This window comes from Thermobia domestica, chromosome 3 (genome assembly GCF_964235325.1).
Source record: "Thermobia domestica chromosome 3, izTheDome1.hap1.1, whole genome shotgun sequence".
NCBI lineage: Eukaryota > Metazoa > Arthropoda > Insecta > Zygentoma > Lepismatidae > Thermobia > Thermobia domestica.
Window position 1 is genome coordinate 13989008 of NC_137456.1, and position 60948 is coordinate 14049955.

Below are 60948 nucleotides of genomic sequence, written 5' to 3' on the forward strand. Positions count from 1 at the left end.
ATTTCGCAACATTTGGTTAATGTAATTCGATTTTCACGGATAAATATTTACAGAGTAATCATAATTTCATAATTTAGGTATCTATAATTCCATAATATCCACCGTTTTGATAGTTCGAAAGTATATCGTTTAAAATGTGATATACGAAAAACGTGACGACATGAATAGGCAAAAAAAAAAAAAAAAAAAAGGTGTACTGAAAGCAATAAATTATAAGAACCATCTGCACAATTACATAATTGCAGAAAAATAAATATGTAAATTGAAGTGTAAATTATAAACGTAGTAATTATAATGAATAGCATATCATCTCGGAGATAGCATCTCAGAGAGAAAGCTTCTGTAACAAAACCTCTGTTAGGTACGAAATATTCAGATTTTTTCTTCTGATAACCGATCACAAAAGGTACAAGTAGTAATAGTAATAGTAAGAAATCAGATGCTTTATGGTATATTTTACTGCAATTATTCTAATTTCTGAGTTGTACTGTAGAAATATGATTTATAGTTGTGGGATCCTCATTCGGAGGTGAACGATAAGATGGACTTTTCTTTCGGATAAAGACAAAATGGAGCTTAAGACTCCTAACTATTTGCTACATTTAAAGATTAGGAAAATTGCGTAGTAATGAAACCATTACTAATACATTGATAAATACTGGATATTCTAAAGGATCTCTCATAAAGAACGCAACCCTGAACGATATAGGAAAGTAGTCCCTTTTGTAATAAGTTTTCACTATGACAACACGCTGTTCTGTTGTGAAACGCTCTATTCCAAAGATGTTATAAAATAGAGGATCTGCCAATACGTTTCTTCACTCTATGAACTGAGTGAAGCGAAGAAACAATCGAACATCGTCTGAACCGGTACGTATGATTGGCTACTCTAGTTTGCGCCATGATTGTTGGCTCGAAACATTGCGTTCTTAGTGGCGCGGAGCGGGCAGAGTAAGCGTGGTGAAACTGTGACGTATGGCTTCACGATTTTGTTGTATGGGCAGATCCTCTATTTTATAACATCCTTGCTCTATTCGTACCCTGTACAAAAAACAGATGACGATCATACGCTATTCGGTGCTCCGTGAGTACTAAGCACAAAGATAACAGATGAAAATCGTCTAACGTTCAGTGCTGCCAATTTACGAGAACAGAAATGGTGGACATTTCAGAAGTTGTGTACTTTATGGGATATACTTTTTACAACATTATTAGTGTTTAATGATTTAAAGAGTGTTCAAAGATGAAATATACGTATAACAATCGGTATATTTTGATTCAGGTGAAAAAATGATATGGGTACGTGTAAATTCTAATGCGGAGTTTTCGAGAAAAATCGATAAAAGCCATTTCTTTTGTAATGCTAAAAATGTCCGCTGTACGATAATCACGCCATCCATTAAGGTGAAACTTAGACTGATATATCGACTAATCAAGGTTTTTTATTATGACACTTGCAAGATAATAGCACACTGTATGATAAATGACATATAACCAGAAATTATGATTAACTGAAACGAAATCTTTTCCGTTTAACGCCAAACTATTATGTCCTTCAGACTAAAGGAGACGGATGGTTAAGGTAAATGAATGATGGTGGAAAGAATTGGTGGAATGGGAATGTGGGAGTGCGCAGAGAAAATCCATATAGTGATGTCAATCGGTTCGGTTCGAGCCCTGAGCCATCGGCTCAGCTCGACTCGGCTTGGTTCAGCAAAGCTCAGTGAGCCATCGGTTCGGTTCGGCTCTGCTCAAGTGAGTCATCGGCTCGAGACGGCTCGGTTGCAATGAGCTACCGGCTTGGTTCGGCTCGGCTCAGGTGAGCTATCGGCTCAAGCCGGCTCGGTTCGGCTCAGCTCAGGTGAGCCATTGGCTCGAACCGGCTTGGTTTGGGTGAGCCATCAGCTCGGCTCGGTTGGGAGAGCTGTTGACTCGGCTCGGTGATGATTCAGCACTGAGCCGAGCCGCTCGAGTCGTTGACAACACTAAATCCACAGACACAATGTTGTCCACCACAAACTTACTTGTCCGGGGATCGAACCAAGGACCCCCACACAGCAGAGTTGAGAGCTCTACCACTGAGCCTTCTCTACCCTCCCCACTTTCGTTTAATTGTAAAATTGCCCACGGTAAGACATTGATCAATTGATAGATCAGATTCAGATTAACAAAATGATATTATCATGCGTAGTTTTCGAGAAAATCGAGAGAATCGAATTTTTGTGGTGCTAATTCTACGTCGTTCATAGTCAAAGGTAATAAATTTTATTCTTCTGGAATAGCTTTTTTTTTTAATTTATGTACTAGAAAAGAAAAACACATGAACCAATTAGTACTAGTGTTTTATTCCTCTTAACGATGAAGCACATACAACTCGTAATATAAGATGTGTACGAACAACAGAAGGAGCTAAGTGCCAATTTTTGGTAAATACTCTTTTTTGTTCAGTTACGAGTCTATGTGCACGGGTAAAGAATTTAATTGTCAATTCTGATCCCTTATAGTTCATATGAACACTCAAAAGTCGAGTTGGGTGTTTTTTTTTTTTTTTTTTTTTTTTTTTTGAAGGAGCTAAGTGCCGGCTGTCATATCGCCATCATGAAAAGTGTGTTATTGACAAAATTACAATGTGACGGATCAATCCACCAAATCTTTTGTAGAGATGTATTTTAGACGTAAAATAGCTTTTAAAATGAAGTAAGATAAACCAAAAATAAGTATTCAACCTTACTTAGTTGCTACTAAAAACAAACAGATGAAAGAAAGAACCCATATTCACAAAGGTATCTTTTGATTGGTTCCATTTCTTGTACACAGAGAAAATACAGTATGTGGCGTAAGTAAAAAAAAAGTAGGCTACATGCGTAAATCCTATCAAACGTATGTTTTATCATACTTTCTACATAAATGTTCAATTTACACGTACTTCCCATATGAAACAAAGAAATATATATAGGCGGACAGGATCTCATATACAGATGGACGTAAATAACATATAGCTGGCGTATGTAATACACTCAGACATTCTGCAGCGGAATGATGTGATATCTAAGGGGAAAATGGCTGTACGTATGTAGCATATGGATAACGTATGCTCCTTACATATTTCCGCAGTAAACACGGCTTCCGTATATTTATACAATATACCGCTGCCCGTATAACAGATTTTTCTCAGTGTAAATAGTAGAAAACCCCCAATAGTTAACAAAGCAAAGATAGAGCAAAATGTTCATCATCGAAAGACAGAGACATCACTAAGACTATTCAAAGAAACAGTGTCAGTTCAACTTTATCAACCAGTAATATTTGCACTCTTACGGTCTTTTGCTATTTCTAAACTGACACACTCAGATAGTGCCCACCAGCTGCCTGTTTATAATCTCAGAATACATGTAGCTGACAAGAGTGATGGTATAATGTAGGGATGGGCAAAACCGGTTTTTATAAAAACCGAAAACCGGTTTCTATAAAAACCGAAACCCGAAAAACCGACATTTCGATTTTCTCCAAAACCGGTTCGGTTTTTCACTTAAACCGGTTTCAGTTTTCTCCAAAACGGGTTCGGTTTTCACCGAAACTGCTTTCGGTGAAAACTTTTCGAAACCACATAAAACTATTTCTGTGGAAATGGATTCGGTTTCCGGAGAACAACGAAACACCATTCTGGTCAGAAATAGAACAAATTTTGGTAAAAAACCGGAATCGGTATTGAAGAAAACCGAAACCGGATCAGGTAAAAAACGAACCGGTTTTGGAGAAAACCGAAAACCGGTTTTGAAGAAAACTGAAACCGGTTTCGGTTAAAAACCGAAAACCGAAAAACCTGTTTTTGTGCCCACCACTAGTAAAATATGCTTATGTCATGAAGGACAATCAGCTAGAGGAGGAAATCAAATCGCTTACTGTTTCCTTAGACCTCACAACAATATGAACTTTACAAACAAATGCCAGTTAATTATATGGAGTAATAACTGGTGTGCACAAATAAAAGACGGTATAATGGCTTTGTTGTAATTGTACCTCGTTGCCACAGGCATTTTTCCCACGGTAAAACATAAATTCCTTCTTATGGGCTACAGGTTTTCTGTGAAAGACAGAAACTTCGCTATCACTGAAAGTGACAAAATTATCGTGCTGAAACACTGGTAAAGTAAGAAATTATATCACTGTTTGTTATGAAAACCCATTACACGGCCTAAAAATGAGTGGCTAATTTGTTTATTTTAATTCTGCTGTAGATACAGTTATTAACATTAAAAATAGATATGCCAACAACATCTCAGATCAGTATTGGCAAATTAAAAACCTGGCCTACTCTTTACCAAGATTTTCAGTGATACGGTATAATGGGCAAGAAAGTATAATGGGTACGGTATAAAGGTTCTCAAGTCCTCAGTTACATTTGTAGTAACATCTGCTACTTTTACATCTGTCAACAGTAAGGAAATAGGTAAAGCAAAGATGTGATCTCCGGAAAATAAAACCATATTTTAAAATGGAAATTTATATTTTAAGATATATTCTTTCTTAACTTAGTCAATTTTTGAATGATCACTTTGTCATTTTTTAGCATGTAAAATAAAAGTTTTCTGGCAAGATTGGCAAGTTTGGTGGAAGCTCAACAAATGATGTCAACTCATTTTCCAATCGAGAATGTAATGACCAATGAAGAACGCTGAAACAGACGATTGATTAGCCAATCGAAAAGTCCGAAACAAATCCAAGATGTCCTCAGTTTCTATATCATTCTTTCATGACTTCCATTTGCTCTAGTACCTCTTAGGATATGAATTCTATTTTAGATCTTTGCTTACGATTCATTGGCTGAGAATCCACGATTTGCTCACTCAATATGCTTTTAATAACTAATATTGGGAAATTAATAACTATTGACGCATTCAGTCCATGACTCTGGAAAAATCTGAGAATGTGATTTGTTTTAGTTGTGGGTTGTTTTGCATACAAAATCAAGGATAATAAAAGAAATTGGCAACTGTATCAGACTAATCTTCACGATTTTCACAAAAGCGCACGCATATGAGAACGAAATATGTTCGTAAGTAATAAACCAGTATGTGTATTCTTGATTACAAACCCCGTTTTACATTTCAAGGTCGTTGCGTTAGTAATATTTATGTTTTTGAAAAGCAGCAGAACTTTTAAAATATTAACATAGACAACATAATACTATAATCAGAAAGCTATAAAGAGATTATACGTGACAATGTTAAAATGGTTTAATATTTGCTTCTTTGTTTTAAGAACAAAGTGAAGTTAAAGATTATGATATATACTTCATTACTAGCTCTTTCCCACAAAATAGAATACTGCATGAATTTGCTTTTTTCTTCTAATTTTTAAAGTTAAATAAGAAAGTTTCCACATCAATTACTTTTTTTTGAGGCATATTAAATCGATATTTTGTTCTCCTAGCGTTGCACGTAATACTAGAACTATTTGACCAAAATACATTACATGCACCCCCTTCCTTCCTTCCATAAAATGTATCTGGCATTTCTTGCTTCAACTTACCTAGCTACACTGAAAGATTTTTTTTCTTTCTTTCTTTTTCTGCTATTCACTTTTTAAAAAAAATAAAGAAAAAGAACCAGGGAAAAAGGAAACTTGGCTAGAACACGATACAGTTATAACGTCCGAATAACATTAACATTCAAATGAGGTCAACGCAATCTATTTCATTTTTCTGCCAATTTAAAAAAGTTCTTTCTTCTGCGTTTTTATTGAATTTATATTTTCAGATAGGCATATACACGAAATGAAGTAATTAAAAAATTAAATATTAACAATTTTGCTGCGAGGAAAAAGGATTTAAATGAGCAATTCAAACCATTAAGCAAAAAGTGTCTACATAAGATGTATATAAGGCAATATACTATAAAAAAGAAGGTGCTGTTGTTTAAGTGAGATTGAATTTTACAAAGAAAAGGCTTGAGTTTAAAAAAAAAACCGCAGAAAATTAGCAATTCAAACTTCTAGAAGTAAATTTCATGGTCATTTGTATAATGAACAGATTTCGTTACTTTTCTGGCTAATTTATTCTTTGTGGTTTTTGAAGTTTGTCATTATGAAGACTAAAAACTGGCACTCAGCACCCAAAGAGAACTGCAAAATGTAATTATCTTTTTTAAAAGCTTTGATTAAATTTTCATGTCCTATGACTTTTCATTTTTCCTGCTCAACTGAATTACTTGAATATTAATACTAATCTTCGTTCGTGTTTCTGCCATGGTAAATTTGCATACAGTGTATTAGCATTGGCTGAAAAGGTTAGAATCAAATAGAAGCCTATCTAATTATTTACAGTATTGTGTGCAGAAGGTTTAGACTTTAACTACGTGTTAGCTACCTTACACACAAACTTACAACTAGAGCAATCCACATTATGCTTTATTTTTTGTTTAATTATGCTTTATTTTTTCCCAAATTATGCTTTATTATGCTTTATTGTTGATTTCAATCATTGTTTTACATTAATCGTGTATAATGTATAATATTTACTATCCATCAAATAATCTAAATATCTTGATTTATTTATTAATATTTTATGCAATCAGTTTCTTTCATATTTAATGCACTTTCTACTTAATGCACTGTAAAGAGATATGCTTTACTCGAGTCAGTTTTTTCTAGCACTTGTGTGCACCTTAGAGATGCATATATACACAAAGGGAAAGTAAAAGCTGTCACCAAAAGGTACAGAAAGTGCTCAAGTTCAAGAGGTACACATAACAATATAGTGTAGAGTTCTTTTGTACTATTCATTTTTTTCTTTTCTTCACATCAAAGGATTACACAAAATTTACCATCAAATCCATCAAATCCAAAATCCATCAAAATTTACAGAAATAAAAATAAGCTTTTCATTGTTGCATTGTTAGGTTGTCAATGATTTTGCATTGTAAATATTGGTTTAAAAAATATTAATATAGTATATGTTAAACTTGCAGTTAAATAAAATTTTCCCAGAATTATGCTATATATTTCAAATTATGCTTTATGCTTTATTTTCTAAAATTAGACCCGTAGACAACCACAACCATATTCAAGGTACCAACTATATGTCTAAATTGGTATTATGCTTTTTGTGCTTTTGGGTTTCACTACTTATAACGTACGCCATAATTGGACGAATTTTTAATTCACAATAGAATATTAGATCAGTCACAACAAAGATAAACAATGGCTACTCTTCATTTCTGCTTAGTTTCTTCTCTAATTCAATGCACGTACCATCACGGGCGGCTCTACTATAAATGTACAACATGTGCATTTGCACAGTGCGGCAAAATCTGTCATAATTATATTCTTTAAAATAAATATTTCTTGTTGGAAACAGACTTCATGATGATGATAGTTAAATTTACTAAGTTGGACCTTCTTTTTGAATACTACATTCATAAATCATGTTTACGTTGCATTAGTTTAAGGTCACATGGACAGTCTAAAGCAAATGGTCAAACAAAACCCAATATAAATTGTTTGATGGTTTCAAATACAAGAACTGAATTCTCTACCAGTAGCGAACACATGTTCCATTTAGTTAGTTACCACAGTTTTGATATGGAAACTAGTCTTGTGTTTGTTACAAACAAGTTTCTTATCATTGAAGATAGAAACAACTTTCTTAGAACATTTTAACAGATGTAGAAGGAAAATAGAGAAATAAAAATAAAAGATCTGGTTGCACTGGAATTGCAAAATGATACATTGAGATTGAAGGTCGATATTGAATTCTATAAAACGGGTTATCATCTTTCCTCTGCAGATGTGTTTCACTTATATAATAGACTATTATTTAAGTCTAGGACAGTATCGTTGTGTCTGTCTAAGAAACAGACACAACGAGATTGTATTTGTAATGTTTAGGTCTTTCTGAGTGCGAGTGCTTTTCCCTTCCCTTCGGTGCTTATGATGGGGAAACGTACTTAAAATCATGACTTTTAAGATTTGTTCTTTCTGGAGAAAAGAGGGGCGGTTAATGTTGCCATTGCAAGGGGCGGTAAATTGCCTAGAGCCGGCCCTGGGTATCATGCAGTAGCTGACTAATTAATAAATGATCTCTTTGAACTCATCATTTATCAGAATTTCGCAATGGCGATGTGTGACGAAATTGAAAACATCACGAAATTGCGCACACCTATCTTATTTATGTTGTCGACACGTTCCCCATTGTAAAAGGATAAATGTTCAAATAAATTATTTCATCGTGTGTTTAGATAAGGAACTGAGCAAATCTCAAAAACATTGGCCAATTTACTGATGAAATTTCGTACAGAAATTTTAGTGTTATTATCTGATTTCTGCAATATTTTCAAGAGGTGAAAACATGAAGACGGGATTAATCAGAGCTTTCAAATGAAAACTTTAACATTCAACGTTTTTGCCCTTTACACTAAAGAAGACGGGGATTTATGAAGGAATTGGTAGAATGAGAAAGTGGAAGGAAACGGGAGAACTCTAAGAAAATCCACGAAGACGATGTTGTCCACCACACTCACATGATGGTCTTGGATCAAACCAGGGACTACTTCCATCAAAGATGAATACTCTACCACCGAACCCTAGTCCCCTTTTCAGCGTTCTTTTATGTTCATGCTTTACCTGAATCTTCAGTTTCAGATGGAACAGCGTTTCCCAACCAGTGTGCCGTGAATGGGCCGCTAGTGTGCCATGAGGAAATCGAAACAAATTATTAATTCTATAGCAATCAAATTGCAAAACATAGGAAAAATGTATATTTGTATTTCACATTACTATGTACTTCTACTATGAATCTACAATTTTAAGTTTCATACCGTGTTACTTTTCTGTACATTTTTAAAGTTGAAAAAAGTATTTGTTATCATTGTTATGACTGTAATTGCTTCTTTATTGTTGCAATGCAGACTCCTTCGTAACTTGAAATTTTAAAATATCATTCAATTCTTTCGATAAAGCAAACATGCATACAAATTACAAACATTTGCGTTTTAAAACTAAAGATTTGTTTGTTCGTTTGTTATTTAGTGATCTTCCTTCTTAGTAAAAGGTTGGATACAGTTTTCGAAAAAGAAAGCATAGTTTTAAAAGCCTGAGTCCAATATTCCATTGCCATTGTTTTCTATTTTTAAATTGGAATGAAAAATAAGCATAATGATTTACCACGAGAGAAAACTAGTGATCAAGCTTTCTTCTCTGTAAGAAGGAGATCAGTAATCACAGAAAAAAATACCACGGTATTTTATATTTACAAATAATTATAAAATTATCTATGAGTGTGCCGCGAGAATTGAAGTCACACCCGTAGTGTGCCGCAAGTTGAAACAAGTTGGGAAAGGCTGAGATAGAAGATGGATTTAAGGGGTAGCCTACGACATTAAAACTACGAAGATTAAAAATTTTCGTTACTTGAAGTAACTAACAATATCTTATACGCTTACAATTATGAAATAATAGAATGAAATCATTGGGAATACAAATAGTATATACAGTGTGTTAATGAACTATACCAATGAATTCTAAAAAGATATTTCTTACATCAAAATAAGAAAAGTTCATATACACCTATGGGAAAAAGTGCTTATTTCAGACTATGAACCGTCCAAAAGCTGTGGAAAACTACATTGTAACACACTTTAGTTTGAACTAGAGCTGGACGATTTGAGGAATAGTTTCGGTTTCGGTTTGAAATTTGAACCGCTTTCAAACAACCGAAACCAAACGAAACCGAGAAGTGGTTCTATTTTCTATTGATGATTAACATATTCTCCCAAAAATATTAAGAGAAAACATGGGGAGTAGTAATTTCGTTCAAAAGTGAAACAGCAGACCCAACATTACTTAACCCAAAAAGAAAGCATTACATATCATTCGAAACTATTCCAAAATATGTAAGAATTTATTCTGAAAAGTGTCAATCTAGTACCTGTTTCCAAACCGAACCGAACCAAATTACGGCTTAGTTTCTGAAGTAAAGTGACACATTTGTTTGAACCTTAAATCGAAACCTAACAGGTTTTTGGAACACTTCTAGTTTGAACACGAGAAACGTTTATTGGAGGTCGATAATAGCATAAAGGAAGACACACATACGACATCGAAAATAAATATTACAGGAATATCCAGTGTGTAAGCAAGGGATTTCCTCAGGATATAGAAATGCTAGTTCCTAACAGAATTCTTTTATAAGCTCTGATTTAAAGGGGGTTCAAAGTAGGCAAAAAGTAAACCTTGGCAATAGTGAATGCAGAATGTATTGCTGTGATGTCGGAAATGTTAGGGACAGCCAGCTTTATGGTTTGGAATAATGTGCTAAAACTGACTTATTTCACACTTATATGTGTAAAGAAAAACCTAAAATATCTCGTGAACCAATACACGTTATTACGAATGCAAGGAACTGTTGAGTTGGCAGTCTCTAACACTTCCGATTTCCCACCGATACAATCCATATTCAAGACTTACTTTTGGACTATTTTGAATCCATCTTTAAATCTTAGCATATCTCAGAATTCTGTTGACAGCATTTCTGGAGGGGGTTACGCCTATAAGAACTAAAGGGCACAAGACCTACACGACATAAGACCTAAAAATATAAGCACTAGACCTAAACTTTAGGTCTTGTGCCGTTTAGGTCATGTACCTTTTAGGCTTTGTGCCGCCAGATGATTTTTAGATCTTATGCCGTTTAGGTATTGTACAGTTAGAACTTGCGCCGCCAAATAAGTTTTAAGTCTTGTGCTGTTTAGGTCTTGTACTGTTTAGGTTTTGTGCCACCAAAATGATTTTTGGGTCTTATGCCGTTTAGGTCTTGTGAGGCCTCCCCTTTCTGGGAATTATGCTCTTTAGGAAATCTCTTATGCATACATTTCACATTGGCGAAATATGTATTTTGGATGGCATATATATGATTTCGTTTAGGCTGATACGGACTGCCGCTCGCTGTTCTCGAATTCGAAATAACATATTTTGAAATGCAGTTTTTTAAAAATGCTTTTGGACAGCTCTTGCTCTAAAACTATGCACTTTTCCCCACAGATGTATATGAACTTTTCTTTTTTTATTATTTCGATGTGAGGAATCACCTTTTAATAGTTTGTTCGTATAGTTCATTAATACCCTGTATATGAATATCGTGATGTCAATATTGATTCTCATCCATTTGTTATTCATTATTTTTCACATACCAAACGGATGAATCAGAATTTTTGCGATGCGGGTTTTTATTGATGTGGAGACATTCAGCTTCTAGTGACTCATACCTTCTCAGCGCAGAGTGATTTATACTCTCAATAGAAATACGCGAGCGAAGCAATCTTTAGGTTAACGTTCGATAATTAGGTGGTAAGTTCTTCACGTTGTAAGGTAGAAAAATGCTTATACAATGAAATTATAAGGACAGCGTAAACAAAATCATATTTTATAAGACATATTAATAAATTTTAAATAGGACATTGAAGTGAACAATAGTGTTTTGTATTGTTTTTTGGAAATGGGAATTGTTTACTTGTTAGAAGGAGATTATATATTTCGTTAATTTGGTGAACTTCTAAATGACAAAAAATGAATTTTTAGGTAAACAGTTTAAGTGTGTTGATAGTCAATTAGCTCTGAGGCAAAAGCCTAAATGTAATCACGTACTTGCTTGTGTCATTACAAGACATCGGATTTTTATGCAAATACATATTTTGCTTGTTTATATGCATCTCTGTTAAATTTGGTAAGAGTTTCTAACGACAGTAGTAAAGCTCGAATTTGAAGTTTTATAATGCATATAAATGTATATTTTAAAGGTTAGAGCATATATTAGTGCTTAAGAGCATGTTCAGGATATTCTATAAGTTTTTATTTTAGAGGTATGCTTACAGCATGTCATAAATCCAGTTTTAGATTGTACTTTCGTTGTATTTACATGTCTATGCAAGACAGCAAAAGAATAGCTTTTTGCATGAGAGGATGGAATAATCCCTAGTTAATAGAGGACCAACAATTAGCAGATCAAAGACGCTTACAATTGACAAGACATTAAGAAAAATCGGATAATGATAAAGACATCTTGTCGACACCAATTCAGAAACAAGAGACGCGAGGAATGGTTCTCGTTGAATGCTTAGCTCTAGTTGATGAAGTTCGGCATGAGCTCCAGTCAGTTTCTGGTCAATTCAGGCGCTCTGTGTAAAATAAACTGACATATGTTATTGCCAAAAAAAATCCAACTACAAAACAACTAAAACCATGGTAAAATACCTCCAATGGTTAAATTTCAAATTTGCCAGAAAATGTAGATACTAAACTTGCTCCTCTCTATAAATATTGTCCAGTAATATTTATTGGTGTTAACAGGTCATTTTCTGACTACAAATGTCACAAACTGTCACGAAAAAGGAAAAGAAAAGAAGCATCTTGTGTTATACTGTAAGGCTAATTACTGGAAGGAGTACATCCTTAAAAACTTTTTTTGTACAATGGAAATGTGTAGAAAACTGAGACTTTTGTTAATTCGTATAGAGTAAATGCACTTTAAAATACAGCTGTGAAGAAAAACTAGAGGTCGTGTTCCCACATCACTGTGTTTATTTTAGTCTCATAATTTGTGTGTGTTTTTAAAAAGTCAGAAGTATATAAATTGTAACTGTCATAAAAATAAATTCTGAAAAGAACTCCCTGAAGGATAAAGTACACTTTCGATGTTATACTTCACCTAGACAACTTCGCCACAACTTTGCTGCATGTTTGAAAAATTCTGTATTTTATTGCATTGTTAGTGCATATGAAGTGCATATTTTAATACATTTAACAGCATAATTGCATGTATATTTCATGAATTTTAAGTGCAAAAATCCTATGTTTAATCGTTACAAAAGAGTAAACCAGGTAATTCTATTTCATTTTCATTTTTTGAACCAGGTGAGGGTTCAAAAAATGAAAATGAAAATGAAATCTATGAGTTTTACGTCCCACGGTTAATGAAAGTGAAAATGAAATCTATGAGTTTTACGTCCCACGGTTAATGAAAGTGAAAATGAAATCTATGAGTTTTACGTCCCACGGTTAATGAAAGTGAAAATGAAATCTATGAGTTTTACGTCCCACGGTTAATGAAAGTGAAAATGAAATCTATGAGTTTTACGTCCCACGATTATGCCGGTTAGGCTACAGGAGACGGTGATGATGAGTAATGAATGAAATGGTGGGATGAAGAAAGTGGGAGGAAACGGGAGAACACCGAGGAAACCCACGCAGACGATGTTTGTCCACCACAAAGTTCACTTAGCGGGAGCAGAGTTTGAACCCGGGACCCCAAGCACCAGAGGTGAACGCTCTACCACTGAGCCACCGCGCAGCCACGTAGCCAGGATTTCGTGAAGCGGGGAGGGTCCGAGACATGAAATACTGTGGTCATCACACAAGGGGCTCGATCATTCTAAACTATTTTACTGGAACGTATATTGGTTTGTTTAAACAGAATTTCGTAACGGGGGGAGGGGGGGGCGTGACATGAAATTCTGGAGGACCAGGAGCTCTATCAATCTAAACTACGTTACTATCAACATATATTGGTTTGTTAGGACAATAAGATAAGGATATGTTGGTAAGTATTTTAATAACAAACTATGAAGAAATTTCGATAGTAAAATAATGAAAAAACGTATTGAAAAAGATTTTACAATATTTACGTCCTTCCTCTCTTTATTCAGATATAACAATTTTCCTTTCATTATGATCTCAACTATTATGAAAAGTGCATATTCACTATTATAAAAAGTACGTACTCAATAATGTCATGAAAAATATTTTACAATATCTGCATTCTTCTCTCTGTTGAATCAAATGTTAACAGAACTTTTTTCCACATAAATTTTTGTATTTATTATTCCATCAACTACTGTCTGTTCCAAATGATAGCTTAAAGGAGCAGTAGAAAATTGTTTCTGAAATAATATATTTGATACTGGAAGGATGCGATGACGAAAATTATGCTAAAAAATGTGCACGATGTTACACAACCCCACAATGCTTTTGGAAGCTTGAAATCTCCATGACCAGTAGCAGAAATTTTGAGAATTCCGTAACTTTTCTAGAAATTTCAAATTCCCTGACTCTTCCAGGATATTTCGCTTACCTCACCACCATGTATAGCAAGTAATACAAATCTCCTCATAAGAAGGAGTAAACAAAAGCTTCTTGTAGTTTACATTTTTAACGCTGATATTTCTTTTTCTCATTTCATTTTGTTTCATCCTTCCTTAATTTTTTTCATTTCTGGCCTCGAAGGGAGGGGGTCCGGACCCCCCCTTGGCTACGTGCCTGCACCGCGGCCCCCACTGAGGGTTCAAATTAGTGTAAATTGTTCAATATAAAAAGGTGCTGAAAAGACAAGAAAAAAAAAAGGTATTCAGATCCTCATCCCTGACTAAGCGCTCCGAACATCTAACTGAAGCAACATGAGAAGGGAGGACATAATTGGTGGTACTGAGGGACAACCTTATTCCTGGATGTAAATTGTATATTTTTCTGTATACAAAAGACCGTCACTTTTGAGTCCAAAGCTGAACGTTTGGTTTCACTGAGTAGTTGCTGAAAGTTGTCTTTTATGTTAGTTAATTTTTTTCTCTCTGCGACATCATTTGTCTCATAAACTAAATCCTATAATTATATGTAAATAAAGCTCTGTATTTTGTGGAAAAGAGAGTTCATCCGTGAATAAGCGGTTAGCATACGTGCCTTTGGCGGGAGCTCATGTGGTTCGGTTTCCACGTTAATCAGTAGGTCCACGTCTCATATAGCCTCGCTGCTGAAAGGGACGTTAAACTCAAAATCAACTCAACTTTGTGGAAAAGAAAGGAAACGAATATAAAACGCTTACCTTTTACTTTAATTTTACCCAGCAGCTCAGGCAGAGATACGTTTTTTCAATATTTTGCTCCTTTAATCGATTCAAACTAAAAATCCTATTTAACCTATTATTTAAACAATCATTTTATGGACTATGCATTTTTTTTTATGAGGTTCTATAATATATATAACTCAATACAAATAACTTGCAAAATCAAATTGAATCGGGACAGCACAGTATCTACTGGGACAGATTGCATACAATGATTGCATAATGTATAAAGGTCTTTAGATACAAATGGGTAGACATTAAATATGTTACTTCACTTCTCAACGTGTTAGCTATCACTGGCGTAGATTCTGGAGGCCCTAGGGAACCCGGTTTTACCACAGTTTGTTTTAGTCCGTGAAGTATGAAGAATACCGCCTGGTTGTGTATTTTCTGGCCACAAAAGTAATGCATTATCGGAGTATTTATAAAGTACGAGCGGGTACCTAAAAGAAACCGAAATTATTATTTTTAATTGTTTATTCCCATTTTAAGCACAGACTTTCAGTCCCCTTCAAAGTACTCTCCACTTGCACTAATACATTTGTCTATAAGCACAAGCCTTCAATCCCCTTCAAAATACTCTCCACTTGCACTAATACATTTGTCTATAAGCACAAGCATTCAATCCCCTTCAAAGTACTCTCCACTTGCACTAATACATTTGTCTATAAGCACAAGCATTCAATCCCCTTCAAAGTACTCTCCACTTGCAATAATACATTTGTCTATAAGCACAAGCCTTCAATCCCCTTCAAAGTACTCTCCACTTGCAATAATACATTTGTCTATAAGCACAAGCCTTCAATCCCCTTCAAAGTACTCTCCACTTGCAATAACACATTTGTTTATAAACACAAGCCTTCAATCCCCTTCAAAGTACTCTCCACTTGCAATAACACATTTGTTTATAAACACAAGCCTTCAATCCCCTTCAAACAGTGGCGTAGCACACTTTTGCGGGCCCCCCCGCAAAGTATAGAGAAGGGGCCCCACTTGTAAAGCCGACACAAGTAAGGTGGAAGTTCTACTTCTTTAAAACTTTATTCATCGCAAGACTTCGGGGCCCCTATACATCGGGACCCCCCCGCACTGCGGGGGTTGCGGGGGCAGCTGCTACGCCACTGCCTTCAAAGTACTCTCCACTTGCACTAATACATTTGACTATACGCACAAGCCTTCAATCCCCTTCAAAGTACTCTCCACTTGCACTAACACATTTGTCTATAAACACAAGCCTTCAATCCCCTTCAAAGTACTCTCCACTTGCACTAATACATTTGTCTAATCTTTTATTCCATTTTTCAAAACATTGTTTACATTCATCTTTTGTGATACTTGACAGGGCCACCGTCATTTTTTCTTCACCTCAGCAACATCAGCAAAATGCTTTCCTCTCATCTCTGTTCCATTCTTGGAAAAAAAAATCTGGATCATTTCGGGCTCTTGTTTCAAAGCACAGCATGCTTCCAATATGTTTTTGTTCAGCAGTCAGCAGCAAGGGCGCCGATTTCTCTGTAAATTGGGGGGGGGGCATTCAGATGCAGAAAGCATATATGAGGATTTTAAGACATATTGCATTCAAATTATGCCAATTATTGTAAATTTACAAATGCAATGAGGGGGCCCACATGAGCTTTGGGGGGGCCTGGACCCCCTCTGCCCCCCAGAATCGGCGCCCTTGGTCAGCAGTCGTGACACGAATTTGGCAGAAATCCCTAATCATTCCCAAATCTGTCAAAATTCGCTGCACTAAACTCCACGTCACTCCCGACAGCTCCACAATTTCTTCAATGGTCCGTCGTCGATCTTCGTTGATAATGTCACGAATTTCCTCAACATTTTCATGTGTTCGGGCCGTGGAAGGACGATCAAAACAAGGTTTGTTATCAATTGACATTTCACCATTTTTGAAACGGGAAAACCACTCATACACTTGAGTTTCCCCATAGCATCGTCCTTGTACGCCTTTTCTTAACATTTCAAAAGTTTCTGTTCCACCTTATCCGAGCAAAAAGCAGAATTTCACCGCCGCACGCTGTTCACGGAAATCAGCCATTACAAAAACAACAATCACACAAAACAGTTGTCACTATAACTCTGCTGAAACTAAACGGCGAGACAAGCATCTTGGCATTTGAAGGCGGCGCTCCAAGTTCCTTTTAAATGCTGCTAGCAAATGAGAGGACTGCGGTATTGCCACGTTTATTGTGTACACATTCACTTCAGTCTATTCCCTGCCACCTGATCGCGCTGTAGTGCGTCTACTTAGTCAAGTCATAACCGCACCCCTTTACCACTTGGCAACGTCGCGGCAGAGCTTGAGTTTTATTCGTTTAGCTGAAATGCCACGATGTTTGTCACAGGCTTTAGTCCTGACCTTCAGCCACGGCACTCGACTTACTGATTCAGGAATGTTCACTCTATGCGCGCCTAGCGGCAAAACGCGGTACTACAAAAGATCTGCCCACCAAAAAATTAGTTCGGTTTCTTTTCGGTACCCCCACGGATATAAGCCTAGAGTGATTTATTGATTTATTTTAAAAATTGGTAATTACTTAAAAGAAAAGTGAATGAATACGAGAGGTATTTAGAATTTTACTATTTAAAGTTGAACGAAATACGTCTCTTGAAATAAAAAGTATATCATCGTTGTGTGTTGTCTTGTTAAAAATACTAACTTATTACAAAATATATGGAAGGAGTGTTCAGAGCACAAGGGATTCAAGTCCAGTTACCAAATCTGTGAGACAGAGAGAAATAAAGTTTTACGCTCCATTTAAAGACATAAAAAGTGAACATTATTTCTTTACATTTTAAAAGTGATATACAATATTTGCACATGAATGTTTTAAGCAATGAAAGAGCTTCGGACGATTATCTTAAACATAAAATAGATCCGAAGCGACGAGAACTGAAATTACATCCCTTGTGCACTGAACGCCCCATACGAACTGAAATTTTGAAAAAATAAACAAGCAAAAAAAAAAGTGAAATTGCTTTAAAATTTTCAACAATGACTGTGAAAATCATCTTGAAACTTTTTGCCGCTGTAAAGATACTAATCTGCAAAATCGTATTTATCGATATCCCACTTGTATTGCTGTTGTTTGTCTCACGTAATTACATAAGCGTTGTCATTTCTAAAATTCTTGTATTAGGTTACTTTCCTATTTCCTTCTTAAACCTTTGAGCTAAATATGACGCACTTCCGCAATAAATAGAGCTCTGAAATTCTCTACTGATACCGTAAACTAGATGACAATACAATATTTTCACATAACATTCCCCCTAGCTCTTACATAGTCTTTCACGTTACATTCACTACATCGTTTTACTATTAAATTAATTTTTTAACGCCTGACAAGTAAACTAACCCGTTATACAGTGAATCTTTGTTGGGATGTATAACACGTAGGATATGATGCTTAATTTTTTGATTTTGTAACTACTCGTAGAAATCAAAGACAGCAATTAGTGCCTCGAGCTGAATGGTATTTACCAGGTTATGGCGTATCCTGATAATGTAAATATGCGATTACCTCCCAGATGCGTATATTCCTACTCCCTGTTCAGCGTAAACTCTAAACTCCGATAACAAAATATTTGTATCTTTCCACTTGTCACAATGACGATTGGCTAGTAATGTATCACTCCCACTCCCCACGGGGAGGAGCAAATTATACACGTGCATTTTGACAATATTGTCTCGTGTTGTTCCGATAGGCTACTTAGAGCAGCAGCAGAAAAGAAAGAAAAAACTCGAAAAATTATTATTATTATTATTATTATTATTATTATTATTATTATTATTATTATTATTATTATTATATTTTTATTTATTTATTTATTTATTTATTTATTTATTTATTTATTTATTTATTTTTTTGGAATTTCGCTGGTAAACTATTGTTGCTTAGTGAGTAAAGGATTCCTTGTTTGTGTTTCACCACAACACTCGCGGAACTGGGATTCATGCCAGCCATCTTACAGACTTAAAAGCAGAATACGCCTCCATAATTACTGTGCATGCTTAGAGTTTATTTCTATTGTTTCATTAACCACACTCGATTGCAGTATCATTAGATAATCCGTATTATATTTTTGTCATTTATAATAATATAGCAGTTTTAACTTATATGGAGCTTCATAGTGAAAGCAATAATCAAATCTATGAACTATTTTGCGGAGGAGTACAAGCGTCGGTAGGGCAACAGCAAATCAGCGAGATTTGGTTTCACGTGGCTTTGTTTATGATGCGTACATTCCCAGATTCGTACATGTAAAAATCCTTCCCAGATCCGTAAAAGTGCCATGAACGATGACATAACATATTTTGACATTGATAAAAGATTTCCCACTTCTGTACATGTTCAATAACTGACACTGTTTCTGTACACTTTTAATATAGTTTGAGTAGAAGAAAATATGGAATTGCATGGCCAAGGAAATACGAAAATATACATACATGCTTTCCATATTGTTGTAAATTTTATTATTATTATTATTCCGACTCAATTCTTCACGTTGAATTCAAATTTGACCAATGTATCCCCGAAATGCGTTTGATATGAATTCACAAATCACACCAAAGGGATACACAAGTCGGTTCTTATAAAGAGTTTTCGTCAAATTAGTATCTGAATCTTCTATGATCTTGGTCCATGTGCAGTAGGCCGTTTACCGTCGTTATCACCTCCTATATGTAATTCTTATCAAATATATACACGACTTACAGTTTATGACAACTTATGAATATATGAAAGTGCAACCAAATATCATCTAACATCTTTTGAAACATCAAAACAATCCAATATATATATATATATATATATATATATATATATATATATATATATATATATATATATATATATATATATATATATATATATATATATATATATATATATATATATATATATATATATATATATATATATATATATATATATATATATATATATTGCCAAGCTGCACATATACTTTCTTTCTTCTTTTACCTTGCAGGCTGAGATATTTTCTGTCGTAAGCATGGTCACTCGTCCCGGTTTCTAACTTGAGAAAACGAACTAATTCGATAACATAAGGCTTTTGCTTGTTTAGAAGACTATTTAATTTATTATTCCAATCCTCTGCGGAATTATATCAAGAATCAATGTTAACAGACCAAACCCATATCCACGAAGAAATTAAATCTCGACTGAAAACAGGAAATTTGTGTTATTATTCAGTTCAAAATCTTTTGTCGTCCGAATATTGTCGAGGAATTTGAAGCTTAAAATATACACAACGATAATCATGAATGTTGTGCTATATGGTTGCTTACTCTGAGGGAAGAACGCAGACTAAACGTATTAGAGAATAAAATCCTGAAACGAATATTCAGACAAAAGAGAAACGAGAATAGGGAGTGATGAAAACTTCACAGCGAGAAACCCAAGGATCTTATAAAATAGAGGATCTGCCCTTACAACAAAATCTTGAAGTCATACGTCACAGATACGCCACGCCTACTCTGCCCACTCCACCCAATAGGATTGCAATGTTTTGAGCCAACAACCATGGCAGAAACGAAAGTAGCCAATCAGACGATGGCGGAAACGAGAGTAGCCAATCAGATGTGCCGATGCTCGATTGTTTTTTTGGCTTCATTGATTTAATAGGATGAAGATATATATGGGCAGATCCTCTATTTTATAAGATTCTTGGAGAATTTACACCGTTTACCAAACATTGTTAGGGTCATCAATTCTAGGAGGTTAAGAAGTGCAGGTCATGTAGTCAGAATAGAAGAAAGTTGGAGCGCTTTCACAGTTGCAGGACATGTAAGAATGGAAGAAAGTTGAACGATTTCAGTTTTAACTGGAAATCCAACCGGAAAATGACGATTAGGGGGGACAATATTAAAATGGATCTCGCAGAAGTACGAATATAAAATAAAAAGTGGATCCAGCTTTCTATAAACAGAAGTCAATGGAGAACTTTCGTGAACGCGCCATTGAACCTCCGGGTTCCATAGGCCATAGAGTTAGTTAGTTTTCTACAACAAAGGATTACGGAAATTTTGCTCATGAAATATATTATGATATATATAAGTCACATCTAATGCCTTGATTACAAAACTATTAATAGTTTGGTCTTATCATGTTCAGATTTTATACAATCGATGCAATTATAAATAGTAGGTAGTGCATATTGTATTAGAAGTACTGCTTTTATCAGCACCTACAGAACAATGTTTTAAATACTTAAACTTTTCAAAATGTGTCTTTCCTATAATGCATATAAGGAAACTTAAGTATAGGAAATTATTGGCAGAACAAAACTTAAGTATAGGAAGTAACCGGCATAAGAAACTTAAGAACAGGAAAGGAGTTCAATTTGCCATTGTACATGCAGCCTAAGTTTGTAGAATATAAATGATAATATTTAATCTCTTACCTCGCTTTCCTCCGAAATGGACGCTTTCGTGACATTGAGAAGAAGCGTAACATTGGCAGGAGTATCTGGAACTAAAAATACAAATTGTATAATGTGTAAATACATAAAAAATTAAATTAAATAATTATAAATTATTTTTTAGTAATTAAAATAATTATAATTTAAATAAAGTTAAGTTTAAGTTAAAAAATATAAAAATGTAAAATTGTAATATGTTAAAATGGCACGTATTGCTATAGTTTGTTATTGTTTGTCTATAAAATCAATTATGCATAGTTGTATTTTAATGTTTATAAAATGCTGTCGAGACGCTAGCTCGCAGTATGGTATAAATAAAAATTTTAAAAAATTAATGTAAGCCTAAATTTTTTTAAAAAATGTAATAAAACCATTTTTGTTAACACAAACACAATTTAAATATAACATAATATTCAAATTCACAAAAATTAACTATCTAAAAATTCGGTCACAATGTAACAAAGTTTGCAACAAAAATTTAACCAATAATTGAGGTAATCAACGTCAAATCATAAAACAACAAATTCCATCGTCTAAAAAAAAAATAACCAAATCTAAATTAAATCATAATCAGAAATAAAAAATCAAAAATCAATAATCAAAAATCAAAAGGTTCAAAAAAATCAAAATTTAATACAAAAACTTGCAATCTTACAAATATTACAAACTACCATCTTATAATGGTTAGCTTCTAATCAGCTAATTATAATAAAGCCAAGCTGCCAATACAAATCTCAGTAACTTACAAATTCAATCAACAAAAATATAATATCTTCCATAATCATCACCTAAAACTAAAAACCTTCAATTATCCGAAAATCTACCAACATCATAGAAAAAAATAAAAAATAAAATAAAACATTCGTCACACCAAGCAACTAAAACATCTTAAAATATATATACCTCAATTATAAATATTACTTATAATCAAATCTCCAAACGCTTAAATACTATAATCTAAATTCTTTAAATCATATCCACTAATACAACACACACACTTACACCTTTCATTAATCCAAATACATAAAATTCTAAATAAAATAAAATATTTCTTTAATTTACTAAATAATCCTCTTACTAATAACTAAATTTACTCAAACCTACTCATTTCGAATAATAAATAAAAACAACTTCTCCACGTCACAACACATTCATCCCCAAAAACTATAAACACAACGCGAGAAGGTTGTTAAATGCATTTATCATCATATTGGTGCCCTTCATTTCTTTTCATTTTGCTATTTATCAAAGGTGTCAAAGGGAGAATTTATATCTAGAGAAGTATATCTTATTTTGGCTTTAGTGCTCCTTCCAAGTACGTATAGAGTTGACTTAGTTTTAGAAAATGCCACTAGGGAATTGCTGAGATAGTTCTATTTCCTTTTGGTACGTACAAAGTTTGAATTTTGTGAACAAAATATTCTTTTGCAGGAAGGAAAATAAATATTTTTGTTAGCGACTGTTTCTAAGATATCGAAAGTATCCATACCGATCATGACATATACAGATACAGTGTTTTCTTTATAATCTAATGAGAAATTAACTTAGCTTAACGTTTTATTCTAATCTCTATTTAGCAGGGACGTCATTTGGAGAGAACAGTGGAGGCGACTATCTCCTCGGAGTTTGAGATACATATGCTTCTTAAAAAAACATACGCTAATAAGAAAAGAAACGTGAAGCTTCTACGTAGGTAAGAATTTTGCACCCCGTCCCTTTCCTACCTAGCAAAATCTGAAATGATATTACTGTTACATAGACAGATTTTTATCGTCCTAAAACTTTGAACATAACTAAATGAAAATTAAATCTTATTCAAAAGAACTAATAAAGAACAACACTTAAACGTTAGTAAATCGTATACAAACAGAATTTTCATTTAAAGAGTAATAGCTTTTCAGTTTTCAACTTCATGGATGATGTAATTTTCTCTGTTGAGACTTATGATGATAAAAGTAATCAATCCCTGAGTAATACAATTTCTGTTGTGATGTCTATTACAACATTTCAAGTTATGAGTCATCAGTTATCTCTTAACAAAAGTGGAGCTCATGATATGCATCCAGGAGTGTACTCACGGGCAAATGATTGCGCAGACCTTCAAATGACTTTCTGCCCCTAATGGAGTTCGACTGTTAGGCATTTGTTTAAACATGTTTACTAAACAAATAACGAATGCTTATAATAGAACAGATAGCAGTGCCCGTTCCTCACACGAGAAGAATAACTTATAATAAAATAAAACTAGAAATTTGAATATTGTAAAAAATTGTCCCTGTTTTAGAAGCACAGTCGTTGAAAACGCTACAACACACGTTTATTCATTTTTGATTATTTGTTTATGTATGGCATTTCACTCCTCTAACTTAAGCGAATTCTTACATTAAACATTTTCTGATTAAAGAATCGAAAATTTTAATACTGAAATTTGTCCCTTTTAGGAACTGAAGTTTTGAAAAATCTGAAACAAGTTTTCGATTAATTTCAGTTGATGTCCTTCCATCTCGCCTAACGAATTATCAGCCACTGATATCTCAAAGATAAGAATGTCCACCATTTTAGGCGAGATGAAAATTTCCATCTTACCTAATCCCATCTCGCCTAAAATGGCGGAAAGATGCAAGGAGGGAATTTCTGCACTAAAGAGACAATTCCTGTACTAGCATTTTAACCACCAGCACTAAGAGATTGTAAAATCATATACACATTTCAGAAAAGAAACACTCTATGTATTAATTTTTCGTACATAAGAAAATCAATATGCTAGTTTCAGTACATTTTAATCAATATTAGAAATCTCTGTTTTCTATTGTTTACTTCCCACCCCGTATACTCTGCAAGTAAGTCACAGCCATGTTTAGAATAATCTCATAAAGAGTATCCACTACTTTCATGGATCAGCAGAACAATTCATTAAAAGTATACAGGGTGTTTCAAAACAACATCGACAGTGTTTGGGAGCTGATTCCTGACACTAAGATAAGACAAAAAGTATAGACCAACCTGGGTGCACAAGTGTTTCCTTTTGGCGTTACGACCAGCCGAAAATCTGTCTGGAAAATGTAAAAATAGCCATAACTCGAGTACAAAATGTTGGATCGAAGTCTAGTAAGAGGAAAAAATTCATTATTTTTAGTCGTAGATTCCATTAATGCACAATCCGATGTGGTGCAGGGGCGGGCTTCAAAGAAATTGAAGAATCCTGGGATATTTTATCAAAAGTTGACTGAGGAAAATAGGCTAAAATCAAGTATATTACGTCAACAAACAAAACTTGCGATACATCGTCCAAGTTAGAAGAACGCTGTTAGAATTCATAAAAAGAAGAGATACACATGTTTAATTACTCTAGTTTGCCTCAGAGCAGAATAAATTTTCCAAATGGGAACTGCGCTTCCGATAGGCATATTCTCTAAGTGTATGACTTCTCGTTTTTTGGAAAATACTGAAATATGTATGTTCATGGAGAGCACAGCTTTTGTAAGTGCAACTATTAAGAATGAACTGTATTTTATAACCAATCCATTACTTTAACCTCTCTTATCTTTCTTTCCTTTTTGTTTTTTCATTTTTTTTTTTAATTTTAGAATACATCCTTAGTGTGTTTACATTCCTGAACTAATTCACTATTGGACTTAGTATCATACGAACTTCTAACTTTATTATATATGTTACCTGACTTGTCTTTTCCGTCTTTCTCTTATAAGTTCTCCTAGTAGAAGTTTTACACACATGTTTCGTTCGCTGCACCCTAATACGTTTGCGATACCCCGAATTATGTAAAAGTTAAGAATCAGTGACCGTAATACGGCAAATTGTGGAGGCGTTAAAATATTAAATAATACTTTTGATAAAGTGGATACTTTCAAATATTTAGGATCAATATTAACAGACGAAAATCATATTCACGAAGAAATTAAATGTCGACTAAAAGCAGGGAATTCGTGTTACTATTCGGTTCAAAATCTCTTGTCGTCGCGAATTCTGTCGAGGAATTTGAAGCTTAAAATATATAAAACGATAATCATGCCTGTTGTTCTGTATGGATGCGAAACATGGTCGCTTACTCTGAGGGAAGAACATAGACTGAAAGTATTTGAGAACAGCATCCTGAGAAGAATATTCGGACCCAAGAGGAACGAGAATGGGGAATGGCGGAAGCTTCATAACGAGGAACTACATAGTTTATACGGTTTACCCAACATTGTTAGGGTCGTCAAGTCTAGGAGGCTTAGGTGGGCAGGTCATGTAGCTAGAATGGAAGAAAGTAGAAACGCTTTCAAAGTCTTGACTGGTAAACCCATAGGAAAACGACCATTGGGAAGACCTAGGCGCAGATGGGAGGATAATATTAAGATGGATCTCGCAGAGATAGGAATACAAAGTAGAAACTGGATCCAATTAGCTAAGGATAGAAGTCAGTGGAGAGCTTTTGTGAACGCGGCACTGAACCTCCGGGTTCCATAGGCCATAGAGTTAGTTAGTTAGTTAAGAATCAGTGACAACACCAGAAGGGAATAGAAGGACGAGTATCCATTCCCGGTGACGATGTCTGTCTCCCGCAGACAACTTGTATTATGATATAGGTGGAGTAATATAAAATTATCCTTTCCGTATACAAAAATTTGCTGTCTCGCATTTCTTTTTCTGTCCCTGCGTTACCCCCACTCAATTAATTAAAACTTGAGTCGTCAATGCTAAGAATCTTTCAGGGAGTTAATGTATCAATTTCACCCGAATTTCATTGAATATTTTATAGGTTAAGAAATAATTACTGACTCAATGAAGCACACTGAGAAAAATCCGTTCTCCGGACATCGGTATATTGTACAAATATATTTTGAAAAATCCGTTCTCCGGACATCGGTATATTGTACAAATATATTATGAAAAATCCGTTATTCTCTTGATTGCTATAGAAATCAGTACGGAGCATACGCTATCCGTATGCTACATAGACATTGCCCTTGGATGTTACATCATGCCGTTGCAGGATGCCTGACATCTAACAGTTTTCCGTATATCACATGCATATACTTATGTTACCTTCGTCAGCTATATGTTATATACGTCCATTTGTATGTGAGATCCTGACCGCCTACATTGTTTCATACGGAAAGTACGTATAGATGGAACACTTATACAGAAAGTATTATAAAACATGCGTTTTCAGTTATACGTTTGCTGTACGTTGTCCAAAAACTACAGGAATTACGCATGTAACCTATCTTTTTAAGTACGTCACCTATAATTTTTTTTATCTCAGTGCAATCGACCCAATTTAGTTCACTATTGTTGACTACTTAGGTCTTGTAAAAATGGCCTTAAAACGCCTATTTAATTGTAATGCGAAATATCCTAATATGAAGGGTGCTCAACCTTATGAAATATGAATTGAAGTAACCTGCCCTATTCTTCGACGCACTATCCTGCTTTTGCGTTTTTTTCACCTAAGAATGAGTCTCTTTACTCAGTAATTGTAGAATTATTTCCCCGTTTCTCCATCAATAGAAAATTATCTGAACTATTTCTTGTCCATAATACGACTAATACGGTAATGCTAAAAAAAAATCACAAATCGAATTTATTGGTACTTTTAGCATTTTTTACAACCAATCTACAACTGTAGTTCTCAGTTTTTCTAAAATTATGAACCCCATAGACTCCTTCTTATTACAAATAATAACAACAATAATACAACGTATTAAAAACTATCTTAACGGTGACCCATCGACACACTGTAAGCAACCCCTGAAAAATGAAATGAAATATTTCAGTTTGACGATCCATGATTATGCTCTTTAGGCTAAGGGAGACAGTGATTAAGGCAAGTGAATGTTGATGGAAGGTATGGTGGAATAAGAATGTGGAAGGAAATTGGAGTATTCGGAGAAAACTCAGACACAATACGATGGTGTTCAGAACAAAGTTACTTGGCTGGGGATCGAACAAGACACTGTACGTACCAGAGGCAAGCTGTTTATCACTGAGTAACCGTGCTCTCCACAATTTCTGAGAGACACGGGCAACCAGTTAAGAGGCTTCATCCCGGCGAAATTAAAACACGGCTAATTTTACAGTAATTATGTGATATCTTCAAATAGATACCAGATAATCGAAATGTGGAACAAGAGCGCTCTAGACAATATCATTTTACATGAGATATCGTTATCACGACTCACTTATCTGCTTTCGATTTCGAGCCATTTTGAACATCGGCATTTATTTTCGCGTTTCTAAACAGCTGAAAACATAAAGCCACTAGGTGACTTGTGATAACGGTATCTTACGCAAAATAATATTGTCTAGGGCGCTCTTGTTCCGCATTTCCATTATCTTTTATCTATTTGAAGATATCACATAATTACTGTAAAATTAGCGGTATTTTAATTTCGCCGGGATGAAGACTCTTAAGAATAACTGACTTAGAAAAAAGTGCTTATCTTTTCCGGAAAAAGGAAGCCCTACAAATTCCACATTCTGACTGTATTCTTGTATATTGGTTTATAACATACAATATTTTACTAGACCAATACCTCTGTCAGAATCGTAGTGCTTCCTCCAAAGTAGGGACAAGATGGCTTAGTGATAGAGCTCTTACTTCGGTGCTGGATGGACCTCGTTCGATCCCAGACTATAAACATTCGTGGTGGATACCATCGTACCCGTGAATTTTCTCGGGATTATCCTGGTTTCTCCTCATTTCATGAATTATTTCCCAATAAGTAGCTTCCAACTATTATCTGTCTCTATTATTGGATCGGTTTTGACTTTAGAATCTCTTCGGTAGCAAAGATATATGAGACATGGAGCTACAGATTAAGAGGCCTCATCCCGGCGAAATTAAAATACCGTTAATTTTACAGTAATTATGTGATATCTTCAAATAGATAAAAGATAATTGAAATATGGAACAAGAGCGCCCTAGACAATATTATTTTGCGTGAGGACCGTTATCACTAGGCTTCGGATTTTTAGATCCCAAAAAATTCAAATTAGGATTTTATAGGTTTTTGAAAACACGGTTTAGGATTTTTAGCGTTATATTACTGAAAACGGAATATTACTACACTTTAAACACTTTGTTAGCTATTTCATACTTAAATGGTAACCTTAATTTAGCAAGCTTTATGCTAACCAGTCTTCTGTATAATAAAACTAATAAAACTCTTCTTACCTTGGACTTTTTTTTGATAGCTGAAATATAGTTTAACATATGTATGGCCTGTCGTACTATAGTAGTAGTAGTAGCAGCAGTTTTTTGTCAGTTTTCTTATATTTGAAATTTTATACACCACCACAAATATCACTTCACTTTTCTAACGATACACTGAGGAAATACGAATGTTCAAATATTGTTTTTCCGGCACTTTTCATATTTTCTATAGCTCAAAAAGTGGTCACTTCACTCTCTGTAATGGCACTGAACAACAAAATATTTGGCAAGATTTTCTGTGATGAACTTTTTCCTGTCGTCTGACAAAATTCTCTTGAATGCAGAAAAACTGCGTTCCACATCACACGATGTAAGAGGTGCATATTTCATACTGGCTAATTTCTCGGGATTCCATAGCAAAATTTTCTTGGACATTGTCTCCACGAAGAATTTGGCCCACTAGTTGTATCTGTGTGAAATCAGGACTGCGTTTCAAAACCGCCTCCAATTTGTCCGCAATTTTTGTTCCAACTTCCCCAGGTACTTTTTTCTCTTTCACTTCTTGAAGAATTTGAAGAGCTTCTGTTAGTGGAAGAGACTTCTTCTCCAATTCAGTGATGGCTTGAGGCAGATGAGAAAAGTTGGCTTTAATGTAACTTAGTTGTTGTACAGCAAACTGTGACTTCAATGCTTTTTTTGCAGACGTGATTGAAGCGGCTTCAATATCGTCGAGCGAATCGATGACCTGAACAATGCTTTCAAAATTATTTGCATAGTACAGTGCTGATGAGAGCCACATTCCCCAACGGGACACAACGGGCTGTGGTGGCAGTGGTGTGTTTGGAAGCATATCCTTGAAGGTAGCCATTCTGTTAGGAGCTTTCAAGAAAACCTTCTTTACAGATGAAATTATGTCGTTGACGATTGACTACGTGTTTGAAAGTATTTTTCAAGTTAAAAATAACTATAAACAATCATTTAGGACGTTATAGATTCTAAAAGCTAATTTAGGATTTTTTTAGGTCCTAACCCCCCAATTAGGACATTTTAGGTCCTATAAAACTAATATAGTTCTACTTATAGCAACTTGAAATGTAAAGAAAACAAGAATTTTTTGCATTCACTGTACAGGAATAAAATAGGTTCGAACCTAAGAATCCGGAGCCTAGTTATCACAAGTCACCTAGTCGCTTTCCGTTTTCAACCGTTTAGAAACGCGAAAATAAATGCAGATTTTCAAAATGGTTCGAAAAATCGAAAGCAGATAAGTGAGTTGTGATAACGGTATCTCATGATTTTACCAATCGACTGTAATATTAATATTTACGCCAATATGGAGTCTGGATTTAGTACAAAACTAGAAGTTGTTCAAGCAAGTTCAAAAGAAAGATTGGATATGGACGACCAAGACCAAGCAGGGCTGCGGTGGCTCAGTGGTGTGTACGGGGTCCCGGGTTCGATTCCCGGTGGGAGAGCCTTTGTGATTTTAACTGTCCTCGATATTTGTGTGTTCGTGTCCCTGTCGCTGTAGGTAAATGAAGAAAGCAAGTTAAGCATGAGTAAAGCAAGTAAAATTAGATATAAGTAGTTAAGTAAGTTACTGAAACATGTTCGGTGAGTCAGTTGACTTTTTTTAAAAAAAAAGTGGTAGAGCGTTCACCTCTGGTGCTTGGGGTCCCGGGTTCGATTCCAGCCCCCGCCAAGTGAACTTTGTGGTGGACAAACACCATGCTCGTGGGTTTTCTCGGGGTTCTCCCACTTTCTTCATTTCACTCATGTGTCATAATCACCGTCTCCTTTGGCATAACCGTGGGACGTAAAACTCAAAGATTTCATTTCTCTTTATTTGTTGTTTTATTTCATCTTTTCTTCTTTACTTCTTCTTCTTGAGCTTCCTCCTTTCTTAGGTTTTCTAAGTATGCTTTGTAGTTACGGTAAGCAGACTTAGCATATATAAGAAGCTTCTGAGTAAGTGGAACCAGTTCTGGCCTATTTCCGAATTTCTTCATCCCAGACATTATATTTAACTTAGCATTGAGAGTTCTCAAAGCCATGAAATATTCAAATTCATCACCTACTCTTAAGAAGAACATACAAGAAGCATAACACAAGACGAACATGATGAACCACACAAACACACACACACACTACGTTGAGCGGAGCGTTAACTATTACGAGAGGAAACTAAAAGACTATTATGATAGACTTTTGAATAGACACAGAAGCATTCTCAATCCCACCTTGAGAGCTTACGCATCCACCAACCGTCCAATGTGCTTTAGAAAGAATAAAAGGTGAAGTGAAAATAAAGCTGACTGTTTCACATGTGGCAGCAAGTAGGCCCTACTGAAGCTTTCAGAAGAGTAATAAGTAACAAGTTTCTGCCTTTTTCCATTTATTTTTATAATATTTTTCTTAGAAAACTGCCAATGCAAAAACACAAATCACACGAAAAATTCACTTTACCTCCCAAAAAGTAACTTTTAGTGACAAATTTGTAAAAAAAAAAAAAAAAAAAAAAAAACTAACTTTTAGTGACCAACTTGGAAAAGAGTAACTTTGTTTATTTGTTTTGTTTTTTTTAAGTGACTCGCTATGCCCTGAGCTCTCCACTGCTGAGCCTCTGTATCCCCTCTAAATTGATCCTCTGAAAACCATTGGGTTACACACCCATTAAGGGGACAGACTACTAAAAATTACAAAAAAAAAAAAAAAAAAAAAGAAGAAGCTAACCGCTTTTCTTTTGCCCGTTTTTCGTAAGTGAAAAAGAGATAATGAAATGTATTTATTTCTTTAACAATCGCCAGATACAACTCCGAGGCCATTTTATACTGGATATTTAACAACAACAATAACAACGAAAAGGGTTTGGGAAGGTGTTGGCCAGAGCCTGTTTAGTAGGTACCATCCCGTCGTTTGCCTGGTAATGCAAACTGAATGCAATAACATTGAAATGTGCAGGGGATTGACAAAAAATCTATAAGCACTTCATACAGGACACGTAAGTTTGGCCTCCACTGTACAACACGTGTTGCGGTTTCCGATCGTTTTTTGTTTTCAATGTATCATGTGGGCCTTTCTCTTCCGTCAGCAGTAATCAGTTCACCTGTGAGTGTCGTGGTGTGAAAGTGGTGCGGTAAAATGGGCGACCTGACAGACTTCCAAAGAGGCATGATTGTTTTTGCCCGTCTGGTTGGAGCTTCAGTGACAACAGTGGCGAAGCGTAATCCCACAAGTATGGTAGGCCCAATAAACTAATATTTCTATTTAACTCCACTACAAATATTTTCAAGTGCAGTTCATATTTTCTTCTGTCTGGGATCTGCAGGGGGAAGAGGGGAAATTCTTCCTCAGGTGCTGTTTTCATTTCCTGCACATTTGAAAATGGAGGGAGAGAAAAAGAAAATACATTCTTACTGTTAGCTGTCAAATTTCTTGGATAAGCGCTTGTTACTTGCATCTCTCACTTTAAAATAAGTATGCATCACGTGATAATGACTTCACTAGAAATGTTAATGCTCAGAAGGAACTTCATTTGAATCAACGCAAGGTATGTAATACTGTACTCTATGCAGTGGCATATTTAAGGTGGTGGCTTAGGGCTTAAGCACTCACAGAAATTTTATCTCATTTTTTTATTGTTTTATAGTATTGCAGAATTTTCACATTTCCAGGAATAAAGTTAGCAAAGTCCGTCCCGAAACAAAATCGTAATACACCACTGATTCTATGAAATGGAAAACTAACTAAAATTACACACAGATATTCTTATTTTATCCCGTACGGTAGCCTTTGGCAAATTTATACATATGTTTAATGTATTGGACTTACATTTTACAAGCTATTATGGATTAGGCCCCATGTAGGAAAAAATAAATAGCTAGTCTGAATAACTGCTGACAGTAGACCCATATACCTAAATTAAACACCTTATCACTAATAGAAATACATAATTCTACACAGAAACTTTTTACTCTATAAACAGCTAGTCTGAATAACTCCTGAGAGTAGGTCTTTATACCTAAATTAAACAAGTTACCACTAATAGAAATATATAATTCTACACAGGAACTTTTTACTCTATGTTAAGGAAATTATTTAATAACGTATTAGCATTGAAAGATTTCTTCAAAGCTAAAACTGAACTCCTAGAGGCGAGCCTTCTCACCTTCCCAAGAATGCGTGCAATTCCCAGCGATAATAGCTTCGCTCCCTGAACAGCACAGCCCATAAGCCTGTCTAGCGAGTTGGTGAGGCTGAGACGGAAGGGTCTCCAAGCGTTTCCAACGTACCATTTTTTACCAAAAAAATCGAAATGTTGAAGTATTGACTTTATTTTTTTAAGAAATCGAAGATAAAGAAAATATACGGTAGAAAACAGGGTAGATCCGGCCTCAGTGCCTCATAGTGCGCTTCGCCACTGGTGGCGAACATTGTGGGGGTGTCGAAAGGCACTGTCCAATGTCACGAGGGCATACACAATTCATGGGCAAACGACGTCTGCAAAGCACAACAATGGTCGAAAGACAATCTTGTCAGATAGGGACCGGACGGCATTAAAACGGATTGTAGCAGCTAAAAAGAAGACCACTGCAATGAAAATTACGTCTGAACTCAATTCCGGCCTACAGAACTGGGTTTCATCGAAAACGATGCGACGGGAACTTCATAAAATGAAAATTCATGGCAGAGCCGCTATCACCAAACCCCTGGTCACAGCAGTAAATGCGAAGAGGCGTAACCAGTGGTGCAAGGACCACAAGGCGTGGACTCATGAGCAGTTGAAACACGTAATGTGGTCCGATGAATCGACCTTCACCTTGTTTCCAACAATCGGTCGTGTTTACGTATGGAGAACACCGTCGCAGGTCTATGATACAGACTGTCTGCTCCCAACTGTAAAGCATGGGCTTGATTCTGTTACATTATGGGCAGTGATATCGTGGTTTTCTGCAGGTCCCATCATAGCCCTGCATGGAATGATGAATGCTAAGGCGTATGAGGTCATTTTGGGGGACCAGGTTCTATCCATGGCCCAAATATGTTCCCTGGTGGTGATAGCATCTACTAAGATGATTTGGCACCCTGTCACGCTGCAAAAACGGTGAAATCGTAGTTTGAGGAGCATGACCACGAGCTATCACACCTCTCCTGGGTCCCACAATCACCAGATCTGAACATCATTGAGTCATTGTGGTCTGAGTTAGAAAGGCGTGTTCGGTCTCATTGACCTTCACCAGCATCCCTTACGGAACTGGAGCATCTTTTTTGGAGGAACATTGGTGCAAAATTCAACACACCACGATTCAGAAGTTGTATACGTCCATTCCACGTCAGATCCAAGCAGTTTTAGACGTAAAAGGAGACCCCACACCATACTAGGTATGATTTTCACACTTTTGCAAACGTTTTAGATTTTTTTGTCCAACCCCTGTACCTTGCAGAATAATAGATCATTTTATTCTACAACAGAAGTAAAAGTGGATCTGAAAAGGTAGGGGGACACATGACGTCACTCCGTCTCCTGTGCCTATCTTTGCCCATTGTAATTTTTTTAGAAAGTGGGGGCAAGCCACAAATATTTTCTGAAAGTGGGGGACGGCGTCCGCCCGCATTCCTACTCACTTTTACTCCCCTGTTCTACAGCCGAAAATATGAATTAAAATAATTTTCAGTGTTGCTATCCATAGGAATTACAGTGTGGCCAGAATATGAATTACTCAAAAATCTAGGGTAAGGTAGCGACTAGAAAAATGAACTCAACGGTAATTGATGACTTATTATGTTGTTTTGGTTCCTTGTAAACTACTTTTTAAATAATTTGTATTTATTTTGTAACAAACAGTAAAAAATAAATAGTTTTGTAATAAGCAATATAGTGATAGAGCGTTCACCTGTGGTGCATGGGGTCATTGGTTCGACCCGACCTCACGCAAAGTGAACTTTGTGGTGGACAAACACCGTGTGCGTAGGTGTTCTCGGGATTTTCCCGTTTCCTCCCACTTTCTTTAATTCCACTATTTCACTCATTTTTCATCATCACCGTGTCCTTTAGCCTAGCCGGGGATGTAAAACTCAAAGATTTCATTTCATATTTACTTACATCTCTAGCTTTATATGTTTGCTTTCACAGCAACACTTCAGTGGTAAATCAATTTAAAATGTAATTCAAGAAGATTTATTCGTGCCACAAATGGTTGTAAGAAAAGTAAAGTAGGCCTATACACATATTAGGTATTATTAAAATTTTTAAGTAAATGTTACTTTTTCTCCATAATAATGTGAATATAGGCGTCGCAAATGAACACTGATTCGATATTCTACTGTTCTTATCTTTAATATAATATGACTAATTCTTTTGTGTGTGTGTTCGAAATGCGAACAAATGTATTCTACTTCACTCGTATTGAGCGCGTCAGGGCAGCCACGGAGCTTTGGCTCCACTTTTTCTCTTCTCCGACAGTCCCAGATGTGTATCGAACTAAAAATGTGTGATTACATTGTACGTAAGGGCAAATATTTCAAGAGCTGCTCTGTGAGTGCATCTATCGCTAGAAAGAGTCAAGTCAGAACACGTGAACAAAGAGTAACATCAATCATCGTGACTTAAACTGTTACCAAATCTTTCATAGAGATAATCAGGGTTACAAACTCCATAGTAAATGACTAAATTTTCTTCATTTGTTCCTTATTCGTATACAATAATAATTGTTCATATTTTTTCTTCGTATTTATTGGGAAGTCACGTGACTATGTGACTATATTATAGAGCCGCCCCTGATCAGCGTTGCCAACAAAGACATTTGTGAAATTGAGACACTGGTAAAAAAAAAATAATAATAATTTAGAGACAAACCTTCACAAAGCGGTGGTTCGTTTGTTTTGTACTCCTTCTCCAGTACAAGGGTCCTACGCTTTTGGGTGAACACTGGCGCCAGAAAGGAAACCACTACATATCTGAAAATATAACAAAAGTATGGTGTAGGCCTATTTGTAAAGATATCAGTTTTAAAAAGCCATTTCGCATGCACTATATAAGAAAACATTAGAATATTTTGGTAAGTTCAAGTGGAGTCGTGAGCTGGCTTATAATACTTTCATTATAGGTTGTATCAGGCACGTACGAAGAAATTTATTTCGGAAGAGGTCCAAATTCAAAGTCAATATAAGATTAATTTATATTAAAATTTGTAAATTCATCCTTAAAATTGGACTAAATTAACAGAAGTCGGGATTTTTGGAGTTCGGACCCCACATAACCGATTCCTATGTATGTCCCTGGATTTTGTCATCACTTGTCGTCTCATTAGGGGGTAAATAGTTTAAACTAACATGATTTTTTACTTATCACAAAAGTTATTGCATTTAACAATTACTTGACAAGTTCTTAGAATTTATTACTTACATGTAACACTTCCCAAATGTAACACTCCAATTTTGATAGAAAGGCAAGAAGAAGTGGACGGAAGTGAATGTAACTGTGCACAGATATTGTAGATGTAAAATGAGGGAATATGTGTTTCGTATTTTCCTGAAAAAAAAAAAACGGTTGGGTGGGGCATAGACCCTCCAGATCTTTGATCACGGAATATCAAAAGTGCGAATAACAGAATATGTCAGAAGTACCTGAAGTACATAAAAAATTCCAACGAAACTTTCTGTAGGGACAATGTGCAAAAAATAAATAAATAAATAAATAAATAAATAAATAAATAAATGAATATGTTTTCTATTTTTAGCGGAAAAACGGTTTAGGGCTCGAAAGCTCCACCTAAACTTTTGAAAGTTGACGTCCGAAAGGCATGAAGAAGTGGACTGAAGTGAATAAAATTGTGCACAGACATTGTAGACGTAAAATGAAGGAATACGTGTTCCGTATTTTCCTGACAAAAGAAACAGATGGGTGGGGTACAGATCCTTGCAAACCTTTGATTACGAATTATCAAAAGTGCCAATAAGTATACATAAGTGCCTAAAGAATATGGAGAATTGCAACGAAACTTTGTGTAAGGACAATACGCAAAAAATTAGCGAACACATATCTTTAGTTTGTGCGGGAAAAGTGTTGGGGCGAAGGTCCCCTCCGGAAAAAAGTAAATATTACCGTAGGAGCACAGAAAGGAGTGGACCCAAGAGAATAAAATTGAGGAGTGTGTTTCCAAAACATGCTAAATCCGTTTGGTAGAATTCTTCAGAAAGGGGAAAAAACTGTATCCTTTTTACATTGAAACACTATGGCAAGTGATGTTTCAAATAGAATTTACCACAGAAAATAATGTGTTTTGACTAAAACTAATTACAAAATTTAACGCAAGAGGTTCCATAGTATACTCTTCCATATTAAATTCAAAATCTGACATTTTTGGATTTAGCATGTTTTGGAAATACACTCCTCAATTGTGTGTAGATATTGTATATGTAAAATAAGGCAATTCTTGGTTCCCAAGTGTCCCCCATACGATTTACTTCAAAGTTGGCGCATCAAAAGTAAACAGAAAATAAATCAGTGCGTAGGTTCAACTCCCGGCCAAATAAGCTTGTGGTGGACAGCATCCTCTCCGTAGGTTTTCTAAGAGTACTCCCGTTTCCTCCCACAATCTCATTCCACCATTTCCTCCATTACAATTAACTTGCCTTAATCATCCGTCTTTCTTAACCTAACGAACATAACCGTGGGATATTAAACTGAAAGATATATATATATATATATATATATATATATATATATATATATATATATATATATATATATATATATATATATATATATACCGGGTGCGTCATTTATAATGTCAAACCTTGATGACGGAGAAACCAAAAGAGAGAGAAAAGCGAAACTTTGCACTAAGCAACTATACAAAGGGGCACATTGGTAGACGTATTATTTGACATCACCGGATGAACAGTGTTGCCAACCCAATATAAAGTTATGATTTTTTAAATGGAACAACCTAAATTGTATTTCATAATTGAATTTAACACTAAAAAGGAAGACGAAAGATATGCCATCTGCAGGTCAGTGTTGCAAACTTCTCGAGAAATAACGTTAAATATGTGACATATTTAAACGCCTTTTGCACACACAGGGAGTGAGGTACACACTAGTTTTGGACAATAATTTAAATATTGGCCAGAACGGTTTAAATTGACATCAAGTTTAGATGGGTTTGTTAAACAGTGTTCACATAACAGAAAAGACAAAAGTCGAGTTTGGATATGGTGCAATAACTCGAAAAAGACCATAAGTGCATTACGGTTTAAAATTTATAGAACAATTTGGCATGTCATAAGAAGCATTCTTACGTTTATTTGAAGTCGATAAGTCAAGTACTTACCGAGATATACGAAATTTTATAAAAGCTGACAGCGTTGCCAACTTCTACAGCGCAAAATTCTCAGCTTTTACAAAATTCCGAATATCTCGGTAAGTACTTGACTTATTGACTCCAAATAAACGTGAGAATGCTTCTTATGACATACCAAATCGTCCTATGAATTTTAAACCGTAATGCACTTATGGCCTTTTTCGAGTTATTGCACCATATCCAAACTCGACTTTTGTCTTTTTTGTTATGTGAACACTGTTTAACAAACCCATCTAAACTTGATGTCAATTTAAACCGTTCTGGCCAATATTTAAATTATTGTCCAAAACTAGTGTGTACCTCACTCCCTGTGTGTGCAAAAGGCGTTTAAATATGTCACATATTTAACGTTATTTCTCGAGAAGTTTGCAACACTGACCTGCAGATGGCATATCTTTCGTCTTCCTTTTTAGTGTTAAATTCAATTATGAAATACAATTTAGGTTGTTCCATTTAAAAAATCATAACTTTATATTGGGTTGGCAACACTGTTCATCCGGTGATGTCAAATAATACGTCTACCAATGTGCCCCTTTGTATAGTTGCTTAGTGCAAAGTTTTGCTTCTCTCTCTCTTTTGGTTTCTCCGTCATCAAGGTTTGACATTATAAATGACGCAGCCGTATATTCTTACGCTTTTGCATTCAGTTGGAATGGTTTCGTCGTCATTTTGAAGAAAAAGAAGAAACGATAATCGTTAATTAGGGATATATAACTCACTGGTAGAATAGAGAGGTACCTGAGAAGACGACGAGCGTCTTTAGTTTGTCGGGCATGAGGGTAGTAATAAATAAGAACAAATATTTAAAAATAGAGAGTCGAGGGTCTAAGTTTAGGAAGAAAGAAAAGGAAGATTGTTAGAGCGTTTAGAACTTTGGATGCGTGTTCCGTACCTCAGTTCCTGGACGTCGACTGGTCGTCTCCATGTCTAAGCCTCTGTACCAAATTGGCGAGGGAGTTGGAATAGTTCTCTTCCGCTGTTCCTCACACTCGCTCCTCGTGCACTTCTCCGCTTCTCGTGTGCTTCTCCCATCTCCCGGATCCTGGGACGTTTTTATACTAACCAAAGAAGGAAGATGGCCGTCGAAATTACGGAAAACATCCAAAGTACGCACGTGTAAGGATTCAGGAAAGTGCAAGGTAAATGGAATTTTCGACTTATTTAATAATTTGTCAACAGTTACAGAACACTTTGGTTACATCAGATTACATAAGTTAGATATAACTACAAAGAATGAAGAATGAGGAATCGTCTACTAAAGAGAATTTTGAAATGTTTGCTGACTGTCTTATTATTCCAAGTTATGACTGTTTGTCATCATCCACAGAAAATAAAGAGAAAAAATAAAAATAAAAAATGAAATCTTTATTAAATCTTGATTTCTTTATATACTGAATACTAGTAATATGAGGGAAATCCAATATCTCTACAATATGTTCATTGCCAATAAAAACTCTTAGTTGTTATTTTGCTGCAAGAAGTTATTTGTGTTGTGTATATACCGTAATTTATACTAATAAGTAACCGGTTTTTGTATCTATTGTTGATTATCTTTTTGGGAACAGTCATACGCATAGAGGAAAACAGATTACTAAAAAATAATAAATTTGTAACAGTTTCGCCAACTAACTGAACATATTGGCTTCATCAGACATTGTAACGAATAAGAGGCAGTTAAGTATAAATATAAAAGGATCATTGAAACTAGTTCTGAACGCTGATTGGCTGGTCAGAATGAACTCAGCCAATCATAACAGAAGTTAACAAAAATGAAAGAGATTTATGGCATTTAGTTTCACTTTTGTCAACATCTGTTATGATAGGCTGAGTTATGATCAGAAAATTGAAGAAAATTTATTTACAAGAAGGGGTAGAAAACAAAAGTCAGGAAAGACTTGTAGCGTATGAGCATGTCACAGCAATCTTTAATCGTTTCGATACAGCAGTCACTTTGAAAATATTTGCTTAGTAGTGTTTAACCCTTTGGGAATTTATGGTACGAATCGGTACCATGGAATAGTGCTGTGTTTAAATGCTTATTAAGCTTATATACACGTAGGCCTATTGCTCATTTTTTTTTAATTGGTCAAGTCAAGCATGGACCGGTTTCGGAACCGGATGGTAAACTTGGATATGCCAAGTGGGGCTGGAGGGGTGAGGAAAATTAAAAAAAAAAAAACACCCTTAGTTTTCAAGATATGAAGATCAAAATTTTGCATGCGGATTGTGTTCACCTTTGAGGGTTTCTCTCTCTCTTTTTTTTGTTTTGTTTTGTTTTGTTTTGTTTTGTTTCTTTGATACCTATCTGAACCCGGTTCTTTTAGGAAATACTTTTAGGAGGAGAGCATTTTTTGTCTTTATCTATTTCTCCTTTTTTCCCCAGGGTGCGTATTTATTTTATTTATTTAACAATCATCAGATACAGTTCAGAGGCCATTTTATACTGCATATCTAACAACAACAACAATAATAATAGAAAGGATTTGGAATGATAACGACCAGGGTCTGTTTAGTAGGTACTATCCCAGCATTTGTATGGTAGGACTGAGGAAAACCAGTCAGGATGGTTGGCAGCGGGAATCGAACCCACAACCTACCGAATCCGAAGCCACGCTCTACCACTTGAGCTACTTCTCTCGGAAAGATTGTCATTTGTGATTTTTAAAAAACGCTCTTTTTTAGATTTTTAGAAACCTAAACCTCGAATCGAAAGAAATGATTGGCCTAAAGTTTTAGGTGGGTATACCGATACTACCCGACTCTAACTTCGGCGCTGGTATCAGGGCTTAATTCAACCATAAATTGGCCTCGAAAATGTTCTCCAAGATGCCTATTTGATGTTTGGTCGAAGCGGCTCTTTTCAATCGTTTCTGATAACAAAAACTAGTTTAATTTTTTTTAAAAAAAAAGTTATCGGACCAAGTTGCAAACACGAGAAATATTCGATCATAACGTCGCCGCAAGCGTCATATGCTTAATTCGGTTTAAATTTGTCTTGAAATTGACATAGACCTGATGTGACTCCCCTCAACAGCCGCCCCTTTATAAGAATTTGTTGAAGTTTAGCATCAGTTTTCAACACCGTGAGTGTATGAAATATTGTCCTACATGTTAAGGTGGAATCCCGGGACCATCGTAATGCATTTAAAGCAACAAAAGAAAGCTTCGTGTCTGAAGATCGCAACAAAGACTAGATTTGAACTTCTGACAGTAGTATAACGAAGTTTATTTCTGCTTTTCCGAGACATCTAAAATTCTAAGTTCTAGGTGTGGTAGTTCATGAAAACAGTTTGTCTTCGTATTATTGTATTGTTTGTTTGTCTATTCTTTATACTTAGCTATTAACGCTTCAAGTCATTAATTATTTGCTCTTTGGGACATAGCTATCATTGTTTTAATTCAATAGTTGGGTGACACAGTAGCCTAAGTACCATCAGCAATAGGGGCGATATTAGTATTAATACGGATACTAATTTCGACATTATTGCTGTTGGTACTTAGGACACTGGGTCACTCAATCTATCAATTCTAAAACGGTCATGCGGCAACGAAACCAAATTAAACTTTTTCTATTTTAATGCAATTATGATCCGACAGAAGAAAGCTAAATTCATTCTCCGAGTTAAAAAAAAAAAAAACAACTAAACACAATTTGAGAGAGAGAGAGAGAGGTTGCAGGCTGCAGGACGGACAAACTACAGATTGAGGGCGATTAATCTCTTCTTGGTTATGGCCCTGATTATCATAACAGCTAGTAGGCTGTGGTTCGCGACCGATTTACAATGTTACAATTCAAAATTTCAATCTTAAATTACTCCAAATACGCTCAACATTTTAATTCAAACGAGATATGTGTATTTCTGTGTACATTAATACATCCTTTGAAAATGTCATAGTGATAGTTAGAACGAAAGGAATGAGCAAGGTGGCGGAAACAACATTGGTCCAAGTCATTTTTTCTTCTTCTTATAGTTATCAGTCATACAAGTACAACCACTTCTACAGCCTGACCTACTTAACGCAGAGAGCTAAATAAGGTCTTAAATTAATCTATAACATTATAGGTAATCTTTTTCTGAGTCTCTGGTTGAAAGGTTAAGTGGTTTGGTAACTGTTGTCCAAAACATAGCTCTCCATTCAGACTTCACTTGTTACTTCATATACATATCCTGCTTGTTATGCAACCGATACGCGCAGAGATTCAGTGTAAGTTGCCTATAAGCAAGGATATTTCATTATGATTTTCTTATGAACTTTGTACTTTAAATCTTAATAGTGCAAAGAGTAATAGTATTGAAACCCCCGATATATATATATAATGTGTGTGTGTGTGTGTGTGTGTGACAAGGGATGGAGCGTATACCTACCTAAAAAATTAGCATTACATCACTGCTTATGCAGAGGAATTTGATACTTCTTTGATTTCCGCAGTACTTTTAAAAACATAAAAATAAAGAAGCATCCTTACTTTCATAAATGTTATACAGTGCAAAAAATGAACCTTCAACCTTCAGTCAACCAAAATGAATCTCTCCAACATAAGTACGTATTTGTTCTAAAGTTGAGAAAAACAAAATTATCATTTTAATATCAAGAACAGTCCATTCTCTCTACCAACTTTCCGCTTTCCATGGAATTGATTTATATTTTAATTTCTAAAAATAGGTCTAATTTCGTTGTTGAACATAGTAGTTGACTTAACGAAAAGAAAATATAAATTACATTCCGTTTCTTGAGTCCCGTGTAAACAAAATCGATACTCTAGAGATTGGTTGTAAGATATAGAAACGAATTTTCTTAGGGTAAAAAAAAAATCACCATGCGGTGTTCTCTCGAGTAGAATCACGAAAGCAATTCCCGGCAGAATATAATAGCATGTACAAAGAAGATGAAACACTATTTGCCGCCACATTAAGCAATTTTCATGTTCTTTTTGGAGAATCCATATAATCTGCCCTTGGTTTGGATTTGCATGTTCTTCCCTCAGTGGTTTTTGTGGTTCTTCGTACAAAATGAATGAAAGAGTAAACCAGTCATTTACGTAGAGCTTAATCATCGAAGAAGGAAAATTCAACGGAAAAAGTCAAGGAAAGATTTGTTCATATTCAAGGATGGTCATATCCGGAGGTAGGGTTGAAATTTCTTTTACTCCGTGGAATGGCGAAGAAATAAGCTTTTAGGAGGGAGAAAAACTATTTTGTGAAATCTTAAATAAAAAGTTGTGAAAAAGACTCATTAAATCCTTCGTCTTCAGTATTGTATTATATGGGACAGAAACATGGACATTACGCAAAAATTATGAAAAACGACTGGAAATTGTGGAAATGTGAGTGTGGAGAAGAATTAAGAGAATTAGCTGGGTCGGGGAGAAAACGAATGAGAGGGTGCTAGAGGGGTGGGGAGAAAAGAACAATTTAGGTATAATTATTAAGAGGAAGAGCAACTTGTTGGGACATTAGCTAAGAGGGAATTGTATCATGAAGGACATGGTAGAGGGTATAGTGGAAGGAAAGAGAGGGAGGGGCGAAGGAGTTTACAATTAATGGACGATATTAAAACAGGCAAATCGTACGTGAAGTCGAAAAGGTTAGCGGAAGACCGTGGAGCATGGAAGCTTCTTAGCTGCAGCTAGTGACCTGCCAATAATGGCAGTATGCATGTGATGATTATTTGTTATTTGGTTCACTAGCTGATGAGAGCCTTTGGTACACATAGTACCTGGTTCCATTCTCGGTGGGAGAGAATCGAACGCATTACAGTGATCATTACAATGTAGGTCTACGTCTCAGGTTGCCTCGGTGCTGAATAATTACGTTAACTGTAACAAACTTATTAAAATTTAATCATATTTTCAATGTTCGGATCTTGAATAATATTAACCCTTTCAGACTTGATTTTTTGTTTACTCTCCGATTTTCTTTTTGCCTTATTATTATTTTTGAGTTACCAAATGAAATATAAGCGTCAATTTGTTTGCGGGTGTCATATTTAGAGAATTATGGACAAAACATTTTGCGTGCACTAGTGTTGAAATACGTATGTAAACTACAAAATGGCATCAATCGAAAACATCATTGTGATCTACATAGTTTAGAAACTAAAAACACATCACTAAAACAGAAGGAGAATTTATTGCAAATAGCTTGTTTCCCCAAGAATAAAACAGCCTACGTGGCTGAGCTTTGTCCATCGTTATAGCCCCTGTAAGTACTCTACAAGAAATACACGTTACTTCCTGACAACAGATGAAGCATCAGTGAAATAGCGGAAAGTGATTTAGACAAGTTCAAAGAATGCTGACATGAAAACAAAGCCATTTCGAATCCTCCAGAGTAAGTCCATTAATCTTAAAATATGATGTACACAAATGTTACCACCAGGTCCGAAAGGGTTAAAATCTCAGATAATATGCGGATAAAATCTGGGCGAAAAGATCATTATCATTATCATAAGTATTTGGCCTTCATTGGCAGGTCTCTTGCAGCAGCTGCGAAGCTCTCATGCTCCACGGTCTTCCGCTAACCTCTTCGTCTTCACGTATGATGTTTCTGCTTTTATATCGTCCATTACTTGTAGCCTCCTTCACCCTCTCCCTCTCTTTCCTGCCACCATACTCTCTAGCACGTCCCACATGATACAGTTCCTTCTTTTCTAATGTCCCATCAGTTTCTCTTCCTCTTCTTAAAAATATCTAAAAATGTTATTTTCTTCCTCATCATTTCTAACACCTTCTCATTCGTTTTCTGCTCGACCCAGCTAATTCTCCATTATTCTTCATACCCACATTTCTAAAGCTTCGAGTTGTTTTTCGTTATTTTTGCGTCATGTTCATATATCTGCCACAAGCAATGCACTACTCCATACAAAGCATTTTATGAATATTTTTCTCAACTCTTTATTCAAGGTCCTACAAAATAGTCTTTTCTTCCTCCTTAAGGCTTCTTTCGCCATTCCTGTCCTTGATTTTATTTCACCTTCACACTTAATATCATTACTAATAATACTACCCAGGTACTGAAAACTAGTCATCTGTTCTATTTTCACCCCTTCTACTTCTGTACAAAGCTCCACGGAGCTGTCATCATTGGTTAGCATCCCATGAAACGGTTCCAAAACAGCCGAAACTAGAACTGCGCCAGAAGGTCCTCCTATGTCTTTGGCGGACTCCTCGCGGCATCGTGCATCCGGAACCGCTATCAGCTGGTCAGAGCATCAATGCAGCTGTCTACTGTCAGCAGTTGAGCCGTGTTCTAGGAAAACTCAATACTATGGAGTCAGTACTTGTCAATCACAAAAGGGTCCTCGTGTTACAGGACAACGCTAAGCCCCACGTGACAAGGATGACTGGGGACACCATTCTACGCCGGGATGGGAAACATTATTGCATTCGCCATACTTCTCGTACATTGCACCGTCCGATTTTTACCTGTTCCATTCCTTGGACAATCATCTTAGAGGACGCCAGTTCAAATCCCTAGTAGAGTTGCAAAATGCACTTGATAGTTTTTTCGCTTAAAGGCCCACCAAGTTATACCGCGATGGAATCCATAGCCTTCCAGAACGTTTGCAGAAGGTCGTCGATGCTGATGGGGACTATTTTTGATCTTCCGCGCACGGCTTAACTGACATATCGATTTTCGAAGGTGGTGGGTGAAAAAGCGACAGAACTTTCTTGGTTAACTCTATATGTTTGTGGGTGTCACGGTCACTATAGAAAGATTATACTAACCTGCAATGGTTCTGTTTTTCAACATTTGATGATGGATTCTTATGTATCTTGGTGCGTTTAATCCAAAAAGGACCTTAGCTTGTGTCCATCACGTCAGATTTGTTTGCAAATGGCAGTGTATCAAATGTAGTATATGTCAAAAAATATCACAAATGTGCGACTTAATTACGTAGTTTGATTGTCGATATTGCCTTAACATCACCTAACATGACCCACTGATGATTGTCATACTTTATTTTCTGGAGCACAAAAAGTAAATTTTCGTAACGTTCTTGTAAGTGTACAGAATGTCTTATGAGTATTGATGCATATCTTTTACCGCTGTAAAGCAGGCCAACTGTCAAGCTTCGTTTCGATGAATCGATGAATAGTCTCCAATCAGTGCTTTCGTACGGAATGTTAAAAGTCTGAAACAGTCCACAGACATCATTGTAGAATACTAAGTCTCTTTCTTTCAACACGTCTGGAAGAAATTGCTGTTCTCTGTGCCTGAACCAGGACAACGAAGTGTCCGTTGCCATCTACGTCAAGTAAATGTTCTGGTTGCTTAGGCACGGGCACATCTGCACCATGAGGGACAGGGCGTTGCGTCGATGGCACATTTGAATAGACCATGTTCTTTTTAGTCTTGATATTGGAACCCTAAAAACTGTTTGAACAAAAGTAACAATCAGCACTGTGATTTTGTAACTCGCGCAGACCATCGGAAAGCCAAATCTGAAAGCTTGTTGTTTGCCCGTTGACCACCGTCTTAGTCTTTCAACACACGTATGGCAAACATAGTGAGTGCCCAAGCTTTGTCTTGATATCCTACTTATACGCCGAAATACGCGAGATACACTAGCCGCACGAACGTTGTTGTCTGAATTTTTTTGCCTTGCCAACATGAACTCAACACGAATGGATTCTGCAGACGTTTTACAGCTTCTTGACGCCATGTCAAACGTTGTATGTTTGCTGCTCCGCCGATACACGCACTTTTGATCGCGGAAGATGCGTACAAACGGTTGCACAAGCACTAAAAGTTGCAATGTACACCACGTAATGACGCAAGTGCTGTCATCTGTGGGTTTATGTTGCCAACGATTTGTTTTCATCATAGAAAAGCAGATGGCATGTATTTCCTGTGTTCTAACATCTATCTGTACGTCTGATATTTGTATTATTTTTAGACATATAATACATTGTGACATATTGTGATTTGCAAACAATTCTGACGTAATGGAAACAAACTACGGCCATTTTTGGATTAAACGCTCCAAGATACATAGGAATCCATTACCCAATGTTAAAAAACATGACATAACTAAAATAATGCAGGCCTGTGTTATTTGTTACATTAATTGCAACATGGAAAATAATTTCGACTTGTAAATATTTCGGTTTACGAAAAGTGTCACCAAACGAATTAAGTTTGTAACCCGAAGATTCATTGTACTTGAATTACAATTCAATTGTACTAAAATTGAAAGTTTATCTCAAGTTATTTCCTCTTTTTATGACTTTGAGCGAAAAGGTCATATATATATATGAGGCACTTAGACCTTACTTGCATAAATCGAGGTATGGTACATCCAACACAATGATTAGCCATTGTTAGTTAGTAAGTAAGGATCAGTCAGTGAATTTAGAAGCTACAAACCAATCAACTTTTATATTCAGTTCTTTATTGCAATGTGCCAGATCACAGGGGAAAGAAACTGTTCATCCTATCTCTTATCCGCTGGCTTAGTGGTCCCAACTATCCACGTGAGGGTAAAGAGGCTAGAACTTGGCTTCAAGCAGAACACTTAGATATGGAAATCACATCTCTGTAGAGATGCAAAAAAGCCGGCTTTTTTGAAAAAAACCGAGAATTTTGGAAATTTTGGCTTTTTTCATTTTCATGATTTTTCTACCCAAATAGCTTTCTTATAGTATATTCTATAGTTAGATAAGATTTCCACGACCTGAATGCCATATTTAGCTCTGTAATTCACCATCAAGATGGATGGAGCACATATTTTACGAATTAAAGCTAACATGAAGAATGTAGTATTTGAAGGCAATTTTACAGGTTATTTAACTTTATTTTAACTTTTGAGTTATCGACATTTTTTTCCTTCTCTAGATCATTTTAGTTTGTCATCCGTGTTTCATTTCTAAGAGCTTAGTACTCCAGCTTCTAGCACGAAAGTTAAACTTACGTTTTTCTATATATCCGTCAAAGCATACATTTTTCAATATGTCCGTCAAACCGTATTTCCACATTTCTGTTATACTGTAGTTGTGCAATGATTTAGAAATAATTTTCCAGATACAACCTTGAATACCAATTTATACAAATAATCAATAGCGGATTTAGAAAAGTACTTTGGGAGGGGTTTCTCTGATTGTTTCGTTTTCTAAAAAGTCCTAATTTTATTTGGGAGCAGCTTGAAGTTTATGAGTACAGGCATAACTAATATTTCGTTTCGTTTATATGTTTAGCAATAATCTTCCGGATACAACCTTGAAGATCATTTTATACTGAGAATCAGTGGCGAATTTAAAAAAGTGTTTTGGGAGGGGTTTTCTTACTACTAATGTTTAGTTTTTCTAAACATTCGTAATTTTTATTTGACGGGAGCTTAAAGTTTATGAGTAAAGGCATAACTAATAGATATTTCGTTCGTTTTACACATTCCACAACTTTGGAGAACAGGCTTCAGTCCGAAAGACCGATCCTCTAACCTTCGCAAAACCGTCACTGCTGGTAATTAGTAATAATAACGATTTAAAAACAATAAGAAAGGAAGTCGGCCAACTCCTACACTCCTAGTCGGCCAGTACACGCACTATTTCTACATTCTCAGATGGAATGAAGGAAGGCTTTGTCAGAATGGTCGAATGCTGGGTTGAATCCCGGACTTCCCGATAGAAGCGCAAAAGCCAACCACTCAGTCACGTTTGTTGAGCAGTTGTATTTAGCTTAACTTAAATATATTCCGTAGTATTTTTTTTTTTTTTGTTCCGTAATGATATGTTGAATCCCTCTTGTTAAAAATTCAGAAAACTTGAGGACTGGGTAAACCGTGATGGTGGTCAAGGGCGCCCATGTTGTGGTTTCCAAGGAGGGGCAAGTATAAGCGACGTTTCAAAAATAGTTTCAAATTTTGCTGTAACTAATGTAAAAATCCTATTGGATTTTCAATATTCTGAAGTACATTTTCCTCTAGGGGGGGCAAGCGCCCCCTTAACCCCCCTGATGGGCGCCCTTGATGGTGGTTATAAAAAACTTGACTGTAGAATTTCAAGAATATACAGAACCATGTGCAGCCTTTAATTGTATCATACAAATCTAAGTATTTCTCTTATGTTTTATTTTAATTTTATTTTGTTTCAAAAAGAGGGTATGGAATATTTTGAAGTAAAAATACTACATACAATTTTGCTAGTTATTTGTGTATTTTTTGAAAGAAGTTTTTACTCTTAGGGTTGGCTCGTTTACACCAGCTGTTTTTTTTTTAAATAACTGGTTTAAACTAAAAAAATTAAAAGAACAAAAATGCGAATCGTGTGAACTTCATGGTGACGTTTCACATGTCAAACCATCTGCATTAGTCTTATTTCCTTTTCACCTTTTAATCAAGGTGTCCCATGTTCAATTCTCGGTCGAACCACAACCCTTCTTTCATGTGTAAACCAAGTACTCTTTCGGATGTCACTTTAAGCGAAAGTCTTCTCCTTGATAACCTCGGTATTACGTAAGGATGTTAAGCCTAAACATACAAAACGAAACCAAATTATATATTTCTGCATGCCTGTTGTTTTATAAAGAAGCGAAGGTTGCTTAAATATATTGATTAAAATTGGTAAAATTTATCGATTGCCTACCTAGCTTCCAACATTAGCTTGGATTGGACTTTCAATGATACCTACATACTAAATTTGTAATTTAATACTTCAGTTTTAGAAAAATAAACACACTGCTGAACAAGACTGCACTTATTTAATATAAAAACACATTTACACGTGACGTTTCGATCTTCTATCCAAGATCCTCATCAGACGTGAGTGTACGTCTGATGAGGATCTTGGATAGAAGATCGAAACGTCACGTGTAAATGTGTTTTTATATTAAATAAGTGCAGTCTTGTTCAGCAGTGTGTTTATTTTTCTGATTTTATTCGTAAGACGTTGACTATGATTGTGTGTCACTCAGTTTTAGCGTACTGATTATAATACGTTGACCTTTAAATTTTACATGCAAATTAAACTTTACAGGATTTTCCCGTTATTGTTTTACATTTAAAAGAATGACGGGATTTTCCCAATGGCTAGGGCGGGAGTTTCTCAATTTAAGAAATTTACTGACCGGACTTCTTTAAGCTTATGGGACCTCTTCCAGCATAACCCCGTTGTTGAATAATAACACCAAGGCGAAACAAACTTATTTCTGTGAATATGTAATATAAATACATAAAGCAAAATATCTAAATCAAAAAACCTGGTTTAAACCCCAAAAAAGCCTGGTTTAAACTACCCCCCAAAACGGGTTTTTGGCATTTTCAGAAACAACCATGGTTCTTGCCAACTCTGCTTACTTTTGTATATAGGAGGTTAAAATGTGTTTATTATATACATTGGTTAATCCTTTGGAATTCATAATGTAAAAATGTTGAAGTAAAATTGTTTAAAATATCTTTTCGAAATTCATGGTTTACTTTCGATGTTTTATATTATTATCGGCATCAACCACTAATTAAATGACTTTCTGTGTTATAGAGAAGCGAAACAAAGTCTGCTTTATCGATTTAAAGCAGAATTTTGAAAAAAGCCCAAAATTTCCCAAGCAAAAAAGCAAAGCAGAAAAACCGAGTTTTTTTTTCAAAAAAGCCGGTTTTTTTTTCGAGCCCTTGCATCTCTACATCTCTGCACAAACGACAATTTTGTCATTCTCGAACGTCAAGCATTTAAGAGTCGCCTTTGGCATTTTATTGCCTAATATTACATACGCTCTATATTCTTTACGTCTTTTCCTTTCTCAAATATCACTTACAAGTATTACGTTATAACTTCATCACCGATTGTTACTATCAAGAGCAGCCTCTTCTTTTCGATAACAATTATTATTTCATACTCCGTCCACGTCCAGCTCGCTGACTCTATAACCTTTACATAATCTCTTTACACTGTATTGTTACACATTACCGCTTAAACAATCAGTTATTCAACTCATAGACTAATACTATTCATGCTCATGTCTCTCATATCTTTGTATGAGAGGTTTTGGCAATGTGAGGTTTCCGGCTAGGGATGCGCACGAGACGAGTCGAGACAGAATTTTCCTGACAAAATTCGAGTCGAGACACAGCTCTTCCAATAGAAAAAAATACATTTTTCGAGTCGAGACATCATTTTTACAGCACATTTTCGAGACGAGACAGCCTCAAATCTTGTCTCCTGCGCATCTCTATTTCCGGCCGCAATGTTTTAGTTAGGCGAGATTTTGGCCCGCGAGGTTCTGGAGGACGAAGTTTTGACCCGGCGAGATTTTGGACGGTGAGGTTTTGGTCCGCGAGGTTTTGTAATATCTCCGCACCTCACCCCATTCTTCATGGTCATACTGCATACTTCTATGCATCCCGATCAAGAGCGGACCAAGACAATATGTTCACCCGGGCAAAGTGACTTTTTGCGCGCCCCCTAGTACTAGGCTAGTACATGTTACATTTCGTTACAGTGGTTTTAATATTTTTTTCTTAAAAAAAATCAAAAAGGTAAATTAAAACTCAAATGCATGATATAGGTACATTCTTTCTTCTACATGCTATGTCTCCATTTTTCGATACAGCCCCCCCTAGCACTATAAAAGTTTCTTCTTACATGCTATAATGAAAAAAGACAATGTAATTGACGGTACTTTACAAGAATATAAACCAAAAAAGTCAATATAACACTTTATATAATGTACTTTTTTAGGCTTGCTTTGGCGCACCTCTGACTGTTGCGCCCCGGGCAGCTGCCCGATTTGCCCGGCTCTTGGTCCGCCCCTAATCCCGATTGAATACTCTCTTCTCACATTCACTTTTTTCCTTCCATTCTGAAATTGCGTATACTTCATTGCTTTATCATCTGTTTCTTGTCACCATGCATCTATTTTCTCGTATATTGTTTCTTTATCATCTAACAATTGCTACTGTTTTATTTATAATGTAGTTATCACATGCTAACTCTGCATTTTTATCCCATCACCCAAGTCATTGTCATTGTAATCGTAGAGATCAAAATGTTAATGCTATTACGAAGAAATGGATAAATAATGTGTACAAAAAAAGGTGAAACAGTGCTCTCACCTCCTTTAGACCATCCAATAATAATCCTCTCTGTGCTTACTTCCTTTAACTTCCCTACCCAAAGAAAGGGCGTAACCCTCTAAGAAGTAACTAGCTATCAAGCTAATATATACTTTTTATTTTATTTGATTTATTTTTGTTGTTGTTGTTCCAGTAACACGTTAACAGTGGTAGACGAATTTAATTGTTTTAGCCCCAGATTTTCTTACTGTGTATTTTGGAATTTTATTCTTATTTTTATAAAATAAACTAGCCTTTGGCCAGCTGGGGGCTTCGCCCCCAGACCCCCGTATTTGCTCGGCCTACGGCCTCGCATTTCGTATGTTCGTGCATTTATTCTTAATGTTTCCTTCAATCGGCCCAATATCCCCAGATCTCATACTTATCATCCTTTGCTCCTTAATACTATGCTTAATAACTCACAGTTTATTTTTTTTATAGCAACCTTTGTTTTGTCAACCACAATTTATCGACTTATTATATAATGAATGATGATGTTGGATTCTCATTTTCAGAGGTTTTTTTTTCTTATTTATAATTTTCAAAAAAGAAATCTGAGATTTTTGTTCGACCATAACTCTTGCATATTTGTAAGACAAAGGTCGATTCTTTTTCTTGTAACTTTGTAGTATTTCCACACCACCCCTGTGGTATCCTGCTACACGCATACTCCTTTGAATGAAAGCTTTTGCTTCGTCATGTCTTTCCTATACTAAAAAAACTGGAACGTAAGTGGTATTTGTGTCTGGGAAGGTTCGTATCATAGTGTGAAAATGAAGTTCAATATGATTTGTATTTGGACAGGCACCAAGCATTCTCCATAAAGAAGCTTAAAGGGATTTATTTTTGAATAGACTCTTATGTTACTATCAAGTATAAGTGAAAAGGAATTTTTGCAGCAGACATGTATCATACTCCGAAATGAAAGTCCAATGGTGTTGTTCCCTGGGTAATTCCATAGCTATCACTCACTAAAAGGAACTATCGTAGAAGTTGTGGGTATACAACATTCTTTACAAAAGCGGTTAGTTCAATTATTCTTTCAGACTGAACCAGTAACACAACTGAATCCCTTGATCGGACACGTCCAAGTGCGACGTACAGTTGGCCGTGAGCGAATACGTCACTGCGCAAGTCAACTCCAACAAAATAAATTGCCCAATAATTTTCAGATATAAAAGGAGTTCCTATAAATAAACCCCACCAAAGTTGGGATTTTTTATTTCTGTTAATTTATAAAGGTAAGCAAGAAAGTTCTGTCGCTTTTGTGGAGGTCTGTGTTCAATTGGACCTCGCACCGTAAGTTGAATGCGAATGAGGATAAGACGAAGGTCAGCTGTTGTTCTGCGTATGTGCAGCATACTACCTAGTTATGGTAGTGCAGTTACATTGTGAACTTGCGTAAGAACAGAGTGAATGAGACCTCCACAGAGCGTCATAAGGGCGTATATGCAATACGAGTTCAAAGTGGGGACAAAGGCAGCTGCAGCGGAGCGGAATTCTACCGACTTTCTTTTTTTTTTTCCTATCTCAACTATCTGAAAGATAAGATTTTGTATCCCAAGAAAACACCCATTTAAATAGCATAGGAATTTCTTCATCCCCTTTCGACCCCTGAAAAATAAAAAAAAAAAATCACTTTTGGCAATTTTTTCACGGTTAGTTCTCAAAGGCTACAATCATGCCAAATTTCATCATTCTAATCATACCGGAAGTGCCTAAACATTTTAGGGTGTAGAAGACGGCCCATATAAATAATATTGGAAAGATTTTTCAGTTCCCCATAAAACCACTTTACGTTTAGAAATTTTTATTTGTGATGATTCACTTAGGTAAAGCTAACGGAAACATACAAGCATGCCGAATTTAAAATTTTTATTCCAATTCTAAGTACCTAAAACATGAGATTATAGGTCCAGAAAAAGTCTCATTTAAATAACATGGGGAAATTCTTCATCCCCTCTTTAGACCCTCTAAAAATTAAAAATATTCACTTTTGGCAATTTTCCTGTGGGTGTGTCCCAAAAAGCTATAATCATGTCAAATTTAATCATTGTAGCCCTGCAGGAAGTGCTCAATAATTTGAGGGTGTAAAAGGTGTCCCATATAAATAACATGGGAAAGATTTTTCAGTTCCCTATAAAACCACTCTAAAGTTAGAATTTTTTACTTTTGGCAATTTTTCTATCGGTTAGTCCTGGAAGGCTACAATCATGCCAAATTTCATCATTCTAATCTTGCCGAAAGTGCCTAAACATTTTGGGGTATAGAAGACGTTCCATATAAATAACATTGGAAAGATTTTTCAGTTCCCCATAAAACCACTTTACGTTTAGAAATTTTTATTTGTGATGATTCACTTAGGTAAAGCTAACAAAAACCTACAAGCATGCCGAATTTGAAACTTTTATTCCAATTCTAAGTACCCAAACATGAGATTTTAGGTCCAGAAAAAGTCTCATTTAAATAACATGGGGAAATTCTTCATCCCCTCTTTAGACCCTCTAAAAGTTAAAAATATTCACTTTTGGCAATTTTCCTGTGGGTGTGTCCCAAAAAGCTATAATCATGTCAAATTTAATCATTGTAGCCCTGCAGGAAGTGCTCAATAATTTGAGGGTGTAAAAGGTGTCCCATATAAATAACATGGGAAAGATTTTTCAGTTCCCTATAAAACCACTCTAAAGTTGGAATTTTTTACTTTTGGCAATTTTTCTATCGGTTAGTCCTGGAAGGCTACAATCATGCCAAATTTCATCATTCTAATCTTGCCGGAAGTGCCTAAACATTTTGGGGTATAGAAGACGTTCCATATAAATAACATTGGAAAGATTTTTCAGTTCCCCATAAAACCACTTTACGTTTAGAAATTTTTATTTGTGATGATTCACTTAGGTAAAGCTAACAAAAACCTACAAGCATGCCGAATTTGAAACTTTTATTCCAATTCTAAGTACCTAAAACATGAGATTATAGGTCCAGAAAAAGTCTCATTTAAATAACATGGGGAAATTCTTCATCCCCTCTTTAGACCCTCTAAAAATTAAAAATATTCCCTTTTGGCAATTTTTCTGTGGGTTTGTCCCGAAAAGCTATAATCATGTCAAATTTAATCGTTGTAGCCCTGCAGGAAGTGCTCAATAATTTGAAGGTGTTAAAATTGTTCCATATAAATAACATGGGAAAGATTTTTCAGTTCCCTATAAAACCACTCTAAGGTCGGAATTTTTTACTTGTACTGATTTACTTAGGTAGTGCCAACGAAAATGTGTAAGCATACCGAATTTCAAGTTTCTATTCCAATTCAAAGTACCTAAAACATGAGATTATAAGTCCAAAAAAAGGTCCATTTAAATAACATGGGGAAATTTTTCAGCCCCTCTTTAGACCCCCTAAAAATTAAAAATATTCACTTTTGACAATTTTCCTGTGGGTTAGTTCCGGAAAGCTACAATCATGCCAAATTTAATCATTGTAGCCCTATAGGAAGTGCTCAATAATTTATGTCAGCTCATGTAGTTTTATATATAGTTAGGATATTTGAGACTTAACTTTATAAAATAAAATAGTTTATGGTTTAAAGATGCTCATCAGCTTTTCCTGCGCTTTCTCAATGTGACACAGTCCCCTCTAAGCCAATGTCCCAACCAATTTCTCTTCCTCTTCTTAATAATATCTGAAACTGTTCTCTTCTCCACCACCATTTCGAACATCCTGTCATTCGTTTTCTGCTCGACCCAGCTAATTCTTTCCATTCTTCTCCACACCCACATTAACATAAAATGAAAGACAAATTTCTGGGTTGTAGCGAAATTATTTAAGTAACTAGAGCGCATAGTATTTTGGATTCGATTGTCGGTGAGAGAATCACTGAAATTTGAACGCATTACAACGAAAACCCATTAAACTGAAAACCCATTTTTCGTATACAGGGTGCACCATTATTTTGAAAATCCCTTCTAACTTTGAAACTAATATATAAAATTCGATGAAATTTTGTAGCATGCAAATATCGATATACAAGTTTTTTTTTTTTTTTTACATACTTCGTATTACCACCGATTCACAGTGTTGCCAACCCAAAATTAGCAATATTTAACTACGTTTTTCATATCTTCGGAAATATTGATACATCAAACTGCTGTAGACGACATTTTGATCTTTACGCTAACTGAAAACTATCTTTATGGTTGAATGTGATACTTATCTAAGTACCATTTTTAAATAAACATTTTGGAACAATATATATATATAGTCTAGGAGGCTTAGATGGGCGGGTCATGTAGCTAGGATGGAAGAAAGTAGAAACGCTTTCAAAGTCTTGACTGGAAGAGCAATCGGAAAACGACCATTAGGAAGACCTAGGCGCAGATGGGAGGACAATATTAAGATGGATCTCGCAGAGATTGGAATACAAAGTAGAAACTGGATGAACGCGGCATTGAACCTCCGGGTTAAATAGGCCATAGAGTAGTGATATATATACTTCCGATGTCCTAAGATACTTCCGATGTTCATTGACACGTCGATCTCACTTACGTTGTTAATGCTGCAAAAGCCTTCAAGAGTTGAATGTTTACGGATGTTTGTAATAGATTGGAACAACACTGAATGATGAATGTTATAGTCTATTGAAGATTTTTGTTTAACATGTAGCTTCGAAATACGTAATAAGATGACTTAGGATTTAGGAATTAGATTTCTAATCTTTCGGCATCTAAGGCCATTTAGCTCGTCACGTATATGAGGGATGACGTCCGTCGGACGGTTACACTATCCGAAGAAAGCGAACGAAGAATGTATTGGGGGGTGGAAGGAAGCGGCTAAAGACCTACATATTAGGTACCATCCCGGTATTTGCCTGGTGTGAATTTTAAAAAAAATACTCAGAATGGCTGGCCTGAATAAGCTTTTACACATTTTCGACCCAGGGGCGGATCCAGGGGGCGATCGGGGCAATCGCCCCCTCCCCAGAAGAGGAAACTTTCTTATTTTATATATAAATAAACCCAACCATACAAAGTTTGGAGCTCTTAAAAGTAGCTCTAAGTAGCAGTATTACTACCGACCGCCTCCCCAGAAGTCCGTCCTGGATCTGCCCCTGTTTCGACCGAGTGTCCCCACCGAGAGTCGAACGCGGGACCGCTAGCGCCAAAGACGAGAGTATTACCGACTACGCTACGCGGGCCCACTAATAACATGACGAAGTACCATTTGCAAGACATATAACTTTATGTTGGGTTGGTAATAGTGTTAATCGGGTATATCGGTTAAACAGGTATTGCGGAGTATTTGAAACAATTTTTGGATCGTTATTTCCATGTTACAAAATTTCGTCAAATTTTATCCATTAATTTAAAAATTGCAATCCCGTTTCAAGATAAATGGTCCACTCTGTATAGCCATAACGCAAAAAGGGATGTTGGGAATTCAATCAACCATTTAAATCCACTGGTTACCCCTAGTTCTCCCATAGTTTGTCCCTAATAGACGTTCCACGGTTTTTTTTTTTTTTTAAATACCCAGCATTTTTTTTAAGTATTTGGTACAGTGAAGTCGTGCGAAAAATATGAGATAAAGAAGGATGGCGCAATTCCAGAAAGTTCCCCATCAGGATCCTGCCGCCTACAGTCGAACAATTTGTCCATGTCGACCAGATGCCGCAGTCGGAAAACCGGCGCCTTTCCGCGCGATTTTCGACCGCGACGAATAGTTGGCTTGCCGAGCAATCGGCAAACAGCCGGAAATGAGCATTAAATACGTCGGCGCCGCAGTCGAAAAGAGGCCGACATAAGCAGTCGGCAGAAGGTCGGAAAGAGGCCTTTATGACTGTTCTGCCGACTCTGATGGTCTTCAACAGTCGGCAAAGGGCATTTTATTTTACGATTTTCGACCGCTTGCCGCCTCGGCAAAAGGTCGGCAACTTTGAACAAGTAGATCGTCGTGTCGCAGCGGACGGGTGCCGGTTGCCTCTGGCGGCCCGCCGCCGTCGACGGCGGCAATCATTCTTTCCGAGTGGAGTGGATTTTAGTTTAGCGTCCCTTTCAGCAGCAAGGCTATATGAGACGTGGACCTACTGATTAACGTGGAATCCGAACCACATGAGCTCCCGCCGGGAATCATCATTCTTTCCGACCGCGACTTCCTGATGGGTTTCGGATCTTTCTGAAGTATAGCGTAATAGCGAGGCGTTTGACTTAAAGATGTGGGTTTTATGTTTAAGATGATTCCAGGATTATGCTTCTTTTGAGATCACGATCTGTGATTTTAAATTGTGTGTCCGAGGCTCTTAGAAAGAAAGAAAATAAAATGAAATCTTAGATCTTAACGTTCCATTAGTTCCTTTAGGCTAAGGGAGACTAACGGTGAATGATGCTAGAAGAATTGGTGGAATGATGAAAAGAGAGGAAACGGAATATCCCCAGGAAACCCAGAAACATGATGTTGTACAGTCCGCAGTAAAAAACCTGCAACATGAGCATGTAAGTTTATTGTGAAACGACGAAGTCTTTTGTTCCAAAATAAATGTGGAGGGGAGGACGCCGAGGTTTCTCACAGACGTTAGGTTGATTCTCTGCGCTGTTAGGCGTAGTTTCACAATAAACTTACATGCTCATGTTGCAGGTTTTTTTTTTTTTTTTTCTGGGGACTGTACACCACTAAGTTACCTGTCCGGGCATCAGAGGTTAGCGCTTATTCGAAAGAGGTTTTAGCTTAAGCTTAAGCCACATTTCTAACATAACATTTGCACTTAGAGTCAATTGCAGACTTTTTTTTTTTTTTTAAATGCATAAAGCTTTATCGTATGGAGAGTTTTTAATCGATTTTCATTTTATTGTTTTTTGAAATGTTAAATTATTTTTCCAATAAATTATGCTCTAATTATTAATATAACGTGAAAACTTTTATAATTTCATACAGTAACCGTATAATACAAAGGGTACAAGTTTCCGTGATACATATATACAATGATTATTTCAGGAGATGCACTGAGAAAAATCCCTTATCGGACAATGGTACAGGGGCGGATCCAGGGGGGCGATCGGGGCGACCGACCCCAGAAGAGGAAACTTTCTTATTTTATACATATAAATAAAACCCATCCCAAAATTTGGAGCCCTTAAAAGTAGCAGTATGACAACCTACCGTCCGTCCAGAACTCGTTCCTGGATCCGCCCCTGCAGCGGTATATTGTACAAATGTACGGAATCTTTATGTTTACTATGGGAATCAGTACGGAGCATGTGTTATTCATATGCTACATACTTTTCCCACTTAGATGTTCTATCATGCCGTTGCAACATGTCTGATATCTAAGTCTTCCGTATATTGCATACATACACATATGTTACATACGTCAGCTATATGTTACATACGCCCATCTTTATGTAAGATCCTGGCCGCCTATATATAGTTCTTTCGTTAATACAGAAAGTACGTTTATTTGGAACACTTATACGTAAAGTACGTATAAAATATACTTTGAAATGAAATCTTTGAGTTTTACGTCCCACGGTTATGCCGGTCAGGCTAAAGCAGACGGTGATGATGAGTAATGAATGAAATGGTGGAATGAAGAAAGTGGGAGGAAACGGGAGAACCCCGAGAAAACCCACGCACACGGTGTTTGTCCACCACAAAGTTCACTTGGCAGGGGCTGGGATCGACCCAGGGACCCCAAGCACCAGAGGTGAACGCTCTACCACTGAGCCACCACGGCCCCAAAATATACTTTGTCAGTTATACTTTTGCTGTACGTTAAGTGCAAACACTACAGCATTTATACATGTAACCTACGTGCAGCATGTTTTTTTTTTATTATTATTATTATTTTCCTTAGTGTGCTTCTATATTCACAGTACTATTTTTCACCCACTCACTTCCGTGCTGAAAGCACCTGGCATCGTGTATGTGGGTTTTTCTCCGGGTATTTCCATTTCATCCCACATTATCATTCCACCAATGCGATTTCCTTAATCATCCGTCCCCTTAGCCTAACGCGAAAAATCGTGGGACGTTAAACTGACAGACTTGATTTCGTTCCATTTAATAAGTGTAAGTTGTCGTAAATGCGGATCCCCAAGAAATTTATGTTGGGGGGGGGAGGGGCGAAGTGTGGAGGAGTGATCCTTCAGCAGTAGTCATTATGTCTACCTAGTATTCAACAGCTCTCTAGCATTATTCTACACTCAATAAAACGATAAGTAATTTAAAGAACTGTCACCAATATTCCCAGCAAAAATAATAAAACCAAATTGTTTTTATTAAAAAAAAGCACAGATGTAGTGTAAAATTAAATTTTTAAGGACATCAACCATTTCTCTTCTAGAGCAACCACAAGTTTCTTTTTTTTAAAAAAAAGTGTAGAAATATCTGTGGAGTTACGAAGTTTTCGGGGGGGGGGGATCAAAACCCGGTGAACCATCCCCGTGAGTGCGCTGCTGTCACGGCATAAAGTACTGTAATTGTCCCTATATCCTGTGGATTAAAAAAAATAAGCACGCGTGTAGAGCAAGAATTAATAACGCATGTCCACTGAATCAATAAACACATGTCGAGAACCCTTACGAATAACATTATAACTTTTGTTAATAAAAATTGTAAAGAGTTTGACCATATTCAAATGCACTTAAAGAGAACATTTTTTAAAAAAGATGCATTTTTGTTACTTACACGCTGATAAACAAATTGAAGAAAGTCGCTCCCATCGTCCATTTCAGTAGACTATTTAAAAATGTGGATCACTCAACGGGAAGTGTTTCACTCATGGGACGGAGAATACGTTATGGTATGCTTAGCTATGATGACGGTCTGCTGTGTGCTAGGAAACAATCAATATTGGCGAATGAGATTAACTGTGTTTTTTTTCTTTCTTTAGTTGCACGCACAGTTAGTTCTCTGTAAAAATAGTAGGGGAGGAATTTAGGGGAAAAAAACTAATAAAATAAATTATGTACGTCACGTTTTTTTTTTTGTTTTTTTTAATATCGAAAATATATTTCAACCGTTCATATTGAATAATGCGGTGCAATATA

General features: G+C 36.0%; 1 long non-coding RNA gene across 1 annotated transcript; it reads right to left on the bottom strand.

Annotated features, from left to right (window-relative positions):
* Window positions 1-21316: 21316 nt before the first annotated feature.
* Window positions 21317-60675, bottom strand: LOC145681679 (uncharacterized). The gene is made up of 3 exons (XR_014130858.1): window positions 60587-60675; window positions 35359-35459; window positions 21317-21399 (listed from the first exon to the last, which is right to left on the bottom strand). It is a non-coding gene; the product is annotated as an uncharacterized LOC145681679 (long non-coding RNA).
* Between the last annotated feature and the right edge of the window lie 273 nt (window positions 60676-60948).